Source organism: Nicotiana sylvestris, chromosome 11 (genome assembly GCF_000393655.2).
Source record: "Nicotiana sylvestris chromosome 11, ASM39365v2, whole genome shotgun sequence".
Lineage (NCBI taxonomy): Eukaryota > Viridiplantae > Streptophyta > Magnoliopsida > Solanales > Solanaceae > Nicotiana > Nicotiana sylvestris.
In genome coordinates, this window is record NC_091067.1 from 59,267,807 (window position 1) to 59,339,895 (window position 72,089).

The 72,089-nt window shown below is 38.0% G+C and overlaps 1 protein-coding gene across 5 annotated transcripts; it reads right to left on the bottom strand.

Annotated features, from left to right (window-relative positions):
* Positions 1 to 16,292: 16,292 nt before the first annotated feature.
* Positions 16,293 to 54,808, bottom strand: LOC104239244 (sucrose transport protein SUC4-like). 5 transcript variants are annotated; one of them, XM_070162829.1, is made up of 6 exons: positions 54,181 to 54,808; positions 51,775 to 52,517; positions 51,030 to 51,093; positions 50,906 to 50,949; positions 44,532 to 44,691; positions 16,293 to 16,504 (listed from the first exon to the last, which is right to left on the bottom strand). In XM_070162829.1, the coding sequence occupies exons 1-5, from the start codon at positions 54,674 to 54,676 to the stop codon at positions 44,533 to 44,535; spliced, it is 1,506 nt and encodes a 501-aa protein (XP_070018930.1). In that variant the 5' UTR covers positions 54,677 to 54,808; the 3' UTR covers positions 16,293 to 16,504; position 44,532. The 5 variants fall into 5 exon arrangements, with proteins under 5 accessions (XP_070018930.1, XP_070018926.1, XP_070018929.1 ...); XM_070162825.1 differs by lacking the exon at positions 16,293 to 16,504 and adding an exon at positions 34,648 to 35,051; XM_070162828.1 differs by lacking the exon at positions 16,293 to 16,504 and adding an exon at positions 34,648 to 35,054.
* Positions 54,809 to 72,089: the final 17,281 nt, after the last annotated feature.

A 72,089-nucleotide genomic window follows, 5' to 3' on the forward strand; every position in this document is an offset into this window, starting at 1 on the left:
TCATTCTTCACCAGCGAGAGCCAGCCTCATCGACACACCTTCCTCGAGACCTACACGAGCATAACATATCAAACTCACTATCACAAAGAATACTCATAAGAAATTTGGCAACGATAATAAAAGTGTTTGCCATGGTTTTTAGCCTGCCACCGCGTCTTGGCCAAATCACGCCAAGCATGCCCACTGTAAGGAAAAGCAGAGTCTAGCTATCTGATCCACCCTGAAAGGTTCTAAACCATGGCAGGGTGCCAAATAGTGGTTGCATAATCAAAATAAGATCATTTCAGAAGGGGAAAGAAGGGGCAATAAAACGAACTCGAAGTAGGGACACTTACGCTGCATATTCTATTCCTCCGGGAATGGCATCCTATTAGCCAGGATAATTTCCAATGTACTCAATCTGATAAACCTGCTCATCCACCCTCGGTCCTTGTCCTCTTCGATGCTCGAAAAGAATGTTTTCATAGATCGAGGATGAAGCTTGATCAAACCTCGGTAGAGACGAGGGTTGTATAACCTGACCAAGTGGTCGAGGGTGAAGGTCATTCCCTCGACCTGATTGGAGAAATATCGGAGCATGTAAATGATCCTCCAAAAAGAAGGATAGATTTTACCGAGTGTCACTTAGTACTCATGGAAAAAATTAAGAATCACCGGATCTATTTTCGGGGAAGAAGGATCTACTGGACCTAGAGTGAATGGGTATGTATATACGCTGAGGAAGCCAGCTTTGTAATCTACTATGCTCTCCTCAGTCTTGGGGATCTCTACTTGAACTACTGCCCCCATCGGTAGTCTTTCTTCACTCTCTGCGTATCGGTCGCCACACTGATGTACCGAGATACAGTCTCGCATCGGCCTGGGGTAGAAGGGGGATTTTTGATGGCAAAGTCAGAAACTGTATCGAAGTGGTCGGGGCTACATTGCTCAAAAGTCGGAGGTATTTTTGGTTTGCCCTTGGACGGGCGTGATGAGGAAGCGGCGCCCTCTTTCTGAGGTACCGTTCTAGAGGTTCTAGCCATAATTATAAAAAAGGTTTCTAAGGAAGAGGATAAAGAAGTAAGCACAGGAAGAAGATGGATGCAGGAAGTTGTGAGCTTAGCACTAAAAACTTGATGTTGCAAAAGTGTGAATGGCAAAACAAATTGAAGTATTTATAGAAGCCATTGATGTTTGAGGAGCGGAAAGGTCGAACCAATGATAGTTCGTGGGCTTCTCGATAGTCGTATTGATGGCGACCTCTACACATCCTTTGAGTCATGGCATTTAATGCTCTGACAAACTGATGTCATAATAGGAGTGTCGAAGAAGTAAGAATTCAAGGCTGTTTCTTATCATTTTACTCTAAAAACGCTGGGACTATCTGTATACGGCTAAAATCGGAGAGTCCGATTTTGGGGTCATCATGGCATTCCATAGCTAATTGCCAGAAGGCTCGAGGCACAACTAGAGGTTTGATGAATCAGAAGGCTCGAGGCACAGCTCGACCTCGGGACAGTACAAATCGGTGGCTGTGATGAACGAGTGGGAGATTCCCAAGGCGAGTAGTTAGAGCTGACCAAGTCCATAAGAATAGTACAGGCCTATACTGTAGCATTAAATGGTTGTACCAGCCACATATCTTTGTAATAAATACATATGTACTATGTCGGGATTCCCTCTTCTATGTAAAAGGGACCCTTGTTATTTTTTGCATACATGATATTCAATACAAGAATATTCTCTGCTCTCTAACTTAAACATTCTCTGTTGTCTTTCCTTAGATTTATTACTTACATTTATTGCATTCCATTGATTATTCTTCATTCACTACTCATCATTGATCATAAAGAGCCCTCATTAAACCTCTCTGAACTGTTAGTTCTTCATCAACCAGCTCCAGTCAAGCTCATTAGCTTAATCCTCGACAGTGCGGTTTGCATAGCGTTCTATTTTCAAGATCTTATCTTATTTTCTAGTCTCACACTTAGCATCTACTACCTAACAACTAGCGTAAAAACAAATCACGTATTTTTAGAACCGCAAAATCAAATCTAATTGTTATTACCATTTTCAAGGTAAACAAAAGAGAAGGAGGAGAAATAACTAGAGCATGCACAAAAGTACAGTCCAAATCCTAAAGGAACTGGGAGTTCTACTGTAGCGGCAAAACAACTTAACCCTACTCCTAATGTTACAAGGACTAGGGTGGATACACAAAAAGAAAGGACTATGGATTGGGTGCAAAGAAGATTTAGGTGTCCAAAAAGGCAATTAATGTGACAACCAACTACTCATGTCAAGAAACTCCTAAACAAACGATGGGAGGTGATTCAAGTGCAGTTGACACATCTGGAACTACAAATGATGGTAATACATTGTGGAGAGATGAAGTCGAGATAATGGAGGAGAATTTTAGAGATAACCAAGGGGATAATGCCAAGAATCAAAGGGAGAATGAGCAGGATAAGCTGGAAGGAACAGTTTGTGTAGATGCTACAGTAAACCCTAGCCTAAATATAAGGTGTTGACACCCAATTTTTCTCTATATATTTTGAATATGCAAAATACCTTTAAAAATCATATATATGCATATATAAGCATGCCCAAGTGTGACGACCCGGCTAGTCTTCTCATGAGTTGCCGCTCTATTTTCCCCCTTTCTACTTCTTTATGCTTTGTTTATCCGTGTTATGTGGTATCGGGTTGGTCGAATCGAATCTGGAATGATTTTGGTAAGATTTGAGACATTTAGTCTCTTCTAAGGAAGCTTATGTTGGAAAAGTCAACCGGATGTTGACTTATATGTTAGAGGGCTCGGATGTGAGTTCCAATGGTTTGGTAATCTTCGGGAGGTGATTTGTGACTTAGGAGCGTGATCAGAATGAATTATGGAGGTTCGTAGTTGATTTAGGCTTGAATTGGCAAAGTTGATATTTTGGCGATTTCCGGTTGGTAGGCGAGATTTTGATATAGGGTTCGGAATGGAATTCCAAGAGTTGCAGTAGTTTTGTTGTGTCATTTGGGATGTGTGTGCAAAATTTCAGGTCATTCGGACGTGGTTTGGTTGGGTTTTTGATCAAAAGTGGAATTCGGAAGATTTTAGAAAAATTTGGCTTGAATCCGATGTGTTTTGGTTGATTTGATATTGTTTGAGGTGTTTTGAAGATTGGTACAAATTCGAATAAGGTATTAGGATATGTTTGTGCTTTTGATTGAGGTCCTAGGGGCCTCGGGGTGATTTCAAATGGTTAACTGAGAAGTTTGAACCTTGTTGTAGCTACTGAAGTTGCTGCTTCTGATATTTCCGCACCTGCGGATTGGGGACCGTAGGTGCGGCACCACAGAAGCGGAAAATGGATCGCAGAAGCGGAAATGCTTGGAAAGGCAATGACCGCAGATGCGGTTGATGGACAGCACCTACGGAGGCGCAGGTGCGGAAGATTGATCGCAGAAGCGGTTTTGGTCCATTAAGTGATTTCTGCAGAAGCGGAATAAGAACCACATATGCGGTACCGCAGAAGCGGTTACTGTGACGCAGATGCGAAAATGACTGGGCAGAAAGTATAAATTGTGGCCTTCGCGAATTTTGAGTTATTTCACCATTTTTATCTCGGCTTTGGAGCTTTTTGAACGATTTGAAAGAGGGATTTCAAGGGAACTTCATTAAGGTAAGGAATTTGGACCTAAAACTCGTTCCTATGCTATTATTTCACGGTTAGAGCTAGAAATTATGGAAATTAAGGGTAAAATTTGGGAAAACTAGGGCTTGGAAACTTAGGCCTTTGATTGAGGATTTTGTGGACCATTTGAGGTCGGATTTCAGAACTTTTGATATGCATGAACTCGTGGGGAGAAAAGGAACTTATTGATGTAAAAATTATTGAATTTCGAGATGCGGGTCCGGGGTCGGGTTTTGGTAATTTCGGGATTTGTGTTGTATTTTGATTATTTTCGCTTGGGCTTCGTTTATAGCATATTTTGACGTCCTTGTTCTGATTTTGGATATATTCGATGGGAGTGGAGGCCGATTCGAGGGGAAAAGGCATCGCGAGCTAGGAATTTGACCGATTCGAGGAGAGTAATGATTGTAAATGATGTTCTGAGGGTATGAAACCCCGGACTTGCACAACGTTATGCTATATTGAGGTGAGGCATACGTTTGATAACGAGCGTGGGGTTGTGCACTATTGGGGATTGTGACTTAGTCCGTCCCGAATGGCTATTTTACCGTGTATTTGACTGAAATCTATTTGCTATCATCATGATTTGGGTTAAATGCCATATTTGGGCCATGTGCCACTACTTGAACCCTTCGGGGATTTTTACTGGTATTTCCTCACTGTTTTGACTTTATACTTGAACTTAGTCATGTTATATTTCACTGTTTTCGTACTCAGCCATGTTTACTCTGTTTTAACACATACATGATCTTTTAAATGATATTTTGGGCTAAGAAACATGTTTTACTGCTGCCCGAGTGGCTTGTGAGGATTTTTGACCGAGTAAGGCCGAGGGCCTATGATGTGAGGAAATATTTGATACTGATTATGAGGCCAAGGGCCTGAGATATGTACTCCACGAGGTGGCTTGATTGATACGAGGCAGATGGCCTAGTGATGATGCCACGAGGTGGCTTGATATTACGCTTGGGCCGTAAGGGTCCCCTCCAGGAGTTTGTACACCCCCAGTGAGCGCGGGTACCCATTGTGATGTGAGATTGAGCCCTAAGGGCTGCTATTGTTCTATGTGATTGCCCAAGGGGCTGGTACTGCTCTGAGATGTTGCCCGAGGGGCGGATTTGTTGATATAGTGCCCGAGGGGTGAGCCTTTATGTGTTTACTTTTCATAATTGACTGTGAATTACCTGCTTAATTATTGAAAAAGGCTTTTTATGAAACTACATTTGAGATAAAGGATTTTACCTATCTTTCACTAATTTACTAATTTTAAATGGGTTTACTGCTTCATTATAGAATGCTTTGTGCCTTACGTGATTTTTTGCTTTTAGTTTTTATTTACATTTGTTACTCACTGAGATTCAGGCGTTGCTGATCCTGCCAGTGCGAGTTGAAAGCTCCCGACGGACATTCGGAGTTCACGAGGTAGCTGCTTGACGTTTGCAGACCCGTGTTTCTCCCTCTTTATCATTTCTATTCTGATCAGACAATTGTAATAGTTTATAGACTTATCGGATTTGTAGTATGATTTATAGATGCTCATGAGTAGTGACTCCCCGGTTTAGGGCTGTGTTAGGTTGTCCTTCTTCATATTTATGATATTATCTGTTACTTAGTATTATTAAAATTATGTTTTAGACTGTTTTCTTGTTGTTTAACTGTTTAACATCAAATTAGGAATAGTTGGATGGCCTTGTCTTCACGAGAGGCGTCATCACTACCTGGTTCGGGTTTAGGGTCGTGACACTAAGGTTTTATTATTTTTTCCATAATTTTAAGGTTTTAAATTGATTTATTTTCTCCCTTTTTATCCATAAAATCCCTAATAATTATTTCCAAAATTATTGTTTTGATAATTCGTCTATTGGATTTCTATATTTATGCCGAAATATGGCTAAGGTAATTTTTATAATTACATTTAGTATTTTTAAAGCTAAATTGTACATAATTGCAATATTAGTGTTTTAAAGATTTAATTATGTTTTATATGCATAAAATTGGATCCTGTATTTTTAAATTTCTAATTACGTATTATAAATCATTTTAGTACTTTAAATTATTTTTCAAAAATTATCTACTATTTTTTATAAATTAAATAAGGAAAAAATTGGCTATTTAAATTATAGCCAAATTAGCTTTCAATTATAGCCAAATCGGACCCCAATTCCCAGCCGAATTTTACAATTAAAAAACCTGACCCACACCCAATTAACCCATACCTAAACCCGGAACCCACCTACCCCATTTAATCTCGATCGTTGATCTCCTAGTTTAACGGTCCACATTAGCCCTTTCCTTTTTTAATCAAACGACCCCCCAAACCCTACCCCTATTCTCTCCTTTGCACTGCCTCAGAATCCCTCCTTTCCCAAATTCTCTCTCAACTCACCCTAACCCTAATCACCATTACCGGCGAGAATCTCCTTCCTATGGTGTTCTCGTGCCTTCTCCGACCACCTATGGTCTCCTATACTCCATGGCTCTTCGACTTCATAAGTCCTTGAGAAGATCTCAAGGAAAGCCAACCTGTTCCGATTTGAAACTCGTTTATTGGCCTGTCTCCGGCCACTTTTGTTTGTAAGAAAGGATTTCCTCTTGTTTTTTGTTTGAATTCATGAGTTTTTAACCGATTTTCTTTGTCTCTACTATTTTTCGAAAACCCTAGATTTGCTACTGTTCGATTCTTCTCAGATCTATATAGATCTAAGGTGGTTCGAGTATTATTAAGCATTTTCCTTTAAAAATCTCCCGTTTTAACTAACTATTTTGATTTTATCGCTCTTTTTTACACTAGGGTTTTCAAAACGCTTTCTGGTTTTAAGTGTTTAGTCCCCTGTGTCTATGTGTTTTGATTGATTTTGTTGAGTTCTTCCTTAACCCTAACTAGCCTATGCTAAAACCCTCAATTTTTGTTACTTTGTTTGGATTCTGCACTTGTCCGTGTTATTTGATACAGGCCAATGTTCTAGGCTTTGATTTACATGATTACTTTTTTGTTTAATTAGAATATCTTGTGATTTTACCCTAGTATGCCTCTATTAGGGTTTCATATTCGATTCTTTCCGTTTACACTTGGCTTAGTTGCTTATTCATGGAAAACCTATATAATTTTTCCTAAATTAGTATTATTTTGAATCCTTATTCACTGATTTTCTATGGTAATACCTATATACTGATTTCCAGTTATTTTCCTATTTCTACGACCTTTGATTATTTCTTGCCTTATTTACGATTAACTGTGGTACTTGCTGATTCTTATTGATTGTTCCCTTAATTGAACTTTTGTTCATTTACCTTAATTACCCACCACGGACTTAAGTATTTAATTTTCTTTCCTTAATTATATGCCCTGCTCTTTATCGTTAACTATCACCCCTTTACTAGGAGAGAACCTTGCTGATTTTGTGCGTGATTGATTATGTAATTTTCCCTAATTACTGAATAATTGATTCTTTACCTTACTTTACTCTGCTCTCAACTACTATATATACTCTCCTCTATTCTCACTTCCAACGACACGGACAATTTAGTTCAAAAAACATACACACACACACACACATAAAATTCTTTCTTCTCTCTTTGCTACTTATGCTAACTGCTTGTCTAGCAGGCTGAAAGCCAAAGCTAGACTGTGGAACTCTACTTGCTTTAATTTCTGCATTTTGCTTCCTTAACAGGTATGTTCCTAGTTCAATTCTAAAATTCAACTCTATGTGCTCCATGTGTGTTAATACATGTCTCCTTCTGCACTAATTTAATGGCTTATGTATTTAATTGCTCTTCTTGTTTACTGCTTTATGCAGCATGCTTAAGTTTTGCCCTCTCTTGTTCAAGTGTGTACTCAGCATGCTTGGGTATCACTTGTCTTGTTTGATACTCGGCCAGCATGTCTACTTGAGTTCTTGTTTATTTCCATCAACTAGTATGCCATGTTAGTATCATAGACTCCTAATGTACTTGATTAACACTAAGCGACATGACTAATTATGTGTAATAGACCCCTATCCTCGGCACAACTACTCCCATACCCTGTCCCTATGTCTTATTACTATTCTAATTTCGAGCATGATTCCCTTGTTAACACTTTGAAGTAGTAGTTTTGTGTTCTGGAAGCCAATCCGTTGCTACTTGTTCTTCGTACCTGCTGGTCTATATGCTTCTCTTCTTATCCATGTTTACATGTTTCTGATTTCGGCTCTCTGTATCCCCAACCCCTTACTTCCCTGCTTGTGAATGTTGAAATGATACTATTCTTTGAACTTGTTCTTTGTGTGTTGGCTTGTTCTAAGTTGTTGTTGCTCTTATTCCCTTCTCCTTTCAAAACTGTTTTTCCCTAAGCAACCCATCTGTTGTTTTGCAAACTTATTTAAAACATGTTGTTTCAAAACTGTTTTCCAATTCAACCTTTTCAAAACTATGCTAAGCACTCTCACCTTACTCTTAGACCGCTAAGTTTTGCCCCTTTTGTGTGAGCCTTGCCTTAGGACCCTTAAGCTCCATCTGAACTTGGATACACAAAAGCTGTCATTTCCACAATACACTTACTCTATCTTAGCTATGAAATCTGGGTGTGAGCACTGCCCGGGATCCTTTGAGGTCCTTAGGGAACTCTGACACACCCAGATATGAGAAAGGTTATGAAACAATCTTGGCACTTGAGGTGATTTATTACATAACTCAGGGAGGAAGTCCTAATCAGGCTTGCTATAGTGTAACTTCTTATTTTTCATTTTTACTTATGTAATTCATTTCAATGACGGTCTGTAATAATCTGTTGTAAACAAGTATTGGGGCTGGCTAGTGAAAAGGGGAGGGTAGTTATGTATGCTATCAACATCAATGGGTAGAAACCATATCTTAGGTTTACATTTCCTATATGTGCATTATCAATCCATTCAAAGCATGCCATGTATTAGATACCATGTTCTTAGGTTTACTGTTACAACATCTCATTTGGCATCACTTTATCACTTAGAAATCCTGCTTTAGTCTAAAAAACAGCATTAATATGAAACTGTTACTCCTGCACTTAGAAACCATGCTCTAGGAATTCTGCATATTCTGCAATCATTCTGCATTTTTCATATGTGCACGTTAGATACCCTATTTTTAGGATCTCGCTCAATTACACCTAGTTAAACTAATAATGCATAAAAAGATATAAAACATTCTCGTGTTTGATTATCTTGTTTGAGTGAAATTGGTCACAATCCCTGTATGTTTTTGCAACATTTAGAACAACATGTTTTAGGTAAAAATAACTTCCAAACTGTTTCAATAATTCTGGTAACTGCTACATATTATTTTACGCCTATGCAAGTCTTAGGTAATAAACTTAAATAAAAACCAGAACTGTCTTTGTTTAACTGTCAGCATGCTAAAATCAGTAGGCAAGCCTGATTCAGACTTCTTTTCTGAGTCATGCAATAAATCTGGTTATGTTGTTGTCACTTAGATACCATGTTCAGGATCTGAATTTAGACCTAAATTGTGTATGAGTCATGTTGTTTATGTGTACTATGTGTGGAGGTATATCTGAGCCTTTCGTTTGTCTTCCATGCTCCCCTTAACTGAAGTCCTACTTGTTTATTATATGTCGCCTTAGTATTTTGCCTTTAAACTTAAGGGTCTGCCTAGAACCCCCTTTCTTACAGGATAGGAGTCCTAAATTCCTCTGGGACTGATAGGAAGGGATGGGTAATAGCATACAATAGGGGTCGAGACCAACCTCGCTTTAATTACCTTCGCGAGGAGGGAAATTGTAGATATAGATATGATGACCGGTGCGTTAATCCACGTGCAGCCCCTCTTTGAGGAGTGTCATGCCGGGTATTGTATTGATGTGATCCATGTTATAAACAAACCTAGGACACCCCCCCCTTACATTCACAAATGTGCTTAGATTGTAATTCTTTTAAACTCTTGATTTCCATTAATTGCTTTTCAAACATCTGTGTTCTTAAACTTAAATCCCCAACAATTTGAGCCATACTTGTTTATTTGCTAAGTGTATAAATTCACAAAAACTATTTGGCGGGGAACCACACTAGTGGATCCTGAGGGGTGCCAAACACCTTCCCCTTGGGATAATTTCAAGCCCTTACCCTGTCTTTGGTTACCAAATGTAGTTATAAATGAACCATATAGGTTCCCTAATGCACCTTAAATCATTAGGTGACGACTCTTCAAAAATGCAAACCCCCTTCCCAAAAGAAAAGAGTTGTCCTAACCAAAATGTCATAAGCCAGATTCCGTAAAGGAAAAAGGGGGCGCGACATACGGTTGGAGGCGATCATGATTCTAATGAACAATTACCAGCTGAAATCGATAAAGGAACATAAAAAAGCTACAAAAACTGGGGGATCAGGTGCAGCAGCTTTAGCTAAGAAGCATGGCAATAGAATAGTTTACCCTAGTGCAACTAAGAAGGTTTTTTCCAATGTTGAAGGTATTTCGGTGGATGTTTTAGGTGGGGAGCAGGTTGGAAATGTAATTGTTGAGGTATTATATGATACAGTGATGTCTGATCATCAAACAGTTGGTGGCAAGGCCCTTGATGTCAATGGAACAGTAACTTCTATAGAACCAGTTACAGTAAACACTAGCATGGAATCTATCTATACTTTGCAATTCAAGATGTTGCAGGAATCTTTGGGAGCTGGAGAGCAGACTGCTATGGTGATGAAGGAGACTAATGTGGATCAGCTTCAGCATGCTATTGTACCACAAGCATTCGGTGCTATTGAGCCAAGTCATGTGACTTGTGCTTCTGGAACTGGCCAGCCATTGCAAATCTAGTTGAATATTCCTTTGAAGTCACCATTTCAAGTACTACTAGACATTGTCTCACATAATATTACACCTGTGGAGATTCAGCAGGCCATGGTTGAATACAAGCAGTTTGAGGAAGAAGGTGATGATGAGTCAACAGTAGGAAACTTCAAAGCAGTAGCAAGAAAAGTTAACTTGTCACCAAGGGTTGGTGGTAAGAGTGGTACAAAGGGAAAGAAACAAGGCCAAAACAAAGAAAATGCTCAACCTACAAGAATATTTCACAAGAGGGCAGTCTCAATGTCTAAATGATTATCAAGACCTTGATATGGAACATAAGGTCTGTTAATACTCAACAGGCCTTTCCAAAGGTGATCAACATGCAAAGGGAACGTGGTTTCTTCATTATAGCTCTAATGAAACTGTTTCAAAACTCTAGGCATATTCAGAGGAACATGAGAAGGCTAGGAATGGAAGCTGCAATCTCAAACATCAATGGTAAGATATGGTTGTTCTTTGATGCTGTAGTAGAACGGGAATTGTTGGTCGATACTGAGCAACAGACATCAAGAAGTATCATCAAGACATTGGTAAGCACATTATGATGACCTTTGTGTATGCCAAATGCTCAGCATTTTAAAGGCTAGAATTGTGGGACAACTTGTACTACTTAGCTAGTGATATGGAACTGCCTTGGCTAGTTGGTGGAGATTTTAATGTTGTACTTCATGAAAATGAGAAGGTAGGTGGTTTACCTGTATATCCACCTGAGTATGAAGACTTTGCATTTTGTGTGAACTCTAGTGGATTGTTTAATCTTGGTTACAAAGGAAGTATTTACTTGGTGGAATGGTAGACCAAATGTTGAGTGCATATACAAGAGGCTAGACAGGATTTTTGTCAATTTGCCTTTTCAGAATTTCTTTCCTACCATGGAGGTTGGGCATCTTGTGAGGATTAGATCTGATCATGCTTCATTGCTATTGAGTTGAGAAGAGTAAGCAACACCATTTGTGAAGCCATTCAAGTTCCTCAACTTCTGGACCAAACATGAAACATTCAAGGAGGTGGTAAGGCAGAATTGGGTAGCTGATTTCATTGGTGATCCTTTCCTTATATTCAAACAGAAATTGAAAAGAATTAAGATCACATTGTTCTCAATGGATTAAGGTGGCCAATGGGGATATCTTCAAGCAGTTAACTATTAAGGAAGATGTTGTGAGAGTGAAAGAAATATTGTTTGAGGAGAAACCAACTATTGAGAATAGAATAGTACTTCAAAAGGCTCAAGCTGAGCTTAAGAAGTATTTGAGTATTAAAGAGCAGTATTAGAAGCAAAAAGCAGGCATGACATGGGGTGCTGAAGGTGATAGAAATACTAGATTTTTTTACAACCATGTCAATGGTAAAAGGCAGAAGCTGTAGTTGAAGAGGATTTAGAATGGAGATGGGGCATGTATTGATTCTCAAGATCTTATGGCTATGGCTGCAGTAGAGTTTTTCCAGAAACAGTTCACACAAGAAGCTAATCCTACAAACCTTGAACTTCTTAATAATGTTCGTGCTATCATATCTACTGAGCAGAACCTAGAGCTTTGTATATTTCCTACTAGAGAAGAGGTCAAATGGGCAGTCTTTGCATTGAGTGGTGAGACTGCTAGTGCCCCTGATGGTTTCTCTGGTATCTTCTTCCAATAATGTTGGGACATAGTATGTGATGATATATACAATATGTTGCAGGTGTTCAATGGAGGAGGTTCTTTGCCAAAATCTATAACACACACAAACCTTGTTCTTCTTCTGAAAAACTATGGTCCAAACTTTCTCTGATCTAAGACCTATAATCTTGAGTAATTTTATAAACAAGGTAATCTCTAGAGTGGTTCATGATAGATTGGAGGAGATTCTGCCATCTTTGATCTCCTCCAATCATTTAGGTTTTATTAAGGGGAGAAGTATCTTTGAGAATATCTTGCTAACATATGAGATAGTCGCTGATATAAGATTGAGAGGTAAGACTTCCAATATGGTGATCAATCTTGATATGGCAAAGGCATATGATATGGTGTCTTGGAAGTATTTGATGCATGTGTTGAGGAGAATGGGGTTTGCTGAAAGCTTCATCAACATGGTCTGGAACCTCATTGCTAATAACTGGTATTCTGTGTTGATAAATGGCCAAGCTTCAGGCTTCTTTCACTCAACTAGAGGAGTCAAGCAAGGGGATCCTCTATCACCTGTATTGTTCATATTGCCAGCTGAGGTACTGCCTAGATCTTTGAATAAACTATTTGAAGACAAGAGGTTTAAGGGGTTTGGCATACCTAAGTGAACTGATCCTTTGAATCACTTAACATATGCTGATGATACTATAATATTTGCTTTTGCCGATCTATACTCTTAAGAGAAGATTATTGAGGTGTTGACCAAGTATGAGCACACATATGGCCAATTGATTAATAAGGCAAAGAGCTCTTTCTATATGCATTCTAATGTGGCTGGAGCCTTGTGCAATTCTTTGGGGGCAATCACTGGATTCTCAAAGGGTGAATTTTCTTTCACTTACCTTGGTTGTCCAATCTTTTATACAATGATCTCATAAATAAAGTGAAAGCTAAGCTTTATTCATGGAAGGGTAAGCTACTGTCTTATGGAGGTAAGGATACATTGATTTTAAGTGTGCTAAAAAGTATGCCTACTCACAACCTCTTTGTACTAGATCCACCTAACAACATCCTTGAAAATCTACACAAGAGTTTTGCTAGGTTTTTCTGGAGTAACAAGGAATAAAGAAGAAGTAGACACTGGACTAAATGGCAAAACCTATGCCTACCTAAAGAGGAAGGTGGAGTACGGTTTAGATCATTGTTTATGTCTATAAAGCTTGTTTTCTAAGCTGTGGTGGAAGTTTAGAACTTCAAACTCGTTATGGTCCAACTTTATGTGGAACAAATACTGCAAGGAAGAGCTACCTACAGTGGTTCAATTCACGGAAGAATCACATGTATGGAGTAAGATGATTGAGGCAAGAGAAGTGGAACATGAGATTCTATGGGAAATGAATAGGTGTTCAACTAATGTTTAGAACTGGACTGCATTAGGAGCACTATATCATGTGGTACTTCTAGATTTCACAATAAATGAAGAACTTCAAAAAGTAGCTGATTTGAGAGAAGAAGATGACTGGAATGACCAACTTCTGGAGCAATATTTTCCACTTGATATTGTTGATCATATTAGACAAGAGGTGCAGTTTGACAATAGTGATGACTACTAGGATACTCCAAGATAGATGCCTACTTCTTCAGGTAAGTTTTTAATCAGCAGTGCATGGAAAATACTGAGGCATAAAGCACCAACAAATCCTGAGTACAAGAAGTTGTGGACTAAATATTTGCCTTTCAAGATCTCTTTCTTCTTATGGAGATTATGGAAAGGAAATATACCTATTGATGATTTGTGGAGGAGGAATGGATACATGGTAGTTTCTAAGTGTTGATGTTGCTTACAACCACAAGAGGACTTATTTCAACACTTGTTCCTAACAAGTGCTACTACAACTACGGTGTGGAAGACTTTCCTTCAGCAGCAGGATTATTAGTGAACTTGGTACAACTTCATCAAGTAGTAAGAGTATGGTGGAATACCCAATATTGTCCCAAGCTTAAGCCATTATTTCAAGCAGCTCCAGCAGTCATTACATGGGAACCTTGGAAGAGAAGGAACACAGTGAAGAATGGAGGGGCAGTGTCTTGCAATAGGGTAATACATGAGGTTAACAAGACATTACATTACCTAGAAAGAGTAAGGTACCCATGGTTGAAAAACATATCTCTATTATGGCTAGATATGTTCAGATTCTTTGAAGGATATAAGCCTTTTGTGGTGACTAAAAGAGTAACTTGGCAGCTTTCTTATGAAGGTTGGTTCAAGTATAACATAGATGGTGCATCAAGAGGTAACCCTGGACCTAGCTCCTATGGATTTTATATGCGAGATTTTGCTGGTTAATTAGTGTATACTAAGGCAGTGGAGATAGGGGAGGCTACGAACATATTGGCCGAAGCAAAAGCTGTTGTAGAGGGCTTGGCATTTTGTGTGGAAAAGCAGCTACATCCTCTTATTCTTGAGACTGATTCATTTGAGACTGATTCATTGGCGATGAAGAAGATCATTGAGATTGAATGGGAGTCTCCTTGGTGTATAGGGGCAGAAGTGAAGAAGATTGAGGAGGTGAAGAGCTCCTTCAATGTTCTATTTCAGCATGTGCTAAGGGAGGGCAATATTGTTGCTAATTTTTTAGCTAACCTTGTTTTTTTTGCAGGTACTGATAGCATCCTAGGAAGCCCAAATCTATTTAAGGAAAAGGATGAAGCTTTGAAATCTCAAACATGGCCTTTAACAAGATGTCAAACTAAAGAGTTGCAAAATACGGTCATTAGACTTCAAGTGCAAATAAAAAAGTTGTTAATTGGGAGAAAGAGCTCAAGGATAAAGGATATGAATTGGATAGGTGTTACAACTATTTTATGGTACAAATTTATGTCCAAGAAGAGGAGTATTAGATCCCAAGAGACATCCTTTGAAGAAGGTTCTAATCAGTCTACTTTTGGACCATTGTTCAACTTGGAACCAACTTACACTGAACTTCTAGCACGACTATTATACCCTTATTTGACATCAAGTAAGTCCTTTTTATGTTATAAAAATGCGACTTCATGTAGGACTTATTGGGCCGCAAGTTTGGACACATTTTAGGTGTCAAAATGATCCAAAAGTGGACTGATTAGGACCTTTATCAAAGAATGTCTCTTGAGATCCAATACTCCTCTTCTTAGACATAAATTTTGGCCATAAAACAATTGTTACACCTAGCTAATTCACATCCTTTATCCTTGAGCTCTTCCTCCAAATTAACAACTTCTTTATTTGCACTTGAAGTCTAATGACCTTGTTTTGCAACTCTTTAGCTTGACATCTTGTTAAAAGCCCTCTTTGAGATTCTAAAGCTTCATCCTTGTCCTTGAATAGAGTTGAGCTTCCTAGGATGCGATCATTCCTCTCTTCTTGAAGAAAATTCATCCTCAAATTTCGACCTTGCAAGAAAAAGAAAACACGCACTAGTAAATGGCATCCACTAATCTAAAAAAAATATTAGGAATAAAACAAGATAGTGACCATATGTCCATTTAACCCAATTAATCCTAATAGATGTAAATACTCCCTTATAAAGCATATGGACATCCTCTCTTGGGATCCAATACTCCTCTTCTTGGACATAAATTTGGGCAATTAAACAATTGTAACACCTAGCCAATTAATATCCTTTATTATTGAGATCTTTCTCCCAATTAACAACTTCTTTATTTGTGCTTGAAGACTAATGACCTTGTTTTACAACTCTTTACCTTGACATCTTGTTAAAGGATTTCTTTGAGATTCCAAAGCTTCATCCTTATCCTTAAATAGAGTTGAGCTTCCTAGGATATTATTATTCTTGATGACAACATGATAGAGGATTAAAGAATTACTAAAGAAAAACAAAAAAATTAAGAAACATGTGAAAGCTAAAAGAAATTAAAGAAACTGTCACGCCCCAACCCCGGGAGGCGCAATCGGCACTCAATCAAATGAACCCAACTGAGAAAGCCTTATCGAACACTTTCTACCCAACTCAATAAGATTAAGGGAAGCCTACTTCCATTTATTTAGACAATAGGAAAAATTGTTCGTTCAACATTGTTAGTTCATTTTATATCACAACCTTAAACCATAGTTAAGTTTCCAAGATTACATATGGTTACAATCTAGAGAAAACAAGAGTTCGGATTTACAACATAGTTCATAGACCCATCAAACACCCGTACATAACCCACACAATCTCTACGAAGCCTCTAAGGATACAAAAGACAATAATAACAACGCCGGAAACAAGGCCCCGGCTATACCTCAAAAGTGCATAACTATAACAAAATATGTACGACATAACCCCTTGAAGGAGAAAGGGGATCACCAAGACTTTGAGAGGAGGATGCTCCGCTACACGCGATCGGCACTATCCGCTATGGAGCCACCTACATTCATTAAAAAATGTAGCGCCCCCGGCAAAAGGGACGTTAGTACCATGGAATAGTACTAGTATGTATAACTAAACACTATCCAGTTAGAAAGAACTACCATATAAGAGTAAAAAGAAATCATAAGGACAACAAAGTTTCAAATAAGCACCATGTCAATTATATAAGAGGTTCACATAGTTTTAACATAATTTCTAAAATTTTAGATTGGGGCATTCCATATCATTGCATCATCATCCACATTACCACCACTACCTTGAGCGGAGTCTGATCATAGCCCGATCGGCTAAGCCGTCTTACCAAGATGTTACCCTTATCTCATTCTCACTTTCCAGTTTCAATTATCAATACATTACCACCATGTGTGTATAGCATGGCGTTCGATCACGGCTCGATCGGCTAAGCCGTCTTACCAAGACGTTACCCTTATCTCATTCTCACTTTCCAGTTTCAATTATCAATACATTACCACCATGTGTGTATAGCATGGCGTCCGATCATGGCCCGATCAGCTAAGTCGTCTTACCAAGACGTTACCCTTATTTCATTCTCACTTTCCAGTTTCAATTATCTATACATTACCACCATGTGTGTATAACATGGCGTCCGATCACGGTCTGATCGACTAAGCCATCTTACCAAGACGTTACCCTTATTTCATTCTCACTTTCCAGTTTCAATTATCAATACATTACCACCATGTGTGTATAACATAGCGTCCGATCACGGCCCGATCGGCTAAACCGTCTTACCAAGACGTTACTCTTTTCTCATTAACCATCTCATTTCAATCTTTATTTCACATATAACAATTCATAGGCACATAGAAAAGCAATTTAAGTTATAAGCATAGATAGGAATTCATCTAGTTTGGCATATTAATCACAATGTAACCTTAACTTGACATTTAGGCATTTAGCACATAACTCACATTTTCCACACATCCTCAATTTACAAAGAATAACACATTAAACACATGGAGAAACACCTTCCACATACATTTTCACGACATCGAATCATTTGGCATAGCAAGTACCACATCAATCACATTTCGGACTTACATTTGCACGTGCACCATGGAGGCCCAATTCCTAAGAGAAGGGGGTTATAGCCATACTTACCTTAATATAGCTTTCCTTAAATCCTTATAATAAATTCCGGAATTTCCTAGCAACCTCAATCTATTTTATGAAAATTACAAGTTGAACCAAGAATTAGAGGCATGAATAAGATTCTAGCTCATTTAAGTAAATTATCAAGCATTAAGTGTGCATAGTGATTTTAGGACCCTTTTGGGAGAGATTTTCATCATCCTATACCACAATTGTTATCTTTTTGGTTCACAACCTCCTCATACCCCATTATCTTTTATGCATTCAAGGTTATCAGCCCTTATACCCATGAATCCATTTGCTAATCACGTATTTTAATGGAAATTTCGAAATTAGATATGAGGGTATAAGTTCTTACCTCTTAGGGTGAAGACCTAGCAATTTCACTTGACAATCTTCAAAGATTTGGGGCAAGAATTAAGTGGGGACTTGATGAAGATCACTCCCTCTCTCTCTCTCTCTAGAACTTCCTCTCTCTCTAAATGCAATGAAATGACAGAAAATGGTCTAATGAAGTGTTTTTAATGGGATGGGGTCGGGTTTAACCATCACACTGACTGACTCTGCAGCGACTATGCGGTCCGCATACCTATTATGCGACTGCATACCTATTATGCGACCGCATAATGGACCGCAGAAATGCACTCTTCTGGAAAACATAATTTCTTAACTTTTCAGTGCACAAATCAATCCAAAGGGTCCGAACCACAGCGAGCTTGCGAGCCACGAAGAATTTTATGAATTTCTAACACATAATCCTAACTTGGCACCACGAGATTCGGGTTTTCGAGTAGAAATTTTCACGGGGCCTTACAGAAATGAAAAAGACGGAAATTAAAAATAGATTAAATTCAAGAAAGAGTTTCTTGAATTCAAGAAGTCTATTCTTGAAGATGAATCATAGCAACAACAATTATCTAACGAAGAACTAATCGCATTTAGTAGAGAATTAAAAATAAGAGATAGATTGTGAAAACCCAACCCTTTAGAATAACAAGAACAACAATAAGCCTAAACTTATTACCTTTGTGGAATATCTAGAAGTGGTCTAAGATTTCAAAAAAGGTTTAATCTTACCACCTTAAGTTGATTCTTGAAGGTTGAAGAATAAATCCAAGAGTAGCCACACACAAGAGTGCAAGAAAAATCTCACACTTTTTATTGATATTATCTATCATAATATGCCCTAAAAATAAAGAAGACACCGCTTTATATAGAGAGGGAGTCACGAAATTCTACAAAAAAACAATGTAAGAAACTCCTAACTACTTTGGAAAAAAAGTCCGACTACCTTAGGATAGGATCTTGAAAGTCCAAAACCAATCTTGGAAATCATGAAGGAAATTTGCAAGAAACTTGGAACCAACTTGCACTCAACTTCTAGCATGACTATTTTAACTTTCTTTGACATCAAGTAAGTCCTTTTTATGTCATAAAAACGTGACTTCATGTAAGACTTATTGGGCTGCAAGTTTGGACACATTTTAGGTGCTAAAATGGTCCAAAAGTGGACTGATTAGAACCTTCTTCGAAGGATGTCTCTTGGGATCCAATATGCTTCTTCTTGGACATAAATTTGGGCCATAAATAATTGTAACACCTTGCCAATCCATATCCTTTATCCTTGAGCTCTTTCTCCCAATTAACAACTTCTTTATTTACACTTGAAGTCTAATGACCTTGTTTTGCAACTCTTTAGCTTCCCTCTTTGAGATTCCAAAGCTTCATCCTTGTCCTTAAATAGAGTTGAGCTTCCTAAGATGCTATCATTCCCATCTTCTTAAAGAAAATTCGTCTTCGACCTTACAAGAAAAGGAAGACAGGCACTAATAAATGACATCCACTAATCTGAAAAAATAGTAGGAATAAAACAAGATAATGACCAAGTGTCCATTTAACCCAATTAATCCTAATAGGTATAAATACTCTCTTTTAAAGCATATGGACATCATCATCCCAATAAAATTTATGCCTACCTAGATTAATACAATAAAAACCTTTATTAGAGGCACTATGCAATGGAAATTGCATTTCTATCTTGTTGTACGGTAGTCCATAGGTATACAGGACAAAGAAATTATAAAAGATTGTCCACGCATCCATTTAATATAAGTATCTCTACCACATGTATCAAAGAAGTTATTTTTATGATATAGCCAACTATCTACAATTACAAATCTCATGGATTCCTCTACATGAAAGTGTAATTGATCACAAGAATTAAAAGAAATTCTTTCCTTAAATATTGTGCAAAAAATATTCTTTTTCACTTAACTGACAAAGCTTCGGGAATTCATTTTACATCAGCTTTTGATTCCGAGCATTAACACTTCCGGACTCTACCATTTGACTATGAGAGATTCATAAGAGAGGGCGTCTCATGTTCATTCCGGCACAAACATTTGAAGATTTAATTGCATTTCAAACGATAAAATAAAACAACTTACCACTCAGACAAGAAATAAGATAAAAATAAAAAGGACTTTGATTTATTTCCTCTATCCTTAAAAGAACATTTACATAAACAGTCTTTTGCTTAAGTAAATAAAGATGCAATGTGGCTAACTTCTACAACTTATTTCTACGGAGATGATAATGCAGTCCCTGATCCTGAATAGACATTGGTCTCGATTCTAAGAGTCCCCAATCTTCGTAACAAATTTAGTGCCTTATTACATAATAGTTCCCCCGGTGTTCTGATGCTAAGTATGAGAATTCAAATACTGGAAGTCTTGTTTTTGTCGATGATCTTCGTAGTAAGCTTTACTGCTGCCTCATTAAAAACCTTGCCAAAAAACCCAATTGGGACAAAACCTTGACGACGAGAAAAAGAGTGCAGCACATACTTTCAGTACCAGCAAGGATCTTTAGTAATAACACCTTTTGAGATGAGTCACGTTCCAATTTCTTGGCAATTTAACTCCACCTTGATTTTCCAACTGATATGAATCTTTATCGACTATAGCTGAAACTAGGTAAGGTCCTTCCTTGGTCACAACTTCCCAGCGTTAATTTTCTGAGTACTTTGAGTTACCTTTCCCAAAACCAAATCCCTACTTTGAAATATCAAATATTTGCTCTATGGTTGTAATATCTTTTCATTTTTTGCTTTTGCGCCACCATCCTCATATATGTCAGATTTTGGTGCTCTTCAATCAAATCTAATTTAACCAACAATGTTTCATTATTTGTCTCCTCGTTTGCTCGAGAAGACTGCAAGGTCAACTCCCCCATTTCCACTAGAATCAAAGCCTTTAAACCGTATACAGGCGATAAGGGTGTTTCACCCGTGCTCGGATTCGACGTGGTATAATATGCCCATAACTCACCCGGTAGCTCATCTGGCCACTTGCCTTCAGCATCTTCTAACTTCTTTTTTAGGTTTTGGACTATTACCTTGTTTGTTGACTCAACCTGTCCATCAACACTCGAGTGGTATGGTGAAGATGTAATTCTTGATCTTCAATCCTTCAAAAAACTTTGTGACTTTGGAACCTAGAAACTGTGGCCCATTGTCACAAGCAATTTATTTTAGTATTCCAAACCGATAGACGATGTGATCCCATATAAAGTAGATAACTTCTCGTTCTTTGATATTTTGGTAAGCACAAGCTTCAACCAATTTAGTAAAATAATCACTTAAAACCAAAGAAATTTTACCTTACCGGGTCCTTGTGGTAAGGGACCGACTATGCTCATCCCCCATTTCATGAACGACCATGGTAACACCACTCAATGCAAAAGTTCCGCCAGTTGATGCATTAAATGTGCATGGCATTGACATTTATAACACTTTTATAAAATGACTTTGCATCTTTCTCCATTCGAGGCCAATAATAGCCAGCCCTTATTAATTTGAGATCTAACGAGTCTGCACTGGAATGGTTCATGCATACTCCTTGGTGAAAATCCCTCATCGTGTAGTCAACCTCCTATGTCCCTAAACACCGAGCCAATGATCCTTGGTATGACCTCCTATATAGTTTACCATCAACAAGACAATAACAAGATGCCTTGGTCCGTAGTGGCCGAGATGCTTTTGGGTCTTCAGGTAATTTTCCATGTCGTAGATATTCTATAAACTCATTTCTCCAATCCCAAATTAAGTTGATTGATTTAACTTCACAGTAGCCATCCACATTCAACACCGAATAAAATAATTAAACTACCGCACCGGAATGAGACCCTTTCATTTCTATGGACGAACCCAAATTAGCCAATGCGTCTGCTTCCACATTCTCAGCCCTTGAAATGTAGATGACTGACCACTCCCTGAACTGGGAAAGTAATACTTGAACCTTGTTCAAGTATAGTTGCATGCGCTTCTCTGTGGTATCGAAAATTCCGTATACTTGGTTTACCACAAACTAGGAGTTGCACTTTATTTCGAAGACCTTGGAACCTAGTCCTCAAGCTAGTTCAAGCTCTGCAATCAAAGCCTCATATTTAGCTTCAATGTTAGTTAGTGGCACAGTTCTAATGGCCAGCCTCACGATCTCCCCGAAGGAGTGATTAGTACTACACCGAGACCAGCCCCTTTTACATTGGAAGCTCCATCCATAATCAAGATCCAAACATGTGATACCGTTCTTGATACCAACACTGCTTATTTAGAAGCTAAAGGCATTAATCTTGGACTAAAGTCAGCCACGATGTCGGCCAAAACTTGTGACTTGTTTGTAGTCCTAGGCTTGTATACAATGTCGAATTCACTAACCTCGACTGTCGTTTAGCCAAACGACCCAATAACTTAGGATTATGAAGGACAATCCTCAAGGGAAATATTGTCACAACGATTATAGGATGACACTGAAAATAGGGCCTAAGCTTTTGAAAGGCGACTACAAGAGCTAGTGCCAATTTTTCAAGGTGCGGATAACATGTCTCCACTCCTTATTGAATTTTACTAACATAATAAATAGGAAATTACGTACCTTATTCCTCCCGAACCAGAATAGCGCTTACCGCTACTTCCGAGACCGCTAAATAGATTAACAATTGCTCACCTTCTATCGATTTTGACAACAATAGAGGGTTAGACAAAAACCTTTTTAGATCTTTCAATGCCTCATGGAATTCCAGAGTCTATACAAAATTGTTCTCCTTTTTCAAAAGTGAAAAGAAGTGATGGCATTTCTCTGAAGACCTTGATTTAAACCTACTTAGAGCCGCCAATCTACCGGTCAACCTCTGTACTTCCTTCACACTTGTTAACTGGTCTGAGATATCCTCTATGGCTTTGATTTTATTAGGGTTTACTTTGATTCCTCTATGGGAGACCTGAAACCCCCAAGAACTTACTGGAACCAACTCCGAAGGCGCACTTATTCGGGTTGAGTTTCATGTTGTATTTTCTCAGAATGTCAAATGTTTCTTGGAAATGTTTCAAATGATCTCCTACAATAAGAGACTTAACATGTCATCAATATAAACCTTCATTGTCTTACCTATCTATTTTCAAACATTTTATTGACGAGCCTTTGATAAGTGGATCTAGAATTCTTAAGCCCAAAATGCATCACATTATAGCAGTATGTGCCAAAATTTGTGATAAATGATATATTTTCCCGATCTTCTAGGTGCATCTTAATTTGCTTATACTCGGAATGAGCATCAAGAAAACTTATTATGTTACATCACGTGCATCCTAAGGTGACATATAGTAAATATGAGACTTGTTAATCATGTTTTAAATTCATCTAAAGTCATAGTATGACTATATATGATGTTTGGATATAAAATATAAAGTTTAGAGAAATTCGGATTTAAGTTGCGGAAAAATCGACTAAGGATTTGCCTTGTAACGAAGTTTTTTGAGTAATACATTTCATGTGTTATATGATCTTGGGACATATTATATGCCAAATTGAAGGTCTTGGAATGTAATTTCCAAAACTCTTAACCGCTCATTCATACAACATCCGGATAAAAAGATATAATCATCGGAAGAAGGGCCAATGCCAGGGTGCCAAGCTAGCACCTCTTTGACTTTTCAAAAGTGGATATATATATATATGCCTTATGTCATCTCTTTCTTCATTTTTCTAGAGACCACGACCAAATAAGACCTATACCAAATAAGACCTATACCGTCTCAAGTACGAAATCAAGAAGAGATAACATTAGAACGATCCCTACGACGTAAGTATCTTTATACCGTCTCTCTTTTTCTTTGTTGTTTGAGTTTTGGAATGTACTTCATAGTTAAGAAAATGCATACTTCCTATATGTAAGATTTTAAATCTCAAGAAAGGTTGATAAATTTGTTTCTTAATAGTAGGACTCACGGGAGGGTGATCGGAAGCCGTGAGTTCGATTTAGTCCACTTGTAGTGGACTGTTTTGTAGTCCACTAGTGTTGGCCTCTTGTGCTTCTAATTTATGGATTTTTGAAGAATAAAGGGTGTGGAAAAATGCCGCGTGTGGTAGAATAGTGGGATGGTCGCTCGTCGCTGCAATTTCAGGCTAATTGATAACTTATTAATTGGGTGTATTATGGTATATTTGGGTTTTTTGTTGTATTAAATGTCCCGAATTGTAGTTAGGTTGTTTTTGAGTTGTTGATTGTATTGTGTTTTTGTCTCTCCTAAAGTAGGCTTGAGGAAGCACTAAAATTAGGGGAAATACTTCCCGTTTTGTTACAGATTACGCTACTTTCTTTATATGAATGAGAGAGTCATTCGTAGCTTGACAGCAGCTTCACTGTTGTTGTTGTAGATTAAGGTGCAGTGAGCTGAGTTTAGCATTATTATTGGAAAGATTTATATAAGGTATGTTAAGTCCATCCCTTCTTTCCTTTTAGCATGATCCATATGATACAATGAAACGATCAAACACACAACTTTCCCAAACGACTATATTCTTAGAAGTACTAGGGTTGCCTAGGTTCATGATTCCCCACATGTCCTATTATTATATCATCTATTCATTGGCCGCAGAAAATACATAAGTTAATAAAGTTAATTTCATTATATTAACCGAAGGCGTATTGATCTTATGACATCCCGAGAGATTTTATTGACTTACTTCTTATGCATTGCATTCATTTATACATGTACATTGACCCATGACCATATGGCATTATATACGCATAGATTATATGTATATGGGGTATGGGGAAAGGTTATTGTGTTATATACGTACCTCCACCTGATCAGTTGGTATATGTTGATGATTCCACCCACTGAGACCGAGATAATATGATGGGATGCACTCAGAGGCTTGATGATATTATGTACGCTTATACCTATGCATGATATGATATTTATATGCATATGCATGACATTATAAATGTTTCATGATTCATAGAGCTATTCAGACTTATAGGTTGAGTCCTTTACTCCATATTTGTTTCATGTCTTTTATATACTGATTTTTATGCTTTACATACTCAGTACATTATTCGTACTAACGATCCTATTGCTTGGGGCCTGAGTTTCATGTCCGCATGTGCTGGTAGATAGGCTAACGGTCCCCTTTCTTAGGATCCTTGCTTAGCGAGAGTTGGTGTGCTCCATTTGATCCGGAGCTGCTATTGAATTTTGGTACGATATTTTTGTATACATATATGGGTATGACAGGGCCCAGTCCTGTCCTTTATACACTTGTACACTCTATTAGAGATTTGTAGACAATCATGTATAGCTGGATAGTATGTGGCCTTGTTGTCTTCTATTTTGATATATAGTTGTCCATAGCAGCCTTGTAGGCTCACCCTACCGTATTACGCATATATATATATATATATATATATATATATATATATATATATATATATGTGTGTGTGTGTGTGTGTGTGTGTCTTTTGGGCATGTTTCCTCATGTATGTTATTTACATGATTTAGCAGTTTATCGATAGATGTTATGCATGATCTACCCCTATTTCATGTTAATATCTTAGATATATTCTTAGGGGTGTTTGACAGGTAGGACTCGGGCACTCGTCATGGCCCATTGGTTTGGGTCATGTCAAAAGTGGTATTTGAGCAGTACCGTCCGAGGGTTGTCTACAGACCATGCCTAGTATAGTCTTGTTTATGAGTATGTTGTGCACCACACTTATAAACAGGAGGTTGCAGGACATATATCATGTTATCTTCTCTTCTTATCTTAGATTGTGCGATATAAAGATCATTTTCCTAACGATATGTTATGTTTTTAGTGATACATAAGAAGGCTACAGTCGCCCAAAAAGGCAAGTCTGTTGATGATGAGACTACAAGTCGGGCGCCACTAGTTACCAAGGCTCGGGGAGAGTCTCAGAGTGAGACTCCATCTCAGACTTCACATACCCCGCCTTCTCTAGAGGAGATCCGAGGGGCACCAGCTCCAGCGCCCACCCCAGTACCCCCAGCTCCTCAACTAGATGCACCAGATTAGGAGATGGGAAATGGTATTCAGCTATTGACTCGATTAGTGGTTGTATAGGCTCGGTGCCAAAAAGTCGGTATTGGTCATGGAGATAGGGTCATCAGTGTGAGGGTTTGTGATTTCATTAATTTGGACCCTCTGGTATTTACTAGAGCAGATCCAAATGAGGACCCTCAGGTGTTTATCAATATGATGCAGAAGACTTTGAGAGTAATGAAGTCCACTGCGACTGAGTTAGTTGAGCTAGCTTCCTATAGACTTTAGGACGTTGCAGTTAATTAGTATGAGTCTTGGGAGTTGTCCAGAGGTAAGGATGCCCTTCCAACAGTATGGCAGGAGTTTACAAAGGCTTTTCTTCGTCATTATTTGCCACAAGAGATTAGATGGGCTATAGTTGATAGGTTCTTGACCCTTCTACAGGGTAATATGAATATTTGGGAGTACAACCTTCAGTTTGATTCTTTGGCTAGGTATGATCCCACTATTGTAGCTAAGATGGAGGATCGGGTTCATCGGTTCGTGAGGGGTTGGAGTTGCACCTGCTTAATGACTGTATGTCGGTCCCACTTTAGCCAGACATGGATATTTCTCGTAGTCAGGCATACGCTCAAGGTGTAGAGGAGTGTAGGAAGAAGCAGAGGGCTGATCGTGAGCATGATAGGGGACAGAAGAAGAGAGTAAGATCTTTAGGTCCTTCTGGTAAGTTTCGAGGTGGTTAGAGACAGTAGTACCCGAGGTATCTAGCCCAGCCATTGGCTAGTGCACCCCCCTCAGTTTTCCAGTAAAGGATTTGATTGTTCCACATATCCAGGGCCCAGTCAGAGTTCAAGGGCTTCTAGTTCTCACTATAAGGGTGAATCAAGCCAGATGGGGCCGCCCTTACCATGATTTGTTCAGTGTGGTAAGCAGCATGCCAGGCAGTGCCTTATGGGGTTGGGTGTTTGTTATACTTGTGGTTATCCAGGCCATGTTTTAAGAGATTGTCTAACGAGAGGTCATGCGGGTATAGTTTAGCCAGCGTGATATGTAGCTGGTTCATCATCATCGGTACGCCCCCTTGGGCAAGGTTCATAGGTAGCCATCAGTCGTGGTAGAGGCAGAAGTGGAGCATCTAGCTCAAGCGGTCCTCAGAACTGCATTTATGTATTAGCTGGTCGACAGGATCAGGAGTCGTCACTTGATATTGTTACAGATATATTATCAGTCTCATCATATGATGTATATGCATTGATTGATCCAGGTTTCACCTTATCGTACGTCACTCCGTTGGTTGCTAGTAAGTTTGGGATAGAACCTAAGTTGATTAAACCTTTTGAGATGTCTACACTTGTTGGGGATCTAGTGATAGCTAGACGGGTATATAGAGATTGTATAGTAGTATTTCATAGTCATTCGACAGTAGCAGACCTAATTGAGTTAGATATGGTGGAATATGATATTATAATTAGTATGGATTGGTTGGCTTCTTTTTATGCTAACATTGATTGTAGATCAAAGATGGTTTGGTTCTAGTTTCTAGGGGAGCCAGTACTAGATTGGAAAGGTAATACTGCATCACCGAGAGGTAGGTTTATTTCCTATATCAAGGCATGGAACATGATCAGAAAGGGTTATATTTATCACTTAGTTTGGGTACAAAATGTGAAAGAAGAGTCAGTGACCCTTCAGTCTATCCATGTGGTTAATGAGTTTCCCGATAAGGTTCTAGGCCTTCCGCCAGAGCGGGAGATTGAGTTTGCTATTGACATATTACTAGATACTCAGCCGATATCTATTACTTCTTATGGAATGACACCTACATAGCTTAGAGAGTTGAAATAACAACTGAGGGATTTGTTTGAAAAAGGCTTTATCAGACCCAGTACATCACCATGGGGAGCACCTGTGTTATTTGTGAGAAAGAAAGATAGTTCCTTGTAGATGTGTATTGATTACAGGAAGTTGAATTAGGCGATGATCAAGAATAAGTACCCCGCTCTCGAGGATTGATGATTTATTTGATTAGTTGCAGGGTTCTAGGTGTTTCTCAAAGATAGACTTAAGGTCTGGGTATGATCAGGTAAGGGTTAAAGAGAAAGATATTCCAAAGATAGCATTCAGGACCAGATACGGGCACGTTGAGTTTCGTGTTATGTCGTTCGGATTGACCAATACCTCAGCAGTATTCATGGACTTGATAAACCGTGTGTTCAGACCCTTTCTAGATCTGTTTGTGATTGTATTTATAGATAATATTTTGGTTTATTCCCGTTTAGAGGTTGAGAATGTATATCATTTACGTACTGTGATAAGAGTTCCACAAAAAGGAAGTTGCACGCAAAATTCTCTAAATGTGAATTTTGTAGCTTTCCTTGGAAATATTATTTCAGGTGAGGGTATCCGGGTCGATACATAGAAAATTGAGGCAGTGAAGACTTGACCTAGACCCACGACACCGACGAAGGTTCGTAGCTTCCTGGGATTGGAAGGTTATTACAAGAGACTTGTATAGGGATTTTCTTCTCTTTCAACACCATTGACAAAGTTGACTCAAAAGGCAACTAAGTTTCAGTGGACTGATTCTTGTTAGCGCAGTTTCCGGGCATTGAAGGACAAATTGACTTCAGCACCGATTCTGATACTTCTAGAGGGAACCGATGGTTATGCTATCTATTGTGACGCTTTGGGTGTTGGATTGGTCTATGTATTGATGCATCATCGTAGGGTTGTCATTTATGCTTCTAGACAACTAAGGAAGCATGAGATGAATTACCCGACCCACGATTTAGAGTTAGCCGCGGTGATTAATGCACTAAAGATGTGGAGGCACTATTTGTATGGCATACATGTTGATATCTATACGGATCATAAGAGCCTTCAGTATATCTTTAAGCAAAAGGAATTATTAGGTGATGGTTGGAGCTACTGAAAGACTATGATGTTGATATTTTATAACATCTAGGGAAGGCGAATGTAGTAGCTGACGCCCTCAGCCGTAGATCTATGGGTAGCCTATCATATTTACATCCATAGAAGAGTGAGATAGCCCATTAGATTCATCAGCTAACTAGTCTTGGAGTTCCATTACTGGATTCAGGTGATACCGGAGTTACTATTCAGGATATGCCGACATCCTGTTTAGTAACTGAAGTGAAGGAACGACAGTATGAGGATCCTGTTCTAGCTCATTATAGGGACACATCCACTCAAAATAAGACGACACCATTTGAGATTACATGAGATGGAGTCCTCAGATATCGAGGTCGATTATGTGTTCCTAATGTAGCAGGGCTGCACCGACAGGTTAAGGGAGAAACTCATTATTCTCATTATCATGTTCATATAGGAACGACAAAGATGTATCATGATATCAGGGAAATATACTGATGGGACGAAATGAAGAAGGATATAGCAGAGTTTGTTGCTCAGTGCCTAATTATCAGCAGGCTAAGATTGAGCATCAGAAACCCAGTGGATTATTGTAGTCTATAGAGATTCCAACTTGCAAATGGGAAGTAATTAATATGGATTTCATCATAGGCTTACCTCGTACCCAGCGTAAGTTCAATTCTATATGGTGATTTTGATTGACTTACAAAATCAACCCATTTTTTGCCTGTCGGGACTACGCATTCAGTAGAGGATTACGCAGGGCTTTACATTAAGGAGATAGTATGACTTCATGATGTCCCTATATCTACTATCTCAAATAGAGGTGGTCAGTTTACAGCTAATTTCTGGAGGTCCTTCCAAAAAGGATTGGGGACTCAGGTAAGTCTTAGTACAATATTTCATCCCCAAACAGATGGTCATGCTGAGCGTACTATTCAGACACTTGAGGATATGCTAGGGGCTTGTGTGATAGACTTCATGGGTAATTGGGGTGATCATCTTCCTCTTATTGAGTTTGCATATAATAATAGTTATCATTCCAGCATTCAAATGGCTTCATACGAAGCTCTTTATGGACGAAAAATGTAGGTCGCCTATCAGATGGTTCAATGTTGGGGAAACTAAGTTAGTAGGACCAGAGTTGGTATAACAGGTAGTTGAGAAGATCAAACTTATAAGAGAAAGACTATTGGCAGCTCAGAGTTGTCAGAAGTCCTATGCAGATAATCAACGACGAGACTTGGAGTTTCAGGTGGACGATTGGGTATTCCTAAAGGTATCACCGATGAAAGGCATTATGAGATTCGGTAAGAAAGGAAAGCTTAGCCCTCGGTACATTAGACCTTATAAGATCATACACAGAATAGGCCAGGTAGCATATGAGTTAGACTTGCCTACCAACTTAGAGTCCTTGCATCCAGTCTTTTATGTGTATGCTCTGTAAGTGTATCGGAGATCCATTTAGGGTCATTTCAGTTGACGATGTTCAGGTCACATAGCAATTATCATATGGGGAGGCTCCCATTGCGATACTAGATAGTCAAGTTTGAAGATTGAGAACTGAGGGCGTTGCTTCGGTTAAGGTACTTTGGAGAAACAAGAATGTGGAGGAGATGACTTGGGAAGCTGAATAAAGTCTAGGTATTCTCACTTGTTTCCACTTTTGGAAGAGGAGTCGACTGAGACATCACAGCCTTTAGGTGTGTATACGATACTAGATTCTTATGTTAGTTACTATCATTGATCGTATGAGGCCATTGGTGTTATTGATGATTGTGGACCGGTTTGGATTTGTATTGTTGGGTTTTCTGCATGACAGGTTGGTTTTAGTACTGTTACAGAGGAGACTCTGCCAAAATTTATATAGATCTCTGGGAGTTTAACATTCGAGGATGAATACTTCTAATGGAGGACGATTGTTACATCATGTGCGTCCTAAGGTGACATATAATGAATATGAGACTTTCTAATCATCATTTAAATGATTCTAAAGCCATAATATGACTATATATGATGTTTGGATATAAAATATAAAGTTTGGGAAAAATCAGATTTAAGTTGCGTAAAAACCGACTAAGGATTTACCTTGTAACGAAGCTTTTTGAGCAATACATTTTATGTGTTATATGAGGTATTCTTGGGATATATTATATGCCAAATTGAAGGTCTTGGAATGTTTTCCAAAACTCTTAATCGTTCATTCATACAAATTCGGATAAAAAGATATAATCATCGGAAGAAGGGTCAATGCCAGGGTGCCAAGCTAGCACCTCTTTGACTTTTCAAAAGTGGATATATACATATGCCTTATGTCATCTTTTTCTTCATTATTTCAGAGACCACGACCAAATAGGACCTATAAATGTACCCTTAAGCTTTATACAAGGGTTTCAAAAAGGATTAACATCTCGGGGACGAAATCAAGAAGCGATAACATTAGAACGATCCCTACGATGTAAATATCATTATACCGCCTCTCATTTTCATTGTAGTTTGAGTTTTGGAAGGTACTTCATAGTTAAGAAAATGCCTAATTTTTGTATTTAAGATTTTAAATCTCAAGGAAGGTTGATAAATTCGTTTCCTAATAGTTAGGACTCACGGGACGGTGATCGAAAGTCGTGAGTTCGATTTATTCCACTTGTAGTGGACTGTTTTGTAGTCCACTAGTGTTGGCCTCTTGTGCTGCTGATTTATGGAGTTTGGAAGAATAAAGGTCGTGGAGAAATGCCACATGTGGTAAGATAGTGGAATGGTCGCTCGCCGTTGCAATTTCAGGCTAATTGATAACTTATTGATTGGGTGTATTATGGTATATTTGAGTTTTTTGTATTAAATGTCCCGAATTGTAGTTAGGTTGTTTTTGAGTTGTTGATGTATTGTGTTGTTGTCTCTCCTAAAATAGGCTTGAGGAAGCAGTAAAATCAGAGAAAATACTGCTTGTTTTGTTACAGATTAAGCTACTTTTGTTATATGAATGAGAGAGTCATTCATGGCTTGACAATAGCTTCACTATCGTTGTTGTAGATTAAAGTGCAATGAGCTGAGTTTAGCATTGTTATTGGAAAGATTTCTATAAGGATGCTAAGGCTATCTCTTCTTTCCTTTTATCATGATCCATATGATACAGCGAAACGATCAAACACACAACTTTCTCAAACGACTATATTCTTAGAAGTACTAGGGTTGCCTATGTTCATGATTCCCCACATGTCCTATTATTATATCGTCTATTCATTGGTCTTAGAAAATACGTAAATTAATAAAGTTAATTTCATTATATTAACCGAAGGCGTATTGATCTTATGATATCCCGAGAGATCTTATTGACTTACTTCTTATGCATTGCATTCATTTATACATGTACATTGACCCATGACCAGATGGCGTTATATACGCATAGATTATATGTATATGGGGTACGGAAAAAGGTTATGGCATTATATATGCACCTCTACCTGATCAGTTGGTATATGTTGATGATTCGCCCATTGAGGCCGAGATGATATGATGGGATGCCCTCAGAGGCTTAATGATATTATGTATATCATACCTATGCATGATATGACATTTATACGCATATGCATAGCATTATAAATGTTTCATAATTCATAGATCTATTCAGACTTACAGGTTGAGTCCTTTACTCCATATTTGTTTCATGTCTTTTATATACTAATTTTTATGCTTTACATACTCAGCACATTATTCGTACTGACGCTCCTATTGCATGGGGTCTGCATTTCATGCCTGCAGGTACAGGTAGACAGGCTGACGGTCCCCCTTCTTAGGATCCTTGCTCAGCGAGAGTTGGTGCTCCATTTGATCTAGAGCTACTATTGGGTTTTGGTATGATATTTTTGTATATATATGGGTATGACGGGGCCCAGTCCTGTCTTTTATACAGTTGTATCTCTACTAGAGGTCTGTAGACAATCATGTATAGCTGGATAGTAGTCGTGTAGGCTCGCCCTACCATATTCTGCATATATATATATATATATATATATATATGTCGTGTTTCCTCAAGTAAGTTATTCATATGATTTAGCAGTTTATTGGCAGATGTCATGCATAACCTTTCCTCATTTCATGTTTATATCTTAGACGTATGGTTAGTGGTGTTCGACAGGTAGGACTCGGGCACTCGTCATAGACCATCGGTTTCGATCGTGGCACATTAACTCATGCCCGACTTTATCATCAATCATTTGATCAATGTTTGGCAATGGGAAAAAGTCTTTAGGGCATGCCTTATTCAAATCTTTATAATCTACACACATTTTAAATGTATTATTACCTATATTTAATAATCGTGTTACCTCTTCCTTGACAAACCTATTTCTGACCTCTGCTATCTATCGTTTCTTCTGCCTTACTGGAGAGAAGATAGGATCCAAACTCAGCTTTGGGACAATCTGTCATATCTGAATGCGACCATGCAAAACAATCAACGTTAAATTTTAGAAAATCCATAATTTTTAACCTGAGTTCGGGATTCAAACCCGTTCCTAAATGAAATTTTCTTTCTAAGAACTCCTCGAACAAGGCTACTTGTTCGAGCTCTACTGCGGTTGATTTGGTCGCGTCCATTTCCTCCGGTAGGCCCCTACACCTCTGATGACTCCTCTTCTTTATCATTTTCAATTGCGATGGAAGAAGGCACTAGTTCCTGTAATTGCTATTTGCTAGTTTCTTTGCCCTTGCTACTGGAAACAATCACTGTGTTTATCTCCCTTGTAGTCGGTTGATCTCCTCTGATCTGCTTGATCCCTTCTGGCGTGGGAAATTTCAACAGCTGATGGTATATTGAAGGTACAACCCTAATTTCATGTATCCATGGCCTTCCAAAGATCACATTATAGCCCATGTCGCCATCTACCACTTCAAACGGGGTGGTCTTCGTTACTTTCTCGGCCTGTGTTGGCAATAAGATTTCTCCTCGGGTCGTTAAACTTGTTAAATTGAACCCAACCAGAAGTTTTGTTACCGTAACTATGTTTGTAGTTAACTTCGCTTGCTCCAAAACTCTCCATTTTATGATGTTGGCTAAACTTTCTGGATCTACCAAAACACACTTAATTTTGAAATCAAAACTCGTCGTCTAAGGTCTTAGCTTGGTCACTCTATTAAGCTTTCCCAGCAAGGATCTAATCCTTCACGAAAAGTAAGAAATTTTGCATATTTTGACCAATTGAAGGTGAAAAATAAGGTTTCTCCCCAATCGCTTAGAGTGTAAAAGTGGGTCGACTGATAATTCCGGATGAAAAAATGGCCAAAAATGAAAGCATTTCTATATTATTTTTGCCAAGGTGGCATACAAGTGCAAGTGCTTTGCAGCTTCTTTTTATAGGATTCTCACTGAGGGATAAAAAATGTGTTAGCAAAACTTTTAAGATCATTCACATTAAGTAAAACATTAATCTAACAAATGGTGTAATTTAGGCATCTTATCTCTCCAAACATTGCGTTTTGTCATGTCAGCTAAGTTACAATTCAATTTCATCATTATTTAATGTTACCATTAGCATATAACTAAGCATTACATGATTGCACTGAAGGTCAGCCTTTTATAGATACTGATAATGCAATAACCACACGAATCTTCCAGGGTACAAAAAAAAGTAAGAAAAACCAGAGAATATTAGTAAAAGAAATCTTTATTTATCAACAAGCTTCCCACATAAAAGATCATAAACCTTGTTTGGTTCGAAAATAACAAGGCGTCACGCGAAAGCTAATAAAGAAACCCTTGAAGACGTTAAACCAGACATGATAGAGAAGTATATTAAAAAAGACACAATACTTTAATATGATTTGGTCAATTGAACAATATATGAAAAAACTAACATAAAGAAAAAAGTTATGGAGAGAAAAATCTACCCGTAAACAAAGTTCTTTTAAAGACTACATTGTGGATATTATTATGTTATTGTGTGAAGGAAGAATTCTCAATTTATAGAGGCCACAACTTTTTCCTCCAATAAAAGAATCTGTCAATTATTGAAGAGACCTATATGTTCCTTTACGGAAAAGTAAAATAATTATGGTTAATATTCTACTCTTCCTTCAACTAAAAAATAAATCCAAATAAGGTAAGAAAATCAAGACAAATTCCTAACAATTATCCCCTTTGGCCTGAATTTTTTTGACAACGCTTGGTTCGCCTTCTTCACATATTCTTCACTGATGCTGCTTGACATAGTTAAAAATAGGGATGGGTTAAAAATTGGAGTCTCGTGTGTTAAAGATGAGCACGAGTTAAAATATTAGAACCCAACATTGAAAGTGAACAAAGTTAAAAGTAGAACCCATACATTATAGTTAAAAGTAGAACCCAACATGAGTTAAAAGTGAAATCCATACATTAAAAATAAACATGAGTTAAAAGGTAGAGCTCATGTATGGGTTAGAAAATGGTTTTTGTTTTTAAATATGCACCAGCATGAGTTTTGAAAGTATGGTTGAAATTTGCCTTCACATGTAGTACTCTTGACTTTTTTTTAAATAAAAATCTTTCAAATTAGCTATAGCTTGATTTGAACCCACATTGAACCTGTTTTCAACCTTGCTCTGAACCATTGGCAAATACCACTTGTTGGGTTTGAAAATAACAAGGCATCACGCGAAAGTAAATAAATCAAAACTTGAAAACAATAAACAAGCGGCATAGAAAAGTATATTAAAAGAGACATAATACGTTAATATGATTTTGGTCAATTAACCAACATATAATAAACTAATATTAAACAAAAAAGTTATGGAGAGAAAAAACTCCCTAAACAAATCTCTTTTAAAGACTGCATTGTGAATATTATTATGTTGTGTGAAAGAGGATTCTCAATTTATAAAGGCCACAATATTTTCTTCCAAGAAAGGAATCTATCAAATATGGAAGAAATATATATATTTTCCTTTAAGGAAAAGTAAAACAATAGTAATAGTTAATATTATACTCTTCCTCCGAGTAAAAGAATAAATCTAAATAAGGAAAAAATTAAAAACAAATTCCTAACAAAACTATTAGCCATCAACCACGATTTATGAAATCTTCCTCCGACTAAAAGAATAAATCTAAATAAGGAAAAAAATAAAAACAAATTCCTAACAAAACTATTAGCCATCAACCACGATTTATGAAATCAATTCACCACTGTCACGCACAAACTTCATGAGATTCCAGCACACCTTGATTTAGCATCAAGTAACGTAGCTAAACACACAATATTTTTGATAAAAGAATAAATCCTACTGACAAACAAATATTATTAACTGGTATAGTCTTGTCTGATGGCAGATCCTGGTATTCTCCAGCTGCAACTTCACTTTTAGGAACGACAGGGTGCAGGGCAGCTTCTGTTTTAACCTTCCCCGCCCCTCCCTGCATAGCATTTAAACCCGTATCCACCCGTCCCCCACTCCATCCGTCCCGCCCCGCAGTTTTTTAAAAAAAAAAATTGTCTTTTTTTTTTGCCAGTAATTGCATTATATAAACATGCCACAAGCATCTACGCAACATCTTAATTGCATATAGAACCTCGAAACCAGTAGGAGTTCTTTGTGACTCTTTTGCTTCTCCGACATTGAATGACTACTTCTAAAATCGCTATTTTTGCTGGAATTGAGTGAAGCCATGATTTTTCAAGAGAGTTTTGGTGAATGTCTTAAAAAGCGGCCATTTTGGTTTGCTCCTGGCCGACTGGTAGCAGCTCTGGAGCATTGCGTCCACTCCCCCCTCCCTCCCCCCCCCCCCCCAACACTCCCCCCAAAGTTAGAATTTGAAATTATAAAAATAAAAATACCTAAAGTATATCGCACAATATTTTCCGTTTTTCTTTTCTTAATTTAAAAAAAAAAACTAGTACCGCCTCCTGTATACCTATTCTTTTCTTTTTTATTTAATTATTTTCCCATATCTCTCTATCTTTTATTGAAATCCTCAATTTTTTCTGAACAAATATAAAGAAAAATAAGACCAAAGGAGATTTAATTTTTTTAACCTATCAGATGATCAAAAGCTCAGCAAGACAAAGATTAAAATTAAATCCCCAACCAGCAACCCGCCCGCGTGACTTTTTTGGGGAAAAAAATTGAACCCACCCTGCAACCGCAAACTCTCAAACCCCCACCGCTCTGCAAACGCTCAAACACGTGCTGCCCCGCACCACTCGCACCCGCACCGCCCCATTACCATCCCTGTAATCACTTCTTTTTCAGGATATTAGCTATGGACACCATCTCCATGACCAGGACAGATTGACAAAAGAACAACTCTTGTTGCGAACAACTCATCCCATATAAAACAGAGCCAACCTTGCATCCATTATTTATGTGCAGAACAAGATGGAACCTAGTCTAGTGTTCTCAAACTACACGCAGTGGCGGATTGTAAGGGCTTCGGGAAGGACCTATTCAGCACAAAAGTTGGATTTTAGACTTTATGAAGTTAACAAATTCACCCATTCATGGGCATTGAAATTGTGCATAGAAGAAAAAGAAACAATCTAGAATAGACTTAGCTTAATATTGTCGATATAGGAATAGACTTAGCTTAATAGTATTACTCTCTGCTGCTGTGTAACACAGTATGATTTTGAGCGTTTATACACCCAAATACATATATTTTTTTGATAGGTAAGATAGAAAAGTATTATTGATGTAAACCAGCATCAAGAGAATGCTAGTCAAAAGTTTATAAATCGCTTAAAAATGACAAAGGAATAACAAATGAAACTTCTACCGGGCTACAATTAAAAGAAATCTGTAGTTACTGGCGCTAAGCCACCCACGCTAAAATGTGGTTGCAATTTCCATAAAGAAATCAAGTTAAGAACAACTAACCATGAGGAGTAAGATTGGAGTGATATAGGGGAGTTCAAAGAAAACCGGAAAAACCACACCAAATCAAAAACCGAATCAAACTAATTAGACAGACTGATGTTTTCTTTGGTTTGATTTGATACGGACTACCTTACAGAATATTTGTTGCATGCCAGAACTTCTGATCAATAAATCCTTGCAGTATACATGGATTAGACTTTATAAAGAAAAATTATTCCACCTATTGCTTTTTGTTTAGATCAACTATTCCACCAGTTATGTGCTACCTTCCAGCGGCACAAGTATCGGTTAACTCTGCCAAACAAGGATTAGGCAAATGGGAAGAAATTACCTAGCGTTTTTTGTCTTTGACGGGATTTAACCCCTGGTTTCGGAGGTTTTCACCCACCCACCTCATTGACTGCTAAGCTACTCTTGGGTGCAAAAACAAGTATGGTTGGCATGGATTAGACCTATTTGGCTTAAGCCTTCTAGGTATTTGCGATAGGAAGGGAAAACTCATTTACGGGTTACATCTATACTCGGAAAAAAATGGAGTGCACAAAGGAACATACTCCATTTCTCTAAGTCTCTTACTGATACCTGATGTTTGCTCTATCCTAGAAAGTGGAGAATCAGCACACAGAAATTTGTCCAGGACACTTTGACAGTTTGACTAACCTGATGGGAAAACAATAAACATGTGAAAGAAATCATAACGTACGGAGGGAATGAGTTAGGTTACAAAAAACTCATGCAAAACTGTTTTGCATTGACTGATTAAATGAAAAAAAAAGATCTATATATAACAATTGCCTCCACACAAAAAAAACCATACTTCAACCTTTAGATCGAGGAATTGTCAAAAAGGCAACAGGATACAGGCAAAGATTAAATACCTGCCAAACCCAGTGCTGGAGAATAATCGGCACCATTGTACTTGTTGAAGTTGTCAAACTCCCACATCGGTTGGGGAGAAAAATTGTTGGGATTTTTCCCTTATAAAAGGAGACCTAATGTTTAGAATTTAAACACACCTCTCATTTGCCTTCTTATCTTCTTAAGGCATTTGTATCTTCTCTCTTTAGTATTATTTCACTTGTTTTTTTTGGAGTGGAATAAAATATTGGTTGTGTCCGAGGAAGTAGGCAAAATTGGCCGAACCTCGTAAATTCTGGTGTTCCTTTTATTGTTGCTTTACTGTCTTATTTATTATTTGGTGGCTGCCATAATTTTTGGTATAGTAGTTGTGACTCATTCACATTATATACATTTGGCTTCCGCAACAATTGGTATCAGAGCCAAGGTACTTCTAAGTATGCTCTGTGGTTGCAGCATAGTCTGATCTTCCACATCAGAAAAGATTTATCTTGGTAACTGAGTCAAGGTTCTGTCTGAGTATGCTCTGTGGTTGCAGCTTAGTCTGATCTTCCACACCAGAAAGGAAATAATCTTGATTTGTGTCGTCAGCTATTAAATAATATTTGTGTCAAAGATGGGAGACAATAAACAAGAAGAATCTACATCAAGTGTCAACAATACGTCATCATTGGCATCTTCGCTTATGACAAGAATTGTGTCAAATGCGAAATTTGCGGTAGAAATATTTGACGGGTCCGGACATTTTGGGATGTGGCAAGGCGAGGTTCTAGATGTCCTTTTTCAACAAGGGCTAGATCTTGCCATTGAAGAAAAAAGACCAGATGTTATTGGAGAAGAAGATTGGAGAATTATCAACCGTGTTGCTTGCGGTACCATTCGATCCTACCTTGCTAGAGAGCAGAAATATCCATACACAAAGGAAACTTCTGCAAGTAAATTATGGAAAGCACTAGAGGATAAATTTTTGAAGAAAAACAGTCAAAATAAATTGTAAATGAAGAAGAGATTGTTTCGCTTCACCTATGTTCCTGGTACCACAATGAACGAACATATCACCAGTTTCAATAAGTTGGTCACAGATTTGCAAAATATGGATACAACTTATGATGATGGTGACTTGGCCTTGATGTTGTTGGCGTCACTTCCTGATGAGTACGAGCACCTTGAAACTACTCTACTCCATGGAAATGACGAAGTTTCTCTCAGAGAAGTTTGTTCGGCTTTGTACAGCTATGAACAAAGAAAGCGAGAAAAACAGAAGGGCGGAGAAGGAGAAGCACTATTTGTGAGGGGTCGTCCTCAAAATCAAACGAGGACAAAGAAGGGAAGATCCAAGTCAAGATCCAGACCCAGCAAAGATGAATGTGCCTTTTGTCGAGAAAAAGGGCACTGGAAGAAAGACTGTCCGAAGTTGAAGAATAAGGCCAAACATAACAATGGAAAGGCCATTATGGATTCAAATGTAGCTGATTGTGATGATTCAGACTTCTCATTAGTTACAACAGAGTCATCAACATCATCAGACATATGGTTGATGGACTCGGCTTGTAGCTATCATATGTGTCCCAACAGGGACTGGTTCATGGAATTTCAAGAAGGAGAATATGGAGTCATCCACACAGCGGATAACAGCCCTCTTACCTCATATGGCATTGGTTCAATACGATTAAGGAACCATGATGGAATGATCAGAACATTAACAGATGTTCGATATGTACCGGATTTGAAGAAGAATCTCATCTCTGTGGGAGCCCTAGAATCAAAAGGGTTCAAAATCATTGCAGAAAATGGAGTGATGAGAGTATGCTCCGGTGCACTAGTGGTAATGAAGGCTAATCGGAAGAATAATAATATGTACCGCTATCGTGGCAGTACAGTTATTGGGACAGCGACAGTAACATCCAGTGACGACAAAAGAGGCAGAAGCAACCAGGCTATGGCACATGCGCTTGGGACATGCTGGAGGAAAATCCTTGAAAACTCTATCAGATCAAGGATTGTTAAAAGGAGTAAAGACTTGCAACTTGGAGTTTTGTGAGCATTGTGTCAAAGGGAAACAGACAAGGGTTAAATTTGGTACAGCGATCCATAATACTAAAGGCATTTTGGATTATGTACACTCTGATGTTTGGGGTCCTTCCAAAACACCTTCATTGGGTGGGAAGCACTATTTTGTAACCTTTGTTGATGATTTTTCCCGAAGAGTATGGGTGTATACAATGAAAAACAAAGATGAAGTGCTGGGAATTTTTCTCAAATGGAAGACGATGGTGGAGAATCAAACAGGCAGGAGGATCAAGTGTATTCGCACAGACAATGGAGGTGAATACAAAAATGATCATTTCAATAAGGTCTGTGAAAATGATGGCATCGTCCGACACTTCACTGTTAGACATACACCACAACAGAATGGAGTGGCAGAACGTATGAACCGGACCTTGCTGGAGAAGGTACGGTGTATGTTGTCCAATGCTGGCTTGGGCAAAGAATTTTGGGCTGAGGCAATTACATATGCATGTCACCTCATTAATCGTCTACCATCTGCTGCTATTGATGGCAAAACACCATTTGAAAAATGGTACGGAAAACCTGCTGTAGATTATAACTCTTTGCACGTGTTTGGCTCAACTGCATATTATCATGTGACAGAGTCAAAATTGGATCCAAGGGCAAAGAAGGCTATTTTTATGGGAATTACTTCTGGAGTCAAAGGATATCGCTTATGGTGTCCTATGACAAAGAAAGTAATATTCAGCAGGGATGTTACCTTTGATGAATCTGCTATGGTAAATAAGGTAACAGAAGATACCAAACAAAATGAAGGTGCTTCTAAGCAGGTGGAGTTTGAGGGAAAATTTATTTTTCCTACACAAGAAGCAGAGAAGAAAACAACTGAAGATTATCCTCTGAAAGGAGAGCCAGTAGAGGAGATTCCAACTCAGGAACCTCAACAACAACTTGAATCAATAGCAACCAGAAGGCCAAAAAGGACAATAACGAAACCTGTTCGTCTCATAGAGATGGTTGCTTGTGCAACCTCAATTGTAGCTGATGATGTTCCTACCACTTATAAAGACGCAGTCCAAAGTTCAGAAGAAGATAAGTGGAGGATTGCCATGAATGATGAAATACAGTCCCTTCATCAGAATCATACATGGAGATTGGCCAATCTCCCGAAGGGAAAGAAAGCAATTGGGTGCAAATGGGTATTTGCAAAGAAGGAAGGATTTCCTAACCAAGTAGATGTTCGCTACAAAGCAAGATTGGTGGCCAAAGGATATGCTCAAAAGGAGGGAATTGATTACAATGAAGTGTTTTCTCCAGTTGTAAAACATTCCTCCATTAGAATTATGTTGGCTTTAGTAGCACAATTGGATTTGGAACTAGTTCAGATGGATGTAAAAACTGCGTTTTTACATGGAAACTTGGAGGAGGAAATCTACATGACTCAGCCAGAAGGATTCAAAGTTGCTGGAAAAGAAAATATGGTGTGCAAACTTGAAAAATCGTTGTACGGATTGAAACAATCTTCTAGACAATGGTACAAGCGATTTGACGAGTTTATGTTGCGGCAAGGGTACAAGAGAAGCAAATACGATCATTGTGTGTATTTGCGCAAGCTTAAAGATGGTTCCTTTGTATATCTTCTCCTATATGTTGATGATATGTTGATAGCTTCCAAGAATTCGGAAGAAATTGATAAGTTGAAGATTCAACTGAAGAAGGAGTTCGAGATGAAGGATCTGGGTGAGGCAAAGAAAATTCTTGGCATGGAGATAATTAGAGATAGACGTTCAAAGAAACTCTGTTTATCTCAGAAAGAATATTTGAAGAGAGTACTACAACGTTTTGGCATAGATGACAAGACTAAGCCAGTTAGTACTCCACTTGCTCCCCATTTTAAGCTAAGTACTACTATGTCGCCAATGGATGAAGCTGAACGAGAGTATATGTCAAAGGTACCATACGCAAATGTTGTTGGTAGCTTGATGTATGCAATGGTCTGTACGAGACCTGACATTTCACAAGTTGTTGGAGTTATTAGCAGATATATGCATAATCCCGGAAAGGAGCATTGGCAAGCTGTGAAGTGGATTCTACGGTATATTCATAATACTGTAGATGTCGGGTTAGTTTTTGAGCAGGAAGACAATCAGTCTGTAGTTGGATATTGTGACTCAGATTTTGCGGGTGATCTGGACAAACGAAGATCAACTACTGGTTATGTGTTTACTTTTGCAAAGGCACCAGTTAGTTGGAAGTCTACTTTGCAGTCAACAGTTGCTTTGTCTACAACAGAGGCAGAGTATATGGCTATTACAGAGGCTGTGAAGGAGGCAATTTGGCTTCAAGGATTGCTAAAGGAGCTTGGTGTTGAACAAAAAGGTATCACAATTTTTTGTGATAGTCAAAGTGCTATTCAATTAGCGAAGAACCAAGTTTATCATGCAAGGACGAAGCACATTGATGTTCGGTATCATTTCGTACGAGAAATCATAGAAGAAGGTGGAGTCACGGTGAAGAAAATTCATACTACAGAGAATCCTGCTGATATGCTGACAAAGGTGGTGACTGCGGTCAAGTTTCAACATTGTTTGGATTTGATCAACATTGTTGAACACTGAAGATTGAAGATGAAGACACAACCAAAATTTGTTATTGAGAGAAAATTGAAGATGTGGAATTTTGCCAAGGTGGAGATTTGTTGAAATTGGCAAAATGTTTGTCCCACATCGGTGGGAAAACAAAAGTTGGGGGGATTTTCCCCCTATAAAAGAAGGCTTAATGTTTAGGATTTAAACACACCTCTCATTTGCCTTCTCATCTGTTTAAGTGTATCTTCTCTCTTTAGTATTATTTCACTTGTATTTTTGGAGTGGAATAAAATATTAGTTGTGTCCGAGGAAGTAGGCAAAATTGGCCGAACCTCGTAAATTCTGGTGTTCCTTTTATTGTTGTTGCTTTATTGTCTTATTTATTATTTGGTGGCTGCCATAATTTTTGGTATAGTAGTTGTGACTCATTCAAACTATATACATTTGGCTTCCGAAACACTTGCGTTTCGACAGGGCAAATAAACCTACCACAGAAATAAAATATAGTCAGCTGATAGTTTACAAAAAGGTAAAGGATGGTGGAGTAGATAAACCTAGAATCAGGACTCCCCATTAAACTGATTACAAGTGTTAATAAGCAAATGATAGGCTTTTGTTCTACAATCATGAAACTACTATAAACAAAGCTCTTTCCGAAAAATAAATGAACATACAATAGTATTAAAGGATAAAAATAAGTTTAAATTGCATCTCAATTAATGAGCATGAATATGTGGATGGATTTTAAATGAATGAATTTCCAATACACAAGTTTAAACACTTCAAAAAATGTGCATCAAAGTGGTAGAGCATCGTACACTGGATTGTTTAGAAGAAACTAAAGCCAGCAATACTTCATAAGCAGTTGGGACTTGGGCATAGTATCCTTTTTTCTTTTTTAAATAAATAGGACTTGGGAATAGAGTATATATCTGAATCTACTCTGCACAGTATCAACTGCAGTGATGGTGATGTTTGTGCCGAATTCTTATACTTGAAATATGTTCACTGACTTGCTGCAGTTTGTGTTGGATAATTGTGACAGTTCGCACCAATTAAAAAATAAGTAAAAATTCAACAAAGTTCTGTCTTCTTTTTTCTATCCACAATAATGCGAGTGTCGCTTTTGACATGAATGCGGCTTGGTTACTATTGAAAATTGAATTAACCAGGTAAAGAAACCAACACAAAAAGTGGTAGGGGCTCAGTGGCAGCCCAACCATAAAAATCCATTTCCCCCGTCACCAAGTTGTCCTAATAGGAATTGGGTGGAGAGATTTTCAGTTAGAGGCCTAATAAAAGACCTTTAACTCAGGATAATTGCAATGCTACTCTATAGACCAAAGATTGATAGTTATACTTGGATAATAGATACCTCAAGCATGAATCTTGGACTTCTCAACTCGTGTTCGAGGAATTGCCAGGATTGCTATAAGTCCACCGGCAAATGCTGAAACTGCTGCCACAACCAAGGCTGGTGAGTTGCCTCCACCAAAAAGCCCATCCCACGGTCCGCTTCCAAGTGAAACCAACATCTATGAACAATAACAAAATGAATCTCATTTACCGGCCTAGACGTCTTCTGGAAAGTGACAAGATGCATGCTAATTAAAGTGCAGTAAAATTTTCCTCCTGGAAACACTCGGAGAATTACAATATCATTGCAAGTTTTTGCTAAGCCTAGTAAATTTTTCACTGAAAAGAAGGGAATGCCTCCATATTATAAAAATATTTATTTGCCAGCGATTGACAGTACTAACTTGTCATCATAACTGCTGCTTTTTTTCCCTCTCAATTGTGGCAGAGAACATACCAGAATTATATATAATGCAAAGAGCAAAATTTGAGCTAGTGGGATAAAAGAGGTGAACATTTCAAGAAGACTCATAATTTCATTTCCTCTTCCACCGTCTAACTTTTATAATACAAGAACACATCCATGAAAAGCCTAAAGTACTTCATAATTTTCCAGACCTTACTATTTCTCCCACAAAGCATATACACTACTAACCTCCTACTTTGGGAAACCTGCAAATCACTGCCCCCTTTGAATGAGGCGAACACTGTTAGGTTCCATGTTTAAATGTCAAGAAAGGTTCATTTACCGGGGTAGCTTTATAACAGGGAAGTTTATAATGCTGCTGAACAAATATACACAAAATATGCATTTTGTTCATTTAAGAAATATAATTTTTTTCCAATAACAGGGAAATTTCTTCCCCACTAGCTTGGGACAGAGGCATAGTTATTATTGTTGCAATAGTAACTGAGAAATCCCCTATGGGGTAGCTGGCCAATCCCAAAGTTGGAGCATAAAGTCGACACTCAAGGAGTATGGACCCACCCCATAACCCTCCTACCACTTAAATACCAAACTCATGACGTGTGTCTACCACACAATCTTTAAACCAAAGTCCTAGGGCCATCTAACAAATTTAATCTTAAATTGCTAAATCAAAGAATCGAAAGCAAAAGAAAGAAACGCTGATTTTGACTATAGCAAAAAGCAAGACACTAAGAAGTTTGCTCTGTAGAAAAAATCCAGCTGATTTCTGTTGACTTTCAGCAGACCAAGTGACTTCTTTTGAATCTAAATAGAGACTCTCTTATTCTGACAAGTCCCCTCAAACTCAAAGTGGGAAAACAAACCTGAGTTTGCTTATTTTGAAAACATAGAAAGTCAATGCTGAAACTTCCCTAGAATAGTACGCAATCACTAAAAAGAAAAACGGTATTGGAATTCTTTGCTTCATAAAGTGGTTGGTAACTGTACACCGAAAAAAAAGTGCTACTTGCACTACTCATTGAGAGAGATCTGTTCTGACAGAACATAGCATAATTCGAACTGGCAAAATAGCGACAAGAAATTCAAGGTTTAGAGGAAGGCAATCGTCATGTAGAAAGTCGTAATGGCTATCTCGGTAGAGATGAACAGTGCTTGAACGATCTTAGAGAGCAAAGCGGTGTCTGCACAATTGCCAGAGAGGAGCGGTGCATAAATGGTTGCCGGAGAGATCAGTAGTGGCACCCATTGCTGGAGAGAGGAGAAGTGCCAGAAACCAAAATGAAGAAATGAAAAAAAAAATGGCTAGATGAGCAACACAAATTGTACCCGCAGGTAGTGGAAGCTGTTTGAGTCTTTACCAAGAACATTAGAAGCTGTGACACCATGTGATTTTAGAAGAAACTTCTCATTGACTTGATTAAGCAACAATGTCCAAGATATGCTCTTACATAGGAGCATAGGCTATGAACAATATGGTAGGTATTCATTTTCAATTTTAGTAAGGTTAAGTAAATGTTCTATCGAGTACTAAATACAGAGTACTCTAAGGTGTCTTATAGAGAATTTCATAAGATATTTTTAATTCAAATATAAAGATTCTAGACACATTTTCTCTATATTCTACCACTAAATATTACATTACAAAAAAAAAAAATCACAAAAAGAGATCCCTTTCCACCTACTTTTGGCTAGAAACATCATTAACTTTATTCCCCTCCCCTTCTCTCCTTTTCCTTTCTTTTCTTCTCTAAGATAATGCTGTGGGCCGGTCCTGAACTGGACCGGGCCCGCGGTCCTAACGGGCTTAACGGGCTTGGTGGGTCGGGCTTGGTGGGCCGGTCCTAACGGTCCCTTAAAGCCCGAGGCGGGCTGGTCTTCAACGTTAAGCCCACGAGCCCGAGACCGGTTAGCCCGGGACCGGCTGGCGGGCCTAACGGCTATAATATATAAAAAAAACAGCCCAACGGCCATATTTAAAAAGTAGCCGTTTGGGGCTTTTTTTTGACCGTTTGGTAGTTTATAAAATAGTCATTTGGCCCCCAAACTTTATATAATTACACTTTTCCCCATTTCTCAACTATAAATACCCCCTAATTCTTTCATTTTTACTCACCAATTCATCAATCTCTCTCAATCTCTCTACTAGAATTGCTTATTTTATTGTTGAAACTTCGTGAAAAATTGTGAAGTTAGTGAATTGAAGTCTTCAAGTCTTCAACGATTTTCAATTTTCAAGAAGTTGTTCGGCAATCCGGTAAACTCGTTTCAACTCTTAAGTTTTAAGAATATATTTTTGTGTGTTTTAGTTTGCATAATTGTAATTAATATGACATTTTCTTTGAAAAAAATATTTGGTAAGGGAAAAGATAAAACCGGTGAAAGTAGTGGCCAACCAACTACCCTTCCCCCGGCTCCCCGACCTAGAAAAGATAAGAAAGTTGAAAGTAGTCGTCAACCTAGACGTCCTCCTCCTCCCGTAATTCTTGATAGTGATCACCCTTGTTTTCAATTTACCGATAGTGAATTTTGCCATAATGTTGCACCAGGTGAAAGATTAGATGATGAAATTATGAATGCTCTTTATCCTAATGAAACTATCTTAGAAAATAATGAGGAAAATGAGGATGATGATGAAACCCAAGCACCGGATTTAGATGATACACCTACTAGTCCTGTTAATAACCCAACTGATGCACCGGCCGACCCACCTGTAGAAACTCCTACTTTTAATAGAGAACCTGCTAAACGCCTAGAAACATCATTAGTTTGGAATTTTTTTACTCAAGTAAGAGAACAAAATAAGGCTAAGTGTAAAACTTGTGGGAAATTAATGGCGCATAAATATACTGGAGACCGTAGCGGCACGGGTAGTTTGACTAGGCACATAAAAACACACCCTAGAGATAAGGCTAGATTTTTTCAAATGAAAGCGCAGCTAGAGGGGACAAGTGTAGATTCTACGGTTAACCCTAGTACAGGTTCAAATCTAGTTCAACCCGGAATTAACACTGTGACCGGAGGTATTTTATATTACGATCCTAATAGAGATCGTGAAGAATTAGCAAAGATGGTTACTGTTATGTGCTTACCTTATTCTTTTCCCTCTAATCCTAATTGGGTGCATTATATTAGAAGAGTTTTTAATCCTACTTATAAAGGTTGGCCTCGCGCAACAGTTAAGAGCGATATTTATAAATATAAACATGAATATGAACAATATTTGCGGTATTTATTTACTCATATAAGTAATCGGATTTCTATTACTACTGATATTGGTAGAAGTGGTAATGATTGTGATTATCTAACTGTTACAAGTCATTGGATAGATGAGGAGTGGACAATGCAAAAACGCATTATTGCGTATAGAATAATTAATTCATGTCACACAGGTAAGTTTATAGCTAACATTGTTGCAGATATTTGTAGATATTTTTGCTTTAGAGATAAAATAATATCAATTTCTATGGATAATGCTTCTAGTAACACTAGTGCTATAGGCATACTTACAACAACACTAAATCCCGCATTTAGAAATATATTTCATGTTAGATGTATTTGTCATATTTATCATTTAATTGTCGGTGATGGTATGCGAATTTTAAATTTAGAAATTAAAAAGGTTAGAATGGATCTTAATTGGCTTTTTTATTCAGATCGTAGAAGTAGACTAAGAGAATATTTTAAAAAATGTGATGAATATGGCCTTAGAGAAAGAAAGGTTCCTAAACCTTGCCCGACTAGATGGAATTATATGTACGAAAGTTTAGTAGTTGCATATGAATATAGAAACCCAATTAATGCAACGTTTAATGCTCGGGTAGGTGGTGAGGATGATGATGAAATGCTTACTACTCAAGATTGGACGAATGTTAAAATTCTTATAGATTTTTTAGAACATTTTCAAATTGCTACAAATGCATTTTCTGGGCAATATTATCCTACTATTTCAAACTGTTTAGTTTATATTGCAGCACTATGTGATTTGTTTGTTGAATTTTCGGAGGGTGGGGAAATTTATCAACTTGCTATAAATGCAATGAAAGAAAAGTTTAAAAAATATTTTTTCCCTATCCCTCCTATTTATGGTGTTGCTGCAATGTTAAATCCTACAATGAAATTAGGAGGTCCTCATTTTTGGTACTCAAATATTTATAAGGCTTTAGATCTTTCAAATGAGGAATTTGCTACACTTGCAGATGCAAAAACCTCAATTAAAATTAATGCTCAAACAATTTATAATGATTATCAACTTGCCTAAGAACATGCTAGGCCAAATGTTCCAACCCCTACTTCGTCTAGTTCACAATCGTCTAAAAGAGCTGCGGGCTTAAAAGCACTTAAATCTTGGACGGAGTTCAGGGGTTCTCAAGGTGATAATTATGATGAAACTTCACATCTAAATGAGCTTCAAGTTTATTTGTCGCAGGGACTTGAAAAGGAAAATCCAGACGGCACTTTTGATCTTTTGGAATGGTGGAAGGCAAGGGAAAAACATTTCCCGGTTCTTGCAAGGATGGCTCGGGATATTTTATCTATTCAAGCTTCAACTGTTGCATCAGAGAGCGCTTTCAGTCAAGCAAGACTTCAAATAGGTGATCATAGAGCGTCAATGAGGGAGAGCTTGGAAAAATCTGTACTGTTTAGAGATTGGATCCGCTCGGAAAGAAGGAACTTTGGAATTGCGGAATCACAACCGGCGATAGATGAAGCTTATGAAGAAATGATGGCAGAAATTGCGGAGGATGCTGCTTCGCCCGGAAGTGGTGATGAACAAGCTTCTTTTCCACCACCACCAACGCAACTTCCTCCGAACCTTGAAGGATTTATGAAATTTGATAGAGATACAATGTAGATTATGGTGTACCTTGTACTTTGGCATATCTTCTTTTAGTTTTTTTCCCTTTTAATGGTGGTATTAGTACCTTCTTGTGCTCATTCCATTGGGGGAGGAAGACTAAGAAAGATATGCCATTTTTGGTAATAAAAATTATAAGACATGCCCTTGAATATTTTTTTGCAATATTTTTTTGGTCTTTAACTTGCAATTATTTATAAGCTATAATATATATACATAACATACAATATATATACTACAAGAAAATATATAAGGGAATATATACACATAACATACAATATATACTACAAGAAAATATATAAGGGAATATATACACATAACATACAATATATACTACAAGAAAATATATAAGGGAATATATACACATAACATACAATATATACTACAAGAAAATATATAAGGTAATATATACATACATAACATACTATATATAATATACTATACTAGTATACTATATATATATATATATATATTATATACTATACTAGTATAATATATATACTACAAAACAAGATTTTTCAAAATTCAAAATGAGGGCCCCACCTCCAATGACCACCAACGGCCATATTGCACAAATAGCCATTTTTTTTCAATTTACAAAAATGATTTGATTTCTATGTATTGAAGCACTTTAATAATTTGATTTCTACATATATATTACATATATATTATTTATATAGCCATGATATGGTTTACAAGAAATTGCCTTTAAAAAAAACCCGGAAATCAAAAAGCCCGTTAGGCCCGCTAAGCCCACGAGCCCGGCCCGTTTAGCCCAGGACCATATGGCCTTAGGCCCGTCACGGGCTGGTTCCACCCGTTGAGCCCACGAAGCCCGGGACCTCACCCGGGACCGCCAAGCCCAGGCCCGTTAAGCCCGGCCCGTTTGGCCCGTTTAGGCCCGGGCCCGGCCCAAGGTACAGCATTACTCTTAAGATACCCAAAAAAAATCATTTCTCCTATGCCTCTGTTTCTCTCCAGTGCTTTCACTCAAAACATCTGGAAGGGCTGAAATTTTGTGACAAGCCCTTTTTGGATCCATAGAATTAGTGGCTTGGAAGCAACATGAAATAAAAAGAAACAAAAGAATAGATGAGCAAAACGATACCTGTGGAATCACAATTGCTAGATTCAGAACACCCATTGACAGTCCTGCAAGGTTGAAAGCAATAATTGAACCATTACTTTCTATTTGATACATGGATAAGCTAAAGAGACATAGTTCGACCTACCTTGTCCTAGCCCTAGAGCTTCAATCCTAGAGGATACCAAAGCATACGGAACACTGTATGTTATCTGCAAAGAATTAGTTTGGAGAAAAAAACAATCAGAGCCTGGACGAAGTTCTCTCCAAGCCAACATAAATATAGTGCTTATGCTAAAGCCTTCTGTAATAGTTACCTCCCTCTAATACCCTTCCATATCATGTTACAGTTGATAGGCTTCAAGATTCAGTCAGTTACACAATAATATCATTTCAGCTTATAGAAGTTTGAAAAGCAACAGATTTCAACTGTCATCAGCTCGCAGTATTGTCTACTCGAAAGAAAAGAAAGAGCGAAATCGAGCAAGCTGTCAACTGACTGACAAAATCTGACGTTGTTTCAGAAGACAAAAGGGAAAGGAAGAGATAGTTTCCAAATTTTCAGAAGAAATAAAATATCTTCTCTTGAGCCCATAAACTGCTTATTAAACGGCCTACTTATTTCCCTGGCCCTTAACTCTTTATAACAAAACAACGTAAAAGTTTTAAATTTCCTTTCAGTTCTCCATCATTTTCCATCTTATTTTCTTTCTTCCCCTAGTTTCAAACAAAGGCATAGAGTAGAAATGAAAAGACAGATAGCAATTGGTTGTCCATAAATAATCAGGAGAAAGGAGATAACTTGCAGTTTAGAGGTGTCTAATCTTTCCATTCTCCAACATATACATGTGTTAGAACATAAGAATTTAAGGATACAACTTGAAGTAACTTACTGCCAGTGGGATCCCAAGAATAGAAAATACTACTAGTGCAGCGATAACAATGCCATCTGGGGGTAGATCCAGACCAATGTCCATGTTATTCCGAACAACACTAATTATAAGCATTGCTATAAAGCAGAGACACATGACTATGTTTGAAACTCCCGATGTGAAACCAGCCCCCCATTTCCGACAGAGCTTCTCCATGAAAACTGATGTTATTCCAAGGAGCACTGAGTTCAACATTAGACCCAATGCACCCATTCTAACTCCAGTACTATAGTTCTTTCCATCATTTGGCTCACCACCATAAATCTCTCTGCCAAACCAGTCAGTATCAAACAACAGAAATGGAAACCATCCTATCCAAGTCAGAGCAGTGACAAGCAGGACCACCCAAACTGAAACTGGGAAGAACTTGAAAGTTCCAAATAATTCCCAGAGAAAAGCTTCTTCTTGACTATGGCTTGATTCTCCAATCTCTTCGGTAGTATGAGGGGCAACCTGACTGGGACTTAGAGGCTGCTCATTGGCTGCAGATATGCTGATATATGTAGTGCTTGCAATAAAAATAATGTCAATAACAAAAGCAGCCTTGAGATTGGCACAGTTGACGGTACATGCAGAACTGAGGGTGAAAGGAAAGATCTTGAACCAGCCACTGTAAGATCCAGTGGCATAGCCAAGGATGTTACCAATAGCCATAAACAAGGAGAAGTACGCATTTGCTACTCGAGTTCTTCTGTGATCCTTTCCTACCATGCATAGAGATCACAAGAAAGATGTCACAACTTTTAAGGCAACTTCCCGAAGTAATAAATAGTTACAGATTGAGAATACCCTGTTGTTAATGTAAGTTGGTGTCTTTTTTTTATAAGAGACAATACATGTTGGTTTCTTATCAAAAATTAAGTTGGTGTCTCACAAAAGATTCTACCAAGCATTTTATATTCTTTGTCGTATTAATGATGCTCTAACTCTATATATTTCTACTTAATCCAAGAAGCCCTCTGCCTCAAATCTGATAACTATAACTGAACCAATGCCATCATATTCATCAATTTCTCTATTTTTTATGCATATATTGCTCTCCCCCAAATGGAGTGCGGCCAAAAAATGAAATGACGATATAGAAAGGACATATTACTAGCTCCTTAGGTGGACCAAGAAAACATTATACAAACAACAAAGTATGCCGCAAGCCCAAACAAGTTGGGTAGGCAATATGAATCTGAACATGTTGCTCCATTTAAGCTCATCTATCATGAAAACATAATTAATGAACTAAATAAGCAAATGTTTATTCTTAAAGAAATTAGAAAACTGAAGTAGGATTCTGAAAAGCCAAAGCTTGTAGACTATGATATATATTTCCTACATAAGAGATTTAATTTGGATTTTTGCTTTTTATTATAGGATAGATAACAGATTAAATATGGATCTTATAATCGTCATCTCATTTTCAATTAAAAGCAGAAACATAATTATAATGTCTACTAAAAAAGAAAATATACTAAAAGTAAAGGGAACAAATTTCAAGACAGTTGTGACAACATTAATACTCTCGCTGATCTAGTTTGTATGAACCTTTTAACTAATATTTGAAGCTAAATTATATTGGATTAACTCAATATTTAAATATTAAACTTTAGATATTCAAAAACTATCCGAAAATAGTATAAGTTACAATTCTTCTCATGTCAATCGGACGAAAAATAAAATTTCAAAATGTTGGTCAAAGTTTACATAGTTGAATCTCCAAAAGTGAAAAGGTTCACCTAAAATGAAATGGATGATATATTAAAAAATAAAAACAATGCAAACTATACTCCCAAAGAGATAAAATTACCAAGTAATTTTTCCTATCTGCCTAACCTTTAGTGGACCGAGTTACCCGGTACTTGTGTTGGTGGACCGTGAGAAGTAGCAGGTACCTGGAATAGTAGAGGTGCGCTCAATGGACGCCACTGTCATTAAAAAAAAACTATACGTATATCTTATCGATGAATAATTTGCTCATCAGCCCATTGATCAGCCCATCGTATAGGTAGTATATTGTGGGTCTGCCCCGCTACATAGGGGAAGGAGCAGCATTGTCCATTGCACTAACTACGAGTTCTAGCACAATAACTTTACAAGCACACGTCGGAAAAATGTCCATCGCGTTGCCACGAATGATTGTCGATTTCTCCGAGAAGAAAAGATTATTCCATTGAAAGAAACAGAGAATTTACCCGCAAAAAAAAGGAAAAAGAAAAAAGGAAGACTACCAAATATATGAATCAAAATGGCAAAATTACAAATTCAAAGCTCAAATGCAGATAAAGAAGCATAGTAGAAAATGCAATAGGAGAAAAATCCACAAGCACGTGCTTAAAAAAGATACTAGTAATAGTCAAAATTGAAAGGAGAGCTTACTAGTAAGATCAGCAAGAAGAGCACGGCAAGGTCCTTGAGTCAAATTATTAGCAACATCAAGCAGCCAAAACCCTACTATAAAAGCTGCTATAGCCCGCACTTTTTTCTCACCCCTATCGCCGAACAACCAACCAATATCAGCTGAGAAACCGATGATCAACACAGCAATCATGATCGACACAGCTCCGTCAACAATAAACGGCCGCCGGCGACTGAACCGACTGGTACACCGGTCACTCATGTGTCCAACCAAAGGCTGAACCAGCAAGCCCGAAAGCGGCCCGCAGAGCCATATTATGCTAGCCCATGCGTGAGGAATTCCGAGCTCTTGCACGTATGGTGTGAGTAGTGACAGCTGTAAAGCCCACCCGAATTGTATCCCTCCGACTACTGATGCCACTCGGAGGAGTAGCCTTAACGGCACTCTGTCCCGGGCCGGTTCTCGGCTCAGCCCGCGGTTATGTCGCGTTCTGTGTCCTCTATGACCTTCCGGCATCGTGGAACTATCTGTATTTCTACGTATATATGTACGTTATATATACGTGCTTTCTAGTGTTGGCGTGTGAGAGAGGGAGAAATGGTGGAAAGAAAGGTGGTGGAATTGGTGTTAGAAATGGAGTTGGAGGATCATAAGAAAATGCGCTTGTAGAATAAGAAAATTGTACATGATATGTTGGAAAAGAGGTTGAGATAAATATGGACAAGGAGCGAGGAAAATATGGGAGAGTGTTTATAAAATAAAGACGGTAAAGTAAAGACACGTATAGAGAAAAACTGATATATTATTCGAATTCAAATTGATGTACATAATGAACCGAAATCTCTTCTATTTATAGAAGAAAGGAAGTTGTTGTGTAAGCTGCTACTATAAGTTGTTGTGTAAGCTGCTATTACAAGCTGCTGTGTAAGCTGCTACGCAAGCTGCTGTGTAAACAGCTACTGCAAGTTGTTGTGTAAGCTGCTACTGCAAGCTGCTGTGTAAGCTGCTATTATACCAGATATGGATGATCTTCTACTGAGAGCAATGTTTATCCATAACGGAGTACTGAATGGATAAGCTTATTATACCCGGTATGGATAATCTTCTATCTAGGGTAATGTTTATCCATAACCGGGTGTCACACCTCCTTTTTGCGCGGGCCGCCCCAAAGGGTTAAAATGCGCGAGGGAGTTTTTTCCAATTTAAGTGACAATATTCGAAATGGGATTATTTATTTAATTCAGAGTCGCCACTTGGGAAAGGTTTGGCTTTTGGTGTCCCAAGTCACCGGTTTATCTTGAATCCCAAATCGAGGAAATTTTTGACTTTTCCAAATGAAGTCTGCGAACCAGAAATTCTAAGTAAGGAATTCTGTTGACCCGAGGGAAGGTGTTAGGCACCCTCGAATCCCGTGGTTCTAGCACGGTCGCTTAAATTGTTATAAAGGCTAAATATCTGATTTCAATATATGTTATGACTTACGTGCTTTTATTAAGTTTAAACCGCTTTTACAATTATCATTCTTTTTATAGAATTGCAACGTCGTGAAAATGCATCTCGAACCACGTCACAATCAATGCACCCGTGGTTATTAATACATTTCGACTCCGTTGAGATTTGGATTTGAGTCACATCAATGTGCACCCGAGTTTAAGAATGTAATTTAATTAAGCCGTGCCTAAAGCAACTAGCGTATTGTTAATTTTGGGGAAGGCCGTAAAATTCGTTAAATGGCCTGCCCCGAATTCTAAGTATTCTAACATATACCTTTGGAGGGCCCCGCAACTTGTGCATTTTTATTTGTCGGGGCTCATCTCAATTTTAGAAAGGATATCCTAAAGCGACTACATTTCTAATGCGTTTGTCTCTAAAAATAGAAGAAAAAAAAGATACATGCTAATTTAATTATATGCTTTGGCCTAATCCGGATTCTTATCAATTTCTGATTAATTATTTACAAAGTGGAGAAAGCGTTATACTTCACAAAAAATGCTTTAATTTGACAAAGAAATTACATACGAGATTGCCGAAATACGACGCTCAATCCAAACAAACATACTTAAGTTAAAATTAAATTAAACTCGCTTAAACAAGATTAATAGAATTCCTTATTAAAGGATGTTACTGATGATGTTCAAAACTCGTCCTATAAACTACCTAAGGAAGTTGAAACTCGGGGATTTAAAACTGTATTATATTTGGCTAGATTTAACAGCCGTTCGCCCTTACCTATTCAAAGCATGCTAAAAAGAGTGAGTTTAAATTCAACAATCGTATTAAATAGTTGCACATTTCATGAATTATATTTACATCCTGTATACTACTAAACGAATCAAATGTCGCGGTTTCAAATCAGCATAAGCTTCAATTAAGTACAAACTTACTATGTATTCTTTATCAGACTAAAATTGCGCAGCTTAACAACATTTATAAAATTTGTAAGTAAAGCAACAGATGATTATAATTCCTTCAGATCTTTCGATTCAAACTTTTCATTGCTACATCAGTTACACCAGATAGATTCGAAATGTGTACCTGGGAGATGCTTACAATGAAGAAAGTAGGAGAGTCAGTTGAGCAGCAGTGCAAACGAAACAGCAGCGGTAACAGATAAATAGCAACAGGACAAATTCCAGTGCAAGATGCAATTATAGACGAGGGAAAAGTGAAATAAAATGACAGCAGTAGGCAGTGTAGTAGAAACAAAACTCCAGGCGGATCAACTCCAAGAATAAGCTAAGTACAACACACCACCAGTAATCTCAGTTGAGACTTGGAAGAATCAATACTGCTTAAAAAAGTTGACAACAAATGAAATCCAAACAGAAATAGTTTTTCCTGATTTTTCTGTATGTTTTCTGTTTCTTGCTCACTCTCTATCTGTATATATCCTCTCTCAATGTGTCTGTATGTGCCTCTCTATGTCTCTCAAAGATGTTTTCCTCTCCTTTTAAAATCCAGTGTCAATTTTCAGTCTCGAAAAACCTACTGATGCCTTTTCCGTTTTTTTCTTCTCCCCCCTTAGTTCTCAGTGTTCAGCCCCCTTTATAAGCCTAAAACTCAGCCCTTTAACAGCCTGTTAGGCCAATCAGAGGCCCTCCCATGTGGTCTGTTTTCTTTCCACTCAATGTTTAAAATATGAAAACCCCCCCATGAGATTCCTGACAGTACCCTTTAATATTTATTAAACTAAAAAGCAGACAGGGGCAGCAAGAATATAATCTGACAACACATGCTGTCAAACTATTTTAATCAAAAGGGCTTTTATGCACATGTTGTGCACCAATGCACATGCCCTCCAATTCAGATTGTAGCTAACAATCCAACCTTTTTATTTTCAGATTCAAATACAACAACTATAAGTAGCCATACTTGATTCTTACTTTGATTCAAACAAAGTTCCAGCAGACAACAGATTCAATTGTTAACATTCGAACTACTGAAATTAATTGACGACATATGTCGACTCGACTATACTAATCATAACATGTACAATCATAGCCAAAGATCAGAAATCCAAACAGTATCAACAAGGGGTTCAGATTGCAATGTCAATACAGAAATGACCTTGGGAACTGATTAAATGACCAATTACAAATTCAAACCGAATATGCAGTTTACAAAACACACACATCATCAGTGAATAAAAAAAGAACTTGGCTATGTACAGAGGCCCGGGCAAGGTGGGCAGGACACAGTCAACAAAACTTAAAGCAAATCATGCGAACAAACTTTTAACACACATGAATTGAATAACAAAAAAAACAAACTTACCTTAAAAACCTTAAAAATCATGAAGCCTTAGCTCGGATTTGAACAGACCCTTCTTGGGGTTGAACGGACTTTAATCGAAGTGTTTCTCAAATGAGAAACACTTCGATTAAGGTCCATTAGATCCTAATCACTTGGCTCAAACAGACACGGACCAGGCCCTGGGGTTTTCTATGGTTCCTAGATGACAGATTTGGGTTTTGAGTCTCCACGGTTAGATTCGGACCAAACCAAGCATGGTTTGGTCACGAGGGAGGTTCGGGGACTGTCTGGTGCGAAGCTGGGGTAGATCGGTGTGGATCGAGTTTTGCTCGAATCTTCAAATGAAGATTCGAGAACCTAGGGGATGATTCGAACTAAACGGTCAACAGATCCATGTTCAGGGTGGTGAGGTGGTCCTATGGTGTTAAGGTGGAGGTCACCAGCGTTCATGCCGCCGGGTTTTTGGTGAAGGGAGATGGGGGCGGCTCTAGGGTTTGGGGGATTGAGGTCTATGGAGGGGACGACTAAGGCATGGGGGTTTGGATAGGGGGCAGGGTAATGGTTATAGGCTTATATAGTTAGTGGATAGATAGATCCTGGCCGTCGGATGAGACGAGATGAAGGGCCAGGATCTTTCAACTGGTGGGAAACAGTGTCGTTTCGAATGCAAGGGGTTGGGTTGGTCCGGGTTTGAACGGGTCGGGTTCGTTAGTGGGTATGGGGAATGTGATCTTGGCCGTTGATCATTCTGAGATCAACGGCCCAGATCAAACCAAATCGAAACTACGTCGTTTGGACGTTCCTGAGGTCGGCTGGTCTGGACCGGGGCAAGCTCACGTTCTGGGCTTGATTTGGGCCTCAGATTTTGAAATGGGAGCAGGCCCAACTCGATTTCAAATCAATTTTTGCACTCTTTTATTCTATATATTTTTTATTTTAAAACAAAAACCTAATTAAACCAAATTAAAATTCATTAATTAAACACTCAATACCATTATTTTACACACATATATTAAAATATTTAAAGTAGGTAAAATCAAACAAAGCAACAATCAGGACAAAAATGCATATTTTATGATTTTCCATTTAATAACCGGATTACGGTTCGAACTATGCATGACACACATTTTTTGTATTTTGTTTTAATAAAAATAAAATGGGCCAGAATCATAAATAATTAACAAAGTGCTACGTAAAAATCCAGAAATTGTACAGCAAGACCAATTGCTATTATTTTCGTTTCTTTTTGGAGTGATTGTCGCGAAAACAAAAATCACGTGCTCACAGCTGCCCCTCTTTGTTCGAAAACACGAAGAGTTTTCGTGCAAAGATAAAGTGAGCGGATATGAGCGATTTTTGCCTATTGGACTACTCCGTGTGAAGCATGTTTTGAAAGATCTGACCGAATCTTGCTTCAGAGATTTCCTACATACCCTGGGCTAAACAGGAATCAGGTCAATGTAGTTCAGGAAGTTTTGGCAGCTGGGACTACCATGGGATTGCAATGCTTGTTGTTAATGTTGTTGCTGTTGTCACCGTTGCTTATCTGACCGCCTTATTACAACCAAAGAAAAATTGAAAATGAACTAAACACTTATATGCACGTCAACTGCTAGTTACAAGATTTCTATCTATGGTTCTTTTGCGGCTTGATCTTGGGTCTTAGCTGATTTTGCTTGGAGACTTCGATCCGAATCTTGATGCTTGCGAGCTGTAGGCGTTTGTTTAATCTCTGGGATATTGAGTGAGATGTGATTGGCAGAGTTCGGGACCTGGATCAAGTCTTGGAGCGATCCGCCTTCCATTTTCTCCGGCATCTCGGGACATCTTCTTTTTGTCTTTTTCTTCTTTGATTCTGAGTTGAGACTCATCCCGTGGGTCGTTTCGATCCGTGTGGGTTGAGGTTAGACCTGCGGGGAAAAACAAACGAACGAAATTTTCTGCCCCAATTTCACTAGGAAAAATTCCGTGAGTTATTTGCCAGAAAGTTCATAGAATCGATGAAGGAATCTGGAAAATTTCAGTTTCCAAAATGCCAATTCCGGGATTGGATCCACGGTACGGCCACAAGATATGAGTGCTCAGTTTAGGGTTGGAGCCCTAAGGCTCGCGGGATGGAAATAGTTCAATTTAGGGTTGGAGCCTTAATGCCGACTAGCTGGGGAGAAGTTCAGTTTAGAGTTGAAACTCTAATGCTTACCAACTGGGGAACAGTTCAGCTTAGGGTCGGGGCCCTAATGCTGATTGAAGGAAAAGAGTTCAGTTTAGGGTTTAAAACCCTAATGCTGACTGAATGAAAAAAGTTCAGTTTAGGGTTTAAAACCCTAATGCTGACTGAATGGAAAAAGTTCAGTTTAGGGTTTAAAACCCTAATGCTGACTGAATGGAAAAATTCAGTTTAGGGTTTAAAACCCTAATGCTGATTTAAAGGAAAAAGTGCAGTTTAGGGTTTAAAACCCTAATGCTGACTAAAGGAAAGAGTTCAGTTTAGGGTTTAAAACCCTAATGCTGACTGAATGGAAAAATTCAGTTTAGGGTTTAAAACCCTAATGCTGACTAAATGGAAAAAGTTCAGTTTAGGGTTTAAAACCCTAATGCTGACTGAATGGAAAAATTCAGTTTAGGGTTTAAAACCCTAATGCTGACTGAATGGAAAAAGTTCAGTTTAGGGTTTAAAACCCTAATGCTGACTGAAGGAAAAAGTTCAGTTTAGGGTTTAAAACCCTAATGCTGACTAAAGGAAAGAGTTCAGTTTAGGGTTTAAAACTCTAATGCTGACTGAAAGGAAAGAGTTCAGTTTAGGGTTTTAAAACCCTAATGCTGACTGAAAGGAAAGAGTTCAGTTTAGGGTTTAAAACCCTAATGCTGATTTAAAGGAAAAAGTGCAGTTTAGGGTTTAAAACTCTAATGCTGACTAAAGGAAAGAGTTCAGTTTAGGGTTTAAAACCCTAACGCTGACTGAAAGGAAAGAGTTCGGTTTAGGGTTTTAAAACCCTAATGCTGACTAAAAGGAAAGAGTTCAGTTTAGGGTTTAAAACCCTAATGCTGATTTAAAGGAAAAAGTGCAGTTTAGGGTTTAAAACCCTAATGCTGACTAAAAGGAAAAAGTTCAGTTTAGGGTTTAAAACCCTAATGCTGACTAAAGGAAAGAGTTCAAATGAGCCAAATTAAAGGACGAGGGAGCCAAATCCGAACATTAATTATTTACAAATACTGAAAAATTAAAAAAAAAAACTTGATTACTAAACCATATTTCTAGAACCACCACGTTTTTGCCGCATGAATCCACGGTTGAATAATAATTATTCTAAGCATAAATAACCAATTTATAGCCGGTCTTCCATATGCCACGTCACCTCTGAACCATTCGTGATACTCTGGAACAATTTCCCCTCTGACCCTATCAGACACACAAGTGTTTGCCATCAGATATTGACACTCACTCCAAATTTGAGGCATCGTTTGCATTTTTAGCATTTAATGTCCAAATATACAATTTTATGCTTAATTATTACTTAATTGTACGTTAATTGTTATTGGGAGTTAATTTGCGCTTTTATAACTTAATTTAATTCTTAATAATAGTTTAAGTATTTTTATAAATTAGTTTTAGAGAAATAAAAGAAGAAAAGAGAGCGAAAATATAAAGAAAGTCGGAATTGTTTTTTTATGAAAGAGGAATTCCCCAGCAGAGTCGTCAGAGCTGTCACACCTCCTTTTTCCGCCCCCGCAAGGGTGCAAGGAGTTTTTTCCAATTAAAGGACAATCGAAACGGGATTTGTTTATTTATTTCAGAGTCGCCACTTGGGAGATTTAGGGTGTCCCAAGTCACCAATTTTATCCCGGATCGAGGAAAAGAGTGACTCTGTATTACAGTCCGCGAACCAGAAATCCAGATAAGGAATTCTGTTAACCCGGGAGAAGGTGTTAGGCATTCCCGAGTTCCGTGGTTCTAGCACGGTCGCTCAACTGTTATATTCGGCTTGATTATCTGATTTTATACAAATATGAACTTATGTGCAAATTTTAACTTTTTACCGCTTTCATAATTATTATTATTATTTTTTACAAGGAATTGCAACGTTGTGAAAATGTATCTCGAACCGCGTTACAATCAATGTACCCGTGGTCGTCGACACACTTTGACTCCGTTGAGATTTGGATTTGGGTCACATCAATGTGCACCCGAGTTTAAGAAAATTAAATTATTAAAGGCGCACCTAAAGCGACTAGCGTATCATCTACTTTGGGTAGGGCCGTGGAATTTTGCTAAACGGTCCATCCCGAAGTCTAAGCAATTTAAAGCAAATATTTACTGAGGGCCCCGCAATTTTGTATTTTTATTTGGCGAGGCTCATCTCATTCTTATTTTTAAAGATAAACCTATAGTGACTACATTTCTTCTATTAAGTTTGTCTCTAAAAATAAAAGAAAATTTCTCAATTAATTACATGCTAAAAAAAATAACTTATTAGTTATTAGTTTACGGCTAATGTGAATGGAAAATTGCGATCGAGTTTGTACAAAGAAAAATTGCTTTCATTCTATATTCTATTATTCAATAATACTGGAACATGAGATTGACACACCATAATATCAAAAACAAATTAACTAGTATTTGATTAATTTAAACTAAAATTATTAGATGAAGAAGTTATACATATGCAAGCTCATTACTCATTAATTAATCGACTACATTTTTATACAAAGAAAGGAAAATTATATTCAAACACAAATCTAAACAGGAGGGATTCAACAGGAACAAAGCCTGATTAATATTTCATTTCGCTTCAAGCCGAGAGTGTACAAATGTGTACCTGGAAATGACAGTACAAGAAGAAGAAGATCAGCAAAGTAGTATGTAACACAGCAACATACAGCAGCAGAAAGCCCAACACAGTAGCTTCAACACCTCAGTCCAGAAATCCCAGCAACACGGAGAAAACTAGTAAAAATGGAGAAGACAAATAGTGCAGAAATCTCTCTTTATTTTTTCTTTCTAGATTTGAACTCTCTATGGTGTTATTCCGCTCTCAATATTTCAGAAAATTTATTTCTATCTTTTTTACTCTCTCCAAAATGAATTCTGTCCCTGTATATTCTACGTATCCAGAGTGTATATCGAGTGTATACTTCTCTCTCCACCTCCTCTTTTCTTCTTCTCTCTATCTAGTTTTTCCTCTTTTTTCAACTACCTTCTTCATAAATTTTCTCTTCTATTTATAACAAAATTTTCAAAATTTTCAGATTTATTTTTTTATTTATTTTATTTTTTTAATTAAAAGAAATCCCACTTACAAATTGCTTTTATTTTTTTAGAAAAAGAAATCCCACCTTTATTTACTTTTATTTTTAAAATTCCAACTTTAATTACTTTATCTTATTTAAAATCCCACTTTTTATTTTTTTAAAAGAGAATCTCACTTTATTTAACTTTTCTTTAAAAAACAAACCACTATCTTTTCTTTTTCTTTTAAAAATGCTACTTTCAATTACTTTAAATTTTTTAAATTTTCAGATACCTTTATATTTATTTTTTAATTCCAACCTTATTTTACTTTTAAATTTTTTAAAACTTTTTACTTTTTTTAAATTTTCTACATTCTTTTACTTTTTTTAAAAGAGAATTCCACCTATTTTTACTTTTATATTTTTTTTATTCAATACTTCCCTTTTTCTTATTTTTTAAATCATTCCCGAAATTATTATATATAAAAATAAAAAATAAAATAAAATAAAAATAAAATAAAATATTTTCGGATTTTTATATAAAAAAACAAAAAATAAAACTATTAATAGTGATAATTCACCTTTTATTTTTTATTTTTTTGGTTTTGTTTTGTGTTGGACAAAAATGAAGAAGGGGTGTTGGGTTAATGGAGCGGACCGGGTCGACCCGGTTTGAAGTGGACCGGGTCATGGGGAAAGTTGGGCAATTATTTGGGCCTGTGGTTTGAAATTGAAGAAGTGGCCCAATCCGATTTTTCTTTGTATTTTTGTTCTCTTTTCTTCTTTTATTTTTCTAAAACTAAATTATAAAAGTACTTAAATTATTATTAAGAACTAAATTAAGTTATAAAAGCGCAAATTAACTCCCAATAACAATTAACGCACAATAAAGTAATAATTAAGCATAAAATTGTACATTTGGACATTAAATGCTAAAAATGAAAAAGATGCCTATTTTTGTAATTTTTAATTTTTGTAAAACTAATTTAGTTACTAACAATTGTAGAATTAAATCCTACATGCAAAATGTGACATATTTTTGTATATTTTATTAATTTAACAAATAAACAAGCACAGTCAAATACAAATAATTATCCAAAAATATCACAAAATCTCACAAAATTGCACACCAAGGAAAATCATTTGATTTTGAATTTTTTGAGAGTGATTCTCATATAGGGCAAAAATCACGTGCTTACAGCTGCCCCTCTTTGTCCGAAGACACGAAGGGTTTTCGCGCAAAGATAAAGCGAGCGATTTTTGCCTATCCGAGTACTCCGTGTGAAGCATTTTTTTTGAAAAAGATTTAACCGAACCTTTGCTTCAAAGGTTTCCTACATATCCCTGGCTAAAGGGGAATCAGGTTAATGTAGTTCGGGAAGTTTTTGTAGCTGGGACTACCGTGGGACTGCAATGTTACTGCTGTTGCATGCTGTTATCACTGCTTACCGATTTCCTTGTTACACCGTGCTTAAAAGAAAAAAAGAAGCTAGGCTAGACTTAAATTTGTTCGTGTTGCCTTGCTTTCTTGTCGGCTTGTGTTTCCTCCGGTGCTTTTCTTCCGATGCTTTTCTTCCTTTTGACCCATGCACTTGAGTTTGTGCTGGGACCTCTTGTTGCAACCTTTTGCTTACCGGTGCTGGGGATTTTTATTGTTTCCTGTTGGGGATTCCTGTTGTAACCCTCTGTTTTATTGTCCTCTGACTTGATCTTGAAACGTATGCCTCTGTTCTATGGGCGGGCTCCCAGCTTCAACACTTGAAATGAAAAGACTGAATGTATGCCTCTGTTCCATGGGCAGGCTCCCAACTTCAACGCTTGAAATGAAAAGACTGAAATGTATTCCTCTGTTATATGGGCAGGCTCCCAACTTCAACACTTGAAAGGAAAAGACTGAATGTATGCCTCTGTTCTATGGGCGGGCTCCCAACTTCAACGCTTGAAATGAAAAGACTGAAATGTATGCCTCTGTTCTATGGGCGGGCTCCCAACTTCAACACTTAAAATGAAAAGACTGAATGTATGCCTCTATTATCTGGGCGGGCTCCCAATTTCAACGCTTGAAATGTAAAGACTGAAATGTATGCCTCTGTTATCTGGGCGGGCTCCCAATTTCAACGCTTGAAATGTAAAGACTGAAATGTATGCCTCTGTTCTATGGGCGGGCTCCCAACTTCAACACTTGAAATGAAAAGACTGAATGTATGCCTCTGTTATCTGGGCGGGCTCCCAATTTCAACGCTTGAAATGTAAAGACTGAAATGTATGCCTCTGTTATCTGGGCGGGCTCCCAATTTCAACGCTTGAAATGTAAAGACTGAAACGTATGCCTCTGTTATCTGGGTGGGCTCCCAACTTCAACGCTTGAAATGAAAAGACTGAAATGTATGCCTCTGTTCTATGGGCGGGCTCCCAACTTCAACACTTGAAATGAAAAGACTGAATGTATGCCTCTGTTATCTGGGCGGGCTCCCAATTTCAACACTTGAAATGAAAAGACTGAAATGTATGCCTCTGTTCTATGGGCGGGCTCCCAACTTCAACGCTTGAAATGAAAAGACTGAAATGTATGCCTCTGTTCTATGGGCGGGCTCCCAACTTCAACACTTGAAACGAAAAGACTGAAATGTATGCCTCTGTTATCTGGGCAGGCTCCCAACTTCAACTCTTGAAATGTAAAGACTGAAATGTATGCCTCTGTTCTATGGGCGGTCTCCCAACTTCAACTCTTGAAATGAAAAGACTGAAATGTATGCCTCTGTTATCTGGGCGGGCTCCCAACTTCAATGCTTGAAATGTAAAGACTGAAATGTATGCCTCTGTTATCTGGGCGGGCTCCCAATTTCAACGCTTGAAATGTAAAGACTGAAATGTATGCCTCTGTTATCTGGGCGGGCTCCCAACTTCAACGCTTGAAATGAAAAGACTGAAATGTATGCCTCTGTTCTATGGGCGGGCTCCCAACTTCAACACTTGAAATGAAAAGACTGAATGTATGCCTCTGTTATCTGGGCGGGCTCCCAATTTCAACGCTTGAAATGTAAAAGACTGAAATGTATGCCTCTGTTCTATGGGCGGGCTCCCAACTTCAACGCTTGAAATGAAAAGACTGAAATGTATGCCTCTGTTCTATGGGCGGGCTCCCAACTTCAACACTTGAAATGTAAAGACTGAAATGTATGCCTCTGTTCTATGGGCGGGCTCCCAACTTCAACACTTGAAATGTAAAGACTGAAATGTATGCCTCTGTTATCTGGGCGGGCTCCCAACTTCAATGCTTGAAATGTAAAGACTGAAATGTATGCCTCTGTTATCTGGGCGGGCTCCCAACTTCAACGCTTGAAATGTAAAGACTGAAATGTATGCCTCTGTTATCTGGGCGGGCTCCCAACTTCAATGCTTGAAATGTAAAGACTGAAATGTATGCCTCTGTTATCTGGGCGGGCTCCCAACTTCAATGCTTGAAATGTAAAGACTGAAATGTATGCCTCTGTTCTATGGGCGGGCTCCCAACTTCAATAACAACTTTAAAAATAAATGTCATTCCTCTCTTCAGGCGGGCTCCTGACTTCAACAACAACTTTGAAAATAAACTGCCTTTCCTCTCTTCAGGCGAGCTCCTGACGTCAAACTTGAAAAGTATGTCTCTGTTCTCCAGGCGGACTCCTGATTTCAACAATAACTTAGGAGGAAATGCCTCTCCTATGGGTAAAATAAACTTAGGAGGAAATGCCTCTCCTATGGGTAAGACTAAACTTAGGAGGAAATGCATCTCCTATGGGGTGAAACTAAAAGAAACTTAGGAGGAAATGCATCTCCTATGGGTAAAACTAAACGTAGGAGGAAATGCGTCTCCTATGGGTAAAAACAAACTTAGGAGGAAATGCATCTCCTATGGGTGAAACTAAACTTAGGAGGAAATGCCTCTCCTATGGGTAAAAATTAAACTTAGGAGGAAATGCCTCTCCTATGGGTGAAACTAAACTTAGGAGGAAATGCCTCTCATATTGGTTCAACAACAACTTAGGAGGAAATGTGCATCTCCTATGGGTAAAAACAAACTTAGGAGGAAATGCATCTCCTATGGGTGAAACTAAAACAAACTTAGGAGGAAATGCATCTCCTATGGGTAAAAACAAACTTAGGAGGAAATGCATCTCCTATGGGTGAAACTAAAACAAACTTAGGAGGAAATGCATCTCCTATGGGTAAAAACTAAACTTAGGAGGAAATGCATCTCCTATGGGTGAAACTAAACTTAGGAGGAAATGCGTCTCCTATGGGTGAACCATTTCCTTCTTTCTGAATTATTTACTTACCTGTGTTATCTTCCCTCGAAACTGCTGGGGATTATTTTGATGGGGATGACTTTTCCTTTTCTTCCTTACCCACTCTGGGTTGCCCGAAACTCTGTCGAGGATGCTTCTACATCTCGATGATCCACTGGGGATAACACTGTTGTGGATAACTCTGCTGAGTAAATATGTTATCTTACTCCTTCCAAAATTACTTCCTTTTGAGTAGGATGTTTCATTCCTCTGCAAACTACTTCCCCTTTTTTCTTTTTTTTTTTCTTTTTTTTTTCTTTTTTTTGAAATGAAAAGATTGAATGTATTCCTCTGTTATATGGGCGGGCTCCCAACTTCAACCAATCAAATCACCATTTTGTTCTTCAGGGGCAGGCTCCCAACTTCAACCAACAAATCACCATTCTATTTTTCAGGGGGGGCTCCTGATTACTTAAAATTTGAATTGTATTCCCTTATTCTCCAGGTGGGCTCCTGATTGCTGATACTTCCATTGTATTCCCTTATTCTCCAGGTGGGCTCCTGATTGCTGATACTTCAACTGCTCTTCCTTGTTCTCCAGGTGGACGCCTGATTGCTAATACTCCAACTGCTCTTCCTTGTTCTCCAGGTGGACGCCTGATTGCTGGGGATAATACTACTGGGGAAGTCTCCTTTCTTCCCCTCCTTCAAATTCAATTTTTTTTTCTTTTTTTTTTCATTTTTTTCAACACTGCTGGGGATAAAAGTGTTATCTTCTCGGGATAACGTTGTTGAGGATAACGCTGCTGGGGAATTTTATCCCTTCAAGTCGATGCTTCATTCTTCTGGAAGCTGCTGGGGATGATAATGGCTTTTTGCTTTTCTGAGCACAAGTGTCATCCCTTTATTCTGTCTGCTGGGGAATACTTCCTCCATTTAAACTTATTATGTTGGGGCAACACTGGTTCAAACACCACTTCCCTTGAGACTGGTGCTATCTTTATTCTTCCTCGAATGGGTACCTGACTTCCAGAAAATTTTCCAAATGAAAGGAAAATTTTCTGCCCCAGTTTGACAGTCTCCCTTATGGCATGCATTTCTGTCATCAATGCCATTTCCTTTACCTGTTTCAAATCAAACAAAATTTGTTAGTTTAAAACGTGGTGGTTGGTTGTGATACTCCTACTGGGATGGCTTTTCCTTTTCTCCTTCCTTGCTCTGCGCTCCACAACTTGTTGGGGATGATATTATTTGCTGGGGATAATCCCTTTCTGCTGGGGATATCCCTCTTCTTTTGTGGCATAGCTCGGAAACTGGCATTTTCCCGACCTTTTAGTCTAGTATGAATTTCCCCAAATCATGCTCACTGCTCTCCTTGCTTTGTTCAACGGGCCTTGGCCTTGAGGTTTATAACCTTTGATTTCGGCAAGGGTATCCCTCTTGACACTTGTCAATCCTTTTGTCAATTCCCTTTTGCTGGGGATATCTTTTTTTGACACTGGCCTCGCGTTTGTTCCTCGCTGACTATACCACTTGGATGTACTAGTCAGATCTTATCTTGCATAATTGGAAAGCTGATGGCATATTTTGAAGTCAATTCACACTTGTTTTGACCAGACAGACTCTATTGGGGAGTTTTTCTATGAAAGGAAAAAGATAAAAAGGGAACATAATAAAAGACAAATGAAAAAGATGACTCTGTAACAAAAGAAACTATAAATAAAAACCTATCAAACGCAGACACCGACTCTAATGGTCATGGCATGCATTTGTGGCCTATCTTCCGTCGTCAATCGTCTTTCAAGACCTTCAATTGGCAATTCCCCATCTGATTCTCAATCTTATTCGACTTGTAGTGCCCGAAGGGTTTTCACTATCAAGTCTCTCTCATTTTGTTTTTTCTCTCAGCTTTCATCGCCTTATGGTGTCCGTGAAGATTTTCACCGATAAGACTCTCTCATTTGTATCACTTTCCAGCTGGGGATTTGGAGTGTTGCCGGTATGACTCTCTCTGCTGGAGATTAGAGTCCTTTCTGCTGTGGAACAGAATGTTATGTTCGCCGGTAAGACTCTCATTTGTCTGACTTGGCATCTTTTGCAGACTGGTCAGAAGGTCTTTCTTTGGACCGTAATGTGGGTTTTTTGGATAGGCTTAGAAAGAAAGGGTATTAAAGGCTAAAAAACAAATCAAATTTGGGGTTCAAAATTACAACCTTTGAAATCATATTTGTTTACAACAAGCGCAACTTTTGCCTCAGTTTCTTGCTTGGGGATTATTTATTATTATATATATTTTTTAAATTTTTTGTTACACTATGCACACCATGCACACTATGCACCCTATGACCGAGCCGTGAGGCGCCTACGTATCCTCTTTGAGGAATCAGGTCAAACGTAGTTCCCAATTCCTCTGTTTTCATTTGACTTTCCTTTGTTGTTTTTTTTGTTATCATTTTTCTTTTCTTTTCCTTTTTTTTCGTTTTTATTTTTATTTTTTTCCTTTACCTTCCAGGCTCGTATTTCCTAGTCGTTGCTATTGATTCCGAACGAGGGGTATGAAAGAAAATAAATAAGGCTCAAAAAGGGTAACGAAGGATAAAGTGTTTAGGTAACAGAACAAAATGCCTTCGTCATTCCAGTCTTCAAAACATGCCAAGTGCAAACAACACAATTGATCATAGATTTATAGTCTCTTCCGATGGTGCTGGACTTGACAATTGTGTTAAACACTTGCTTTTTCATTTGTCATTTCTAAAGCACTGCTGGGCGACACTCTCATTCTCATGAACGACCCTCATGCCAATTTGGCGAATCTTGCATTTAACGGTTTTCTTTATGTTTTACTTGCCCCAGTTCCACATGACTCGGGCTTCAAATAATCTCAAACCGTTCTTATTTCCTTTAAATGCTTTGATCACCTTCCGAGGGTTTTATGATTAACTTTTAAGATTAGGCCCAAACTGTGTGCGCATGTCATGTCACGAGAATCGGCGCAGAACAAAATGATGAAAGGACTAAACAAAAAGATGACTGGAAACAATAAAAGACCGGATTTTGTATTAGACTACCGGCGAAATGGTTTGAATAATAAAACAAACAAAACAACCATAATAAAATCCTAACACAGCCTTGACAAAACTTAAACAAACTGATATGACAAACTGGAAAGATAAGAAGGTTTGACACAAGACAATATTCGGATTACAACCCTAAGAATAATCCGGACAACAGAAATGACAACAAAATAAGCCACCAAAAACTTCTCTCCTGCTAACCAAGGAACGGAGCGTCCTCCCATTTTATCAAAACTGGCATCTCAGCCACTGAGCTTCGCATCAGTATTGCCCAGACCATTGCCAACTTCAATATCATCAACTTTAGTCAACAAGTCCCAATATGATTTGAGTGCTTCTGTTATCAGGCCTGATCCCCGCAAAGTATGCTTTTGGGCCTTGTATTTCCGGCTTACCACAAACCAACCACCTTCTTTCTTTGTGATTCAAAACAAAACAGGTTAGAATGGACTCTAAAGGTCCTCATTATTAACAACATCTTTTTTCTTTTTTTTCTTCTTTTTTTTCCGATTTTTTCATCATTTTTTTTTCATTTTTTCTTTTTCTTTTTCATTCTCTTTTTTTTTGCTTTTTTTTTGTTGTGGTCGAATCTTATGGAGATTGCCTACGTATCATGACCCCGCATGAATCAGACCTTGCGTAGTTCGGACCAATAAAGACAAACAATACTCAATATTTTTTTTTAATTCATATTGAAACAAACTGGGTTTCAAAGGTTTAAAGATGACCTACAAACTTGGAAATCAAACAACCCGCATATTCATATCAAAAGATTTACAAACTCAAAAACAAACGGCCAGCTTCCTTTCCCCGTTTGCCAAATGCAACCAAACGGCTATTTTGCAAATGTGGCCCCTTCCAATTCTCACATGAATTTTGAGGTCGGGGAGGATTATTTTATGACACTTTACCAACTTGTCCATTCTTTTACGAAAATAACCTTTCGACAACTAAAAGATACTCTAAGGCAATTTCGGCAAGAACGGTTTAAGACGCGGCCGAAGCTGGCTCGGCTTATTATGACAAAATTCAAACGGTATTCACCTGACCGCCGACTCTTTATTTTTTTTCTTTTAAAATTATAATAAAAACCTGGTGTTGCAAACACGGCCCTTCAGCGCCTCGGAGACGAAGATTTATAGGGCTGTGTGGGTCAACTAAACCAAAAATCCTAAACATGACCCAAAAGTGGCTGTTTATGCAAAGTCAGCCTTCCGGCGTTCCTTTCGGGAACATTCGGCTATTTATGACATAACAACATCACCTGACTTATTTATGACTCTTTTTATCGTTTTTCAAATTAGAAAACTCAATATTGCAAACACGGCCTTTCAACGTCTCGGGGACGAAGATTTTTAAGGTTGTGTGGGTCAACTGGACCAAATCTTAAATATGACCCAAAAGTGGCTGTTTATGCAAAGTCAGCCTTCCAGCGTCCCTTTCGGGAACATTCGGCTATGTCTTGATAAAACAACGTGACCCGACTTCTTAGAAATTTGACATATATATTTTTGCTATTTTTTTTTTGTAAAAGGGGAAGTTGGACATCACCCGACTTATTTATGACAAAATTAAAAATCTTGAAATGTTTTTTTTTGTTTTTTT

Coding starts and splice junctions, on each gene's coding strand:
- LOC104239244 (XM_070162829.1), bottom strand. CDS start 54,676: ATGCCGGAAGGTCATAGAGGACACAGAACGCGACATAACCGCGGGCTG. Junction 52,518..54,180: donor TCTTCTTGCTGATCTTACTA/GTAAGCTCTCCT, acceptor TATGCATGGTAG/GAAAGGATCACAGAAGAACT. Junction 50,950..51,029: donor AGCTCTAGGGCTAGGACAAG/GTAGGTCGAACT, acceptor TCAACCTTGCAG/GACTGTCAATGGGTGTTCTG.